Source organism: Bos javanicus, chromosome 19, assembly GCF_032452875.1.
Source record: "Bos javanicus breed banteng chromosome 19, ARS-OSU_banteng_1.0, whole genome shotgun sequence".
In the NCBI taxonomy this organism is placed as follows: Eukaryota; Metazoa; Chordata; class Mammalia; order Artiodactyla; family Bovidae; genus Bos; species Bos javanicus.
In genome coordinates, this window is record NC_083886.1 from 51925542 (window position 1) to 51994036 (window position 68495).

The window sequence follows — 68495 nt, forward strand, 5'->3', positions numbered from 1 at the left end:
CACTGGAAGCTTGGCCCTCTAGCCCAAGGCTGCCAGGACAGAGAAACATCTTCCTCTTCCTGGTTGCCCAGAGTCTGTCTCCTCTTCAAGCACCTCTGAGCCCTCGGGGTCAGGGTCCAGGCATGGGTGTCCCTCTGCCCTGAGGGCTGCTCACCAGGACCCTGGTGCACCAACATACTGGATGGTAGCCCAGCTGAGCAGTTCCAGCCCTTGCACCCACAGGAAAGAGAATCGTGAGCCACTCGGGCAGCCACAACCTGGGCACATGCCCCGGGCCTTTTCCTACGACCACACCCAGCCCCCAGGGGGCAGTGGTGACTGACTTGATACTTCAAGTTTCTGGACATAAATCAGGTCCCAGCAGAAAGTGAACCAGAAGCCCGGGGCATCTGGAAGCTGACCCCCATCCCCACCTGGGGACCCCCTTGTCTTTCTCCTGGTCCTGCCCCTGCCCATTTTTGCCCTCCTTTCTCTTCTCCCTGGTGTCCAAGTGGGACAGAGGGGCAGGATCACGGGGCTACCAGTGTTATCCTAACTAGACACTCCTGTGAGAAAATCAGCCTTGAGCTTCTGAGGGGGGCAGGGACAATTTGTGAGTTACCCTGGATGATCTGGAGGGGTCTCTGACGGGGACTCGACCTGAAGGCCATGTGGCTGGCCCCCAGCTCCTCCCCAGGCTCGCCCTAGAGTGTGGCAGGAAGGCTCGCTCCAACCTGGAGCTCATGCACACCAAGAGGGGCTCTCTAAGGAAATTAACACAAAATCACCAGTACAAGTCCTGGGACAGAAGCAAATGCTTATTTGGAACGAGAAAAGAAATCACACATTTTATAAAGCATCCAAAATATCCAGGAAGTAACAATATTTTAAAATTAACTGACACCGCAGACCATTCTTTTTTTTTTTTTTTTTTTTTGACTGCATAATTTCACTGTCTCCTCTTTCGTGGTCTCTTCAGATGACCATAAAAGAGCACAGAGAAATATCATTCTTATGAAAGCACAAGCCTGGCTGGAACAAGACGTTTATGATGGACCAGGATGTGCTTGGCCTGCTGGGGTGTGAAACAAGTGCCTTGGCTCCCTACAAACACAGGAATTTCAGAAAATTCTAGTTTTCAAAAGTCTCACACAGAAAGAAAGATGGGCAGCAGGGGGTGGGGGTGAGGGTGGGGTTGGTGCAGGTATAATTGTGTCTGACTGCATCGTGGAGAGCAGTCCCGAAAGTGAAATGTGTGTTGACCAGCATGGACGAGTACCACGGCCTCTGCCAACAATCTCACATCTTATACACCTCAGCTGACGCTGCCAGGCACTGAAGGACACGGGTCCCTTTCGTCCACCCCTTGAACCACACATCTCACAGCTTCCTGTCATGAAGCCAGAGAGCCCGCCCAGAGCAGGGGGCGGGTAGGGAAGAAATCTGTATCTGGAGGCCAGAATGGATTGCAAATGTAGTGGTCTAAAACAACAGCAATTAATTTTTTCACAATTCTGGAGGCCAGAAGTTCAAAACCAGCGTAGGGTCGGTGCTTCCTGGAGGCTCCGAGGGAGAACCTGCCCCAGGCTTCTTCCAGCTCCTGGTGGTGCCGGCGATGCGTGCTTCCTGGGCTTGTGGCCACGTCTCCACACTCTCTGCCCCGTCATCGCATGGCCTTCTCCCAGTATCCAAAATCGTCTCTCCTTGTAAGCACATCAGTCATATCGGGATTAAGGCCAGACAGGATGGTTTCATCTTGACTACATCTGCAAAGACCCTGACTCCAAATAAGGTTCCATTCACAGGTCCGGGTGGATGAATTTGGGGGAGTAACATTCACCCTCCGGCTTACCCGGTGCCTCAGCAGTAAAGAACCCTCCTGCAACGCAGGAGCCATAGGAGATGTGAGTTCGATCCCTGGGTCAGGAAAATCCCCTGGAGGAGAGCATGGCAACCCGCTCCAGTATTCTTGCCTGGAGAATCCCATGGACAGAGGAACCTGGTGGGCTACGGTCCATGGGGTCACAAAGAGTCAGACATGACTGAAGTGACTAAGCACATACGTTTTCAACCTCAGCTCACCATTCCTCTCCCAGATAGATAGCAAGACCTTCATTGATCTTAGAGACACTGGCACACCTATCAGATAGACCTATCAAATCAACTAAATATATCGTCAGGTCAATTTCCTCTGAGCCAGGCTCAGAGATGCTCTGGGCCAGACTGAGGCCGCCTGACACGCAAGCAGACTGGAGAGAGACAGGGGTCAGGATCACTGCGGTTGCACATCTTCACCAAGTTTTACATCATACGCGATGCCCCAGGCCTTGGGAGCGTCTGAGGCCTGATCGTCAGAACCACACAGTAAAACCGCCAGGGCCCACTGGATAGGATGTATCCAGGAGATGGTGTCCACCCTGTGTTCCAGCTCAAACCCCCTACACACAACTTCTAGACACCGAGAGTGGATGGTTATTCCTATACAGCAGGTGTGATGGGCCCAGTTCCTTGCAGGGCAGCACAGATCCCAGGTCAAAGACCCACCTCAGCCCCACACCCTGAAGCTTCCCCGAGAGTCTGCTGCTGGTCTCTCGACCATCAGAGCTGAGACCACCCCAAGCCTCTACCCCACAGTGGAACTTTCCAGCCCTGCCTCATACCACATTGCTGTGGGGTCAGCTCTGGGCTCTACAAGGAGGGCACACCCAATTCAGGGTCAGTGGTGCTCAGCCTGAAGAACACTCCGGGCAGTGCCCTGCAGATGCCTGACTGATGTAACCACGTTAAGATCGAAAGACCCATGGACACCCCAGACTCAGTCCTGCTTAAGAGGAGATTTACCATCCTCTTTTATTCACCCTGGGCCAAGAGGAAGGCAGAGGAGGCGACTCAGCCTCCAAGCTACAGTCCTCCAAACAAGGAGGGAATGCCAGCCCCAGTGGGCCCAGAACGCCTGGGGAGAACCTGGCTACTGTGGGAGCCTCGGCCCTGGGAGAGCTGCCACGCTTCCAGCCCCTCAACCTAGGGTCCCAAAACTACGGACTGAGGCCCATGTAGTCACCATTGTCCTGGCCTCCCTACAACACCCCAGGCTGGGAAGCACTGACCTCTCCACAACAGCCCCGGTAGCCATTAACAATGAATGAGGCCTTGGGCCTGGAGAGGAACAATGGTGAGTGGCCCAGAGACTGAGACATGGGGCCCACTGCAGCATCAGGAGAAAGGGACACAAATACCTATAAGTGGGAGGGAAGTTCTCTGTCAGATGGAATTTTTCCCATCTGAGCGTTCAGGAAAGCCACAGAGTGACCCTCAAACGTGCCTTTGCATCTGGCTGACCCTCCTCCAGTGTTTGGGGTTCCCAGCCACATCCCATGGCCACACAGACCAACTGGTTTAACCCATTCCTTTCCCTGGAATGTAGCAATTTTTTTTCTTTCATAAAGTCTATGTGGGCAGCTATGAGCTGAAACCAGATATAGCAAAATGTCCATCTCCCCATCATGGCTGAAAGCCACCTATTCTTGCAAAGGTTCTGGTTTCAGACCACCTGCCCTCCCAGTTCATGCTGAGTGTGCCCATCTCCCCATGTAGGAAGAGAGAGGCTGTGGGGTCACGCCCCTTGTCTCACGGGTGCCTCAGGCAGGCAGGGTCACTGCAGGCTGGGTGGGGGGTGGCAAGTGAGGGGGCGGAAAGGGACTGGGCGCCTGTCAGCACTGTCACTGAGAGTTGTTTGCCATCGATGGCTCCTTGCTCCCACCACTGGCAGAAAGCTCAGTCTTGTCACTTCCAGCAAGAGTCAGGCCGTGACCTCTGCCAGCAGCCCAGTGTGCCCCTGGGCGTGGCCCTGTTGGTGCTCCCCGCCCTGCTGCCTAGAGATATGTGGAAGTCAGAGTACCTCTGGAGTTGGGGCCACAGACTCCCCTGCTGGAATGTTCCCAGGGAGGGAAGGCAGCAGCACGCCTCTGCTCAATTCCTGCTGACTCGCGCCCGCTGCCTCCCCAGTGCGCAGGCAGGAGAGGCACACCTTCCACCCTGGCTTTCAGGTCTCCACTGGTCCCCCTGCCACCACCTGCAGAACGGATGCTGCCCTGTGAGCCAGGCTGGGGTTCCCCTGGTTCCCGTGAGGCACAGAGAGGGCCTGAGCCCTGTGACTTGGGCCCAGCTCCCCACCCCTGCCTACTAGGCCACCGAGGGGACTTAGGATTCATGATTCTGGGGTGAATGGGTTAAGGAAAGTCTCTGATCCTAAAGGCCTGAGTGATGCTGATCTGGATGAAACCTCCCACTCTGGCCCCACCTGAGAAACCGAGAGGTGGTCCCGCGGATATGGAATCCATTAGCCATAGACCTTCGCTTAAATACACCAAACACCAAAGATGTAAACCTGAATGCTTCTGGTAGACTTTCTTTTTTACTCTCACCACCTGTAAAAAGAGCGTCTCCTTCAAAACACACATTCCAGGAAGCTAATAGAAAATGCTGAGGGTTAAACATTCTGGGGAAACCATAGCAATGCAGCCTCAGTGACTGGCGGCCTGCCCTCATGGAGACCGGGCTCGTCACTGTCTGTCATCTGAGTGAATGGCTGATGCGCTTGATGATAACACATTTGTCAGTTAACAGCCATCTCTTAGATTTATTTCAGTTTATTTGTTTTGAAGTCAGAGAAAACCCAAACTTGTATGGAGAATGAGCTGGGAGGTTTAACATTTGACACAACACAAGTCACACTCACTCAGCTTGGGCTCCGTGACGGTCCTGCCCGTAGGCTGTAGATGGGCCTGCACTGGAGACACCACAGGACGTATGTGGGCAGCTCTCGTCACCGCCATGGACCCCGCTGCTGGACACGGTGCGTGATGCCATGAGGGGACATCCTGAAGGGAATCATTCAGTTCAGTCCAGTTCAGTTCAGTCGCTCAGTCGTGTCCAACTCTTTGCGACCCCATGAATCATAGCATGCCAGGCCTCCCTGTCCATCACCAACTCCCGGAGTTCACTCAGACTCATGTCCATCGAGTCAGTGATGCCATCCAGCCGTCTCATCCTCTGTCGTCCTCTTCTCCTCCTGCCCCCAATCTCTCCCAGCATCAGAGTCTTTTCCAATGAGTCAACTCTTCACGTGAGGTGGCCAAAGTATTGAGTTTCAGCTTTAGCATCATTCCTTCCAAAGAAATCCCAGGGCTGATCTCCTTCAGAATGGACTGGTTGGATCTCCTTGCAGTCCAAGGGACTCTCAAGAGTCTTCTCCAACACCACAGTTCAGAAGCATCAATTCTTCGGCGCTCAGCTTTCTTCACAGTCTAAATCTCACATCCATACATGACCACTGGAAAAACCATAGCCTTGACTAGATGGACCTTTGTTGGCAAAGTAATGTCTCTGCTTTTCAATATGCTATCTAGGTTGGTCATAACTTTCTTTCCAAGGAGTAAGCATCTTTTAATTTCATGGCTGCAGTCACCACCTGCAGTGATTTTGGAGCCCCAAAAATAAAGTGTGACACTGTTTCCACTGTTTCCCCATCTATTTCCCATAAAGTGATGGGACCAGATGCCATGATCTTCGTTTTCTGAATGTTGAGCGTTAAGCCAACTTTTTCACTCTCCACTTTCACTTTCATCATGAGGCTTTTTAGTTCCTCTTCACTTTGTGCCATAAGGGTGGTGTCATCTGCATATCTGAGGTTATTGATATTTCTCCCGGCAATCTTGATTCCAGCTTGTGCTTCTTCCAGTCCAGCGTTTCTCATGATGTACTCTGCATACAAGTAAAATAAGCAGGGTGACAATATACAGCCTTGACGTACTCCTTGTCCTATTTGGAACCAGTCTCTTGTTCCATGTCCAGTTCTAACTGCTGATTCCTGACCTGCATACAGATTTCTCAAGAGGCAGGTCAGGTGGTCTGGTATTCCCATCTCTTTCAGAATTTGCCACAGTTTATTGTGATCCACACAGTCAAAGGCTTTGGCATAGTCGATAAAGCAGAAATAGATGTTTTTCTGGAACTCTCTTGCTTTTTCCATGATCCAGCGGATGTTGGCAATTTGATCTCTGCTTCCTCTGCCTTTTCTAAAACCAGCTTGAACATCTGGAAGTTCACGGTTCACATATTGCTGAAGCCTGGCTTGAAGAATTTTGAGCATTAGTTTACTAGCATGTGAGATGAGTGCAATTGTGCAGTAGTTTGAGCATTCTTTGGCATTGCCTTTCTTTGGGATTGGAATGAAAACTGACCTTTTCCAGTCCTGTGGCCACCTCTGAGTTTTCCAAATTTGCTGGCATATTGAGTTCAGCACTTTCACAGCATCATCTTTCAGGATTGAAATCCTGAAAGAAGGGAATAATGAGGGGACCCAAAGAGGAGACACTACGAAGGGATAATCATGAGTGGATGCCACAAGGAGACACCATGGGAAAACATCATCAGGGGATGTCATGAGAGGACACCATGAGGGCAGCCATGAAGGGAACATCATGAGGAGCCGCCATGGGGGAACCGTTGGGTACACTATGAGGGGAACAGGATCAGGGACGCCATGAGGGGATAATAAGGAGGAGACCCCGCGAGGAAGAAACATCATCCAGGGAAGCCAGGAGGGAACAACCTGAGGAGATGTCATGAGGAGAATATCAAGGGGAACAGCCATGTGGGGGACAGGAGGGGAACCGTGAGAGGATTCTCTGAGGGGATATCAGGGGAGTGTGCCATGAGGGGACATTGACAGATACACAAACTGCCCCAGGGAGGCATAGCCACGCCTCCTACTTTATGCCCCTGTTCCTGCTGTGCATTGCACTTTTGTTTAAAGACCCACGACTAGACAAAACCAGCACGTAAACACAAGACTGAATCACACCCATACATCTTTGGGTGGTGGGAGGATTATGGAAACTGAGGGCTTCCAGGAACCCTTGACCTGCCCCACTGGCCTGTGGCAGGCCCCTCAAGTTCCTGGGGATCCCAACAACATGGAGGAGCAGCCCTGGGGCTGCAACATCCACTCCCAGGCCTGGGACTCTGGTGCTGACTTACTGTTTGCCAATGGCATCCCCTGGTGGTGACTTCAGGCTGCATGGATGGGTGTGTCCCCACCCCAAACTGCAGCCTCCAGAAAGGAGCCCCAGCCCAATGCCGGCCTGGCTCTCATCAAAACCGAAACTAAGAGCCTGTCCTTGGAAACGCTGAGAACTCCCGACTCTGATCTGTCTGGCCTCTGTTTTCTGATCTGTGGAATCAGGATGCTGCATCCTCAGCGTCCATTGTTCTCTCCCGGCAGAGCCCTGTCTGGTGGGATGGGAACATGTTGAAGCCATCCCCAGGCCAGCTCTGCTGCATCAGCAGCCCCACAGACCTGCTGTGAGTGTGCAGATGTGTCACATCTGTGAGTGCGGGTGTGCAGTGTCTAAGTGTGCATGCATGTGCCCCTGGTGTCAGGTGTGTTCCCAGGGCCCTTGGAGCAGGTACCATGGTTCCTGGATCCCTCGTGCCTCGGCCAGGTCTAGTGACTGCAAGTCAATAGAAGGCCTGATAAATAACCACAGGACCTTGAGATGCAGAGGGCTGGACCCCAAAGGCAGGAACCACAAACTTAGAGGACTGAGAACCAGATGTTGGCTGAGGCCACTTTGGGGAAGGATTTTCTGCTTATCTGTGATTTCCAAGGCTTCTAAAATGAACATGAACTTCTGTGGAAATAAGAAAACACCCCACGGTAACATTCTCAGCCAGTCTGTAGCCTATGTCCACAGTCTGGGTGAAGCAGAGACACAGAGAAGCATCAAGAAGGTCAAAGGGGTGACCCATCCAGCTTTCCCCTGCAGATGGAAACCCCAGGCCATGCAGAAGCCTGTGAGTGGGGTGCGGGTGTGTGGGTGCTATGTCTCTGTGCTGGGTTCGACAGCAAAGGGGTGGGGGGTGGTGTTAGGGAAATTACAATGGAGGAAGGCTTGTTCAGGTTTCAGAGGCTGGAGAGAAGGCCTCTCACTGACTTCTGATCTTGCCTGGACTATGTGCCTGCTGGCAAACACACAAATTGTTACCAGCAAGTCAAGAGGCACTTTGAATAAGAAAGGGCATGGGGCTTGGACTTTTTTGAGCCCCTGGAGTTCTGCCCAACTCCCTGGGGTCTGGAAAATCTCCTGACTCACAAGGTGAAACAAACAACAATGTAAAAGGTGAAGGAAAACCAGAGCTGCATTGTTGCACACCCACGGATGATGGTATAAGCTGCACCCTGGGATTCCAAGCAGGAGCCTCCAAAACTGCAATATGAAGTCTCACCTGTATGATGTGGACCTTTTCCCAATTGGGACTCCATATGGCTTTTATCAAGGGACCTTCCAGCTCTGTTTAAGTCTGGATGTTGGTCGGCCCCATGTGGTGATGTATGTGCTGTTACTTTTCTCTATTGTTTCTATTTCTCTTTTTTTAAGGGCTGTATACTGAAATTAAGCCAAATAATCTTCTAGTAAATATTGAAATTGTTTATTGTGTGACAAGTGGTTTCTTTTGTTAATGAATCCCTTGAACCAAAAACAAAAGTAAAAAACTCTCCAGAAAGCAGGAATAGAAGGAACATACCTCAACATAATAAAAGCTATATATGACAAACCCACAGCAAACATTATCCTCAATGGTGAAAAATTGAAAGCATTTCCCCTAAAGTCAGGAACAAGACAAAGGGGCCCACTTTCACCATTACTATTCAACATAGTTTTGGAAATTTTGGCCACAGCAATCAGAGCAGAAAAAGAAATAAAAGGAATCCAAATTGGAAAAGAAGAAGTAAAACTCTCACTGTTTGCAGATGACATGATCCTCTACATAGAAAACCCTAAAGACTCCACCAGAAAATTACTAGAACTAATCAATGAATATAGTAAATTGCAGGATATAAAATCAACACACAGAAATCCCTGGCATTTCTATACACTAATAATGAGAAAATAGAGAACTTAAGGAAACAATTCCATTCACCATTGCGACGAAAAGAATAAAATACTTAGGAATGTATCTACCTAAAGAAACTAAAGACCTGTATATAGAAAACTATAAAACATTGGTGAGAGAAATCAAAGAGGACACTAATAGATGGAGAAATATACCATGTTCATAGATTGGAAGAATCAATATAGTGAAAATGAGTATACTACCCAAAGCAATTGATAGATTCAATGCAATCCCTATCAAGCTACCAATGGTATTCTTCACAGAGCTAGAACAAATAATTTCACAATTTCTATGGAAATACAAAAAACCTCGAATAGCCAAAGCTATCTTGAGAAAGAAGAATGGAACTGGAGGAATCAACCTGCCTGACTTCAGGCTCTACTACAAAGTCACACTTATCAAGACAGTATGGTACTGGCACAAAGACAGAAATATAGATCAATGGAACAAAATAGAAAGCCTAGAGATATATCCACACACCTATGGACACCTTATCTTTGACAAAGGAAGCAAGAATATACAATGGATTAAAGACAATCTCTTTAACAAGTGGTGCTGGGAAAACCGGTCAACCACTTGTAAAAGAATGAAAGTAGAACACTTTCTAACACCATACACAAAAATAAACTCAAAATGCATTAAAGATCTAAACGTAAGACCACAAACTATAAAACTCCTAGAGGAGAACATAGGCAAAACATTCTCCGACATACATCACAGCAGGATCCTCTATGACCCACCTCCCAGAATATTGGAAATAAAAGCAAAAATAAACAAATGGGACCTAATTAAACTTAAAAGCGTCTGCACAACAAAGGAAACTATAAGCAAGGTGAAAAGACAGCCTTCAGAATGGGAGAAAATAATCGCAAAGGAAGCAACTGACAAACAACTAATCTCAAAAATATACAAGCAACTCCTACAGCTCAATTCCAGAAACATAAATGACCCAATCAAAAAATGGGCCAAAGAACTAAATAGACATTTCTCCAAAGAAGACATACAGATGGCTAACAAACACATGAAAAGATGCTCAACATCACTCATTATCAGAGAAATGCAAATCAAAACCACTATGAGGTACCATTTCATGCCAGTCAGAATGGCTGCGATCCAAAAGTCTACAAGCAATAAATGCTGGAGAGGGTGTGGAGAAAAGGGAACCCTCTTACACTCTTGGTGGGAATACAAACTAGTACAGCCACTATGGAGAACAGTGTGGAGATTCCTTAAAAAACTGGAAATAGAACTGCCTTATGACCCAGCAATCCCACTGCTGGGCATATACACACTGAGGAAACCAGAATTGAAAGAGACACGTGTACCCCAGTGTTCATCGCAGCACTGTTTATAATAGCCAGGACATGGAAGCAACCTAGATGTCCATCAGCAGATCAATGGAAAAGAAAGCCGTGGTACATATACACAATGGAGTATTACTCAGCCATTAAAAAGAATACATTTGAATCAGTTCTAATGAAGTGGATGAAACTGGAGCCTATTATACAGAGTGAAGTAAGCCAGAAAGAAAAACACCAATACAGTATACTAACGCATATATATGGAATTTAGAAAGATGGTAACAATAACCCTGTATACGAGACAGCAAAAGAGACACTGATGTATAGAACAGTCTTTTGGACTCTGTGGGAGAGGGAGAGGGTGGGATGATTTGGGATAATGGCATTGAAACATGTATAATATCATATATGAAACGAGTCACCAGTCCAGGTTCGATGCACGATACTGGATGCTTGGGGCTGGTGCACTGGGACGACCCAGAGGGATGGTACGGAGAGGGAGGAGGGAGGAGGGAGGAGGGAGGAGGGTTCAGGATGGGGAACACGTGTATACCTGTGGTGGATTCATGTTGATATATGGCAAAACCAATACAATATTGTAAAGTTAAAAAATACAATAAAGAAAAAAAAAAACTTTCAGCAAAATGGTGACGGGGGGTGGCTCCGAGGTCACCCAGCCAGATGTGATGCAGCATCATCCTTGAGGATTGTTTTACCTCTTTCTGTGACGACTGAGATTCTCTGCAATCTCAACAGACTGTCCTGGCAGCATAGGTGCCATGAACACTCCCTGCGATGCCGGGAAAAGTGATACTGCGATGGGGGATGGTTTTCAAACTGGGTCCTGGAGCTCATCTTTGTACTAAGACTCCAGGAACAGTCATGCTTGTGTGGGGTTCATCCTGTGCCAGACCTCATATGACATGTGTGTGCTTACCACAGGGCATCCAACCCCAAAAACAGTGCCAGGCCAGTGCCGAGAAACTTCAAAACAGCCGAGTTCATGCCAGACTGGTGGGGCTCAGGGCCCCCACAGCTGGGTGTGGCCCCTCAGCTGGACTCCAGCCTGGGTAAGGCCCCCTGAGAACTGGAGAAACAGAAGGTGCCGTGTCAGAATCCAAGGCCCTAAATCCTCAGCCAAAGGTCACTCTCATGTGGAGAAACCTCTACAGCCTGTTCAGGGTCTGGTGTTGACTGGTTCACACCCTGGGCATCTTGCCCTGAAAATGACACTCTCTGCCCTAGCTTTCCGGTTGCCGTCGTTTCCACTTTGGCCCAGTCTCTTCATTCTTTCTGGAGCTATTAGTAATTGCTTTCTGCTCTTTGTCCTCTTGCTCAGTATCATATTGGACACCTTCTGATCTGCGGCTGGGGTGCGGTGGGGTGCTCATCGTGTATCATACGTTTTGCCTTTGCATACCGTTCATGGGGTCCTCATGGCAAGAATACTGAGATGAGTTTCCATTTCCTCCTCCAGTGGATCAATTTTGTCAGAACCCTTCACTATGTCCTGTCTTTCTTGGGTGGCCCCATGTGGCATGACTCACAGCTTCACTGAGTTACACAAGCGCCTTCACCACGACAGGGCTGGGATCCATGAAGGGGTTAAGAAGGTGTATGTGCCATAATCATGATGCTGGAGATTCTTAAAGGTGCTTTCTCAAACTCCTCAGCAGAGGCAGTGGCTGGTGTGCGCTCTTTTGGTGGACTTTGCTTCTTGGGATTTGGTGGCAATTCCTTTTCATTCTTTCCTGATTCTGCAGAAAGAGAAATTGTAGGAGCAAGTCCTCGGAACACTCCAGCTTCTAGAATCACAGTCTTCAGTACCCCGGATCGTCTTTGCCGCCGTAGAAAGGAGGTCACCATAGCAGTGACTCGGGAGTGGGCTGGGTAATTGGCCTGGTGGGTGGAGGTCCCTAAAACACAATCTCTTTACACCCAAGCTTTTCGAACAGATCGAGTAATGGGGCAGAGTGACATGCTTCCCTGTGGAGGGATGGGGCCTGCCTGGGGAGGAGGAAACGTGCCTTGTGCCAGCCACCCCCCGCACGGCCCTTGGTTAAAGCTGCAAATTCTGCTCCTTTTCGGAAAGCAAGACTCTAGATGTTGGACTCTCAGGACATTTGGGCTAAAATGTACTCACATACTCAGACCCAGACGACGCAGGAATTCTCTGTCAATTTAAATGCCATTCTCTCAGTAAGAGGAGTTTAAAAGTCATTTATATCAATGGCTTGGGGAAACAGGATTTGTGGGTCGTCAAAGATGTCTCCCCTTTTGCAACAGTCTTATAATGAGGAAAACTGCTAAGAAAGAAGCTATTAAACCATGTATGTGGTTTCCAATCTAAGCTGCAGGCAAATGAGACAAGGAAGCTCATTGCTCAGGTGTTAGGATACCAAAACCGAGAGGGCCGGGAATGCGGTGCAGGAGGTAATAGAATTACTCACTAATTCAAGCCATTGCTGCCCCCTGCCCCCTAGGCTTGGCTTCCAAGCCACTGCTGGAGGAAACAGGAGAGACAGGGTGGAAATGGCAAAAAGGGGCCAGGCTAGTTGCTGCCCTGATTCTGGTCACTTGCGTTAGAAGGAAGAGGAGGAACTTGCTGCTTTTGCAATAGGTTGCCAAGCTCCACATTTCTGCCTTTTGATCTTGACTGTCCAATGTATCGTGATCCCAATTATGACCATACCTTGGATCACAGGTGGTTTTTTTTAGAACCTCAGCCTAACGCCTCCTGGTCTCTGGAAACCCTTCCACACCTGTGCCTTTGGCGTCCTCTGCAGGGTGGCTCAGCGACTTACAGGTTCAACATGCCCTCGCCCCCAGGGGGACAGGTGTGCTTTCCAGCCTCCCCTAAGGAAACTGGTCAAAGGAATGTCTCAAAATAAAACCTGGCAGGGAAAGTGCATCAGATGTCGGGTGGGTGAGTTGGAGGAGAAGAGAGAGATGAAGAAAGGTTGTGGGGTGATGGCCAGGGCAGGACGGTGGCAGCAGCCAGCCATAGGAATCGCAGGAGACCTTATGGAGGGGCCTCAGCCCTGACAACCCCTTTCCCTGGCCAGCAGGTGGGGGACCGTTCCTTCAACTCTAGTTCTCTTTCCTGTGTCCTGAGGCTCCAGTATCTTCCATCCCTCCAACCACTGGGACTCAGAACTGAAATAGAAACCCAAATCCCTCTTTTCCACCATGAGGACAGGTTAATCTGAAGCCCCTCAAAGGAAACACGAATCAGAAAGTCAGAAGGCTTTAGCTCTAATGAAAGAGAAATGTGAGTCCTCTGGGCGTCTCTGGCCTTGATTCGCCCAGTGCTGTGCTGTGATCCGCCCTGACTGTGTGTCCTGCAGGGTGATAGAGAGAGCTCTGGCCACTGATCAGCCCTTGAAGCTGGGGGCCCCTCTCCCTCTGGGCTCCAGCCACAGGGGAAGGTTTTGCCCCTGGGAGGGCTGGCCACAGTGCCTGCCTGTGGAGCAGGGTTGGACCCACCTGAAGCAAATCTGTGGCCACGAGGTTTGTGAGGAGTGGGCCAGCATGTGGCATGGCTCCTGGACCTCCCTGGTGTGGTCCAGGAGCAGCAGCAGCTGGTGGGCAGCACACAGCATCACCACTGTCCAGACCTGCAGAACCAAAGCTACATGTGACCAGGTGCTCCAGGGATGCACAGGCAGGAGACAGGGTCAATCACACCAGCACTGTCCTGAGATCTGATGTGGCCTCCTGTGTTTATGAGTGGTGTACTGCCCTCTCTTCTTCAGCAGTGCTTAATTCTAAAATTAAATTCTATAGTTCTCCTAACAATTTTAACTCTAAACCTGTCTTGGAGCTTTATTCATTGTCTGACTCCAGCAGCAGAGATTGCTCCCAGCCCAGTGGCTCCATGGCATGTATGTGTGAGTATACAGGAGCCCGTGTTTGTGAAAGAGCCTGGCTGTGGGTCAAGTAGAGCCTGAGGGCAGTGACCACTGTCATGGGGTAGGTGGGCTATCAGAAGTGCACCGTGAGCCCAGCAGGACAGCACTGGGTGCCCTGAGGCAACCTGCTGTGGCATGAAGGGTTCCAGCCACACTGAGCTCCAAGGTCAAGTTGCTCTGCAGAGTCTCAAAGCTGTCTAAGAAAAGATTAAACAAAAGACAAAAAAGAAAAAGATACATGCAACTTGTGTCAAAGTCTGTTTTGAGAAAACGGTGTAGATCTGGGTTGGAAGAGACAGGGGGCAAAAGTGACCCGGGCGCTCCCTATCCTCCGTGAACTGCCCTGCAACATGACAGCGACACACGCAGCCAGGGCAGGCCCAAGTGCGATGCTGACGACGACAGTGTCACCAGCTGCAGGGGCCTCTGGCTGCCTGGACCCCTGAATGACCGTGTGCACCGGCCTCCTGAACAGGCTCCCAGGGTATGGGTGGAGGCCCCTGTATCCACAGATCCCCCACTGCAGACCTTCACCAGGAGGCCACTCTTCCAACAGAGGGCATGGGCAGCCAAGGGGAGACCAGGTCAGGTGCATATGTGCGCAGGGGATCACCCACACACAAGTCTCCCTCACCGGGAGCAGACCCTCAGACCAGGCCCCCCAGGCATGCTGACTCACACCTGCCAACAAGGGGCCAAGTTCAGAATCGTATTCCACGCCCCCTCCACCAGACAACAGCTGCCCCCAAGGCCTGTCCAGTTAGAGCCAGACATGACACAACGGACTGGTTCCTTATTGGGAAAGGAGTACGTCAAGGCTGCATATTGTCACCCTGCTTATTTAACTTATATGCAGAGTACATTGTGCAAAATGCTGGGCTGGTTGAAGCATAAGCCAGAATCAAGATTGCCAGGATTAATATCCATAATCTCAGCTATGCAGATGACACCACCCTTATGGCAGAAAGCAAACGGGAACTAAAGAGCCTCTTGATGAAAATGAAAGAAGAGAGTGAAAAAGCTGGCTTAAAACATGACATTCAAAAGACTAAGATCATGGCATCTGGTCCCACCAGTTCTGTTCAGTTCAGTCACTCAGTCGTGTCCGACTCTTTGCAACCCCACAGACTGCAGCATTCCAGGACTTCCTGTCATTCACCAACTCCCAGAGTTAACTCAAACTCATGTCATTTGAGTCGGTGATGCCATCCAACCATCTCATCCTCTGTCATCCCCTTCTCCTGCCTTCAATTTTCCCCAGCATCAGGGTCTTTCAAATGAGTCAGCTCTTCGCATCCGGTGGCCAAAGGATTGGACTTTCAGCTTCCACATCAGTCCTTCCAATGAATATTCAGGACTGATTTCCTTTAGGATGGACTGGTTGGATCTCCTTGCAGTCCAAGGGACTCTCAAGAGTCTTCTCCAACACCAGAGCTCAAAAGCATTAATTCCTCGCCAATCAGCTTTCTTCATAGTCCAACTCTCATATCCATACATGACTACTGGAAAAACCATAGCCTTGACTAGATGGACCTTTGTTGGCAAAGTAATGTCTCTGCTTTTTAATATGCGGTCAAGGTTAGTCATAACTTTTCTTCCAAGGAGGAAACATCTTTTAATTTCCAGGCTGCAGTCACTGGTCCCATCACTCATGGCAAATAGATGGCGACACAATGGAAACAGTGACAGACTTTATTTTCTTAGGCTCTACAATCACTGTAGATGGTGTCTGCAGCCATGAAATTAAAAGACAGTGGCTCCTTGAAATGACTCTAGCAGTCATGTATGGATGTGAGAGTCGGATCGTAAAGAAAGCTGAGCACCAAAGAATTGATGTTTTTGAACTGTGATGCTGGAGAAGACTCTTGAGAGTCCCTTGAACTGCAAGGAGATCCAACCAGTCCATCCTAAAGGAAATCAGTCCCGAATATGCATTGGAAGGACTGATGCTGAAGTTGAAGCTCCAACACTTTGGCCCCTTGAGCGAAGAGTCAGTTCTTTGCAAAAGACTCTGATGCTGGGATAGATTGAAGGCAGGAGGAGAAAGGGACAATAGAGGATGAGATGGTTGGATGGCATCACTGACTTGATGGAAATGAGTTTGAGCAAGCTCTGGGATTTGATGGACAGGGAAGCCTGGCGTGCTGCAGTCCACGGGGTCCCAAAGAGTTAGTCACAACTGAAAAGACTGAGCTTATCCTGAGAAGGCCTGCCTGGGTGGTAGGGGCCTCCCCCAGTGAGCCTGGTCCCCATCTGGGCTCATAGCCTGAACACCCAGCACCTGCGTCCTCGAGCAGGTGTCCACATTTCCAGCTTCTTCTGATTTTAAGGGCGAGGCCATGGACAGCCTGTCAGACCACCACCAGTTCCCAGAACAGCAGGCACAGTTCAGGGCAGCATGGGGAGCCCGGGGGTCGGCAGGGAGAGGCTGTCCGGCTGACTCAGCTCTTCTGCGCAGATGCTGCTGAGGCTCGGCTCGACAAGGGAATGTGGACCAGTTGTAAACAGTGAGGGAGGAGCTCAACTGACCACCACCCCACCCTGACAGGTCTCCTCACCTGCCTCCCAGTCCTCTCAGCTTTCTGGCAGGATAGCCCTAGCCCTCATGGGCACACGGTGGAATGAGGCTGGGCTACTCCGCAGGCTGGCCATTCTATCAAGGCCTCTGCCTAGTCCCTAGTCTGGCTTCTGAGACAGGATGACCTCCCGCTCCCGACAAGTGCCTTCCCCACCCACCTCCCCTCCCCCCAGCAGAGTGCAAGCCAGAGACGTGCAGGAGGGATGAGTCTTCCAGGCCCAAGTCCACGTCATTGGTTCCAGGTCCACGTGTTCCTCTGCGTGTGTGAGTCGCTCAGTCCTGTCCAACTCTTAGTGACTCCATGGACTGTAGCCTGCCAGGCTTCTGTGCCCATGGAGTTCTCCAGGCAAGAATACTGGAGGGGGTTGCCATTCCCTCTTCCAGGAGTTCTTCCCGACCCAAGGATGGAGACTGAGTCTCCTGCATTGCAGGCAGATTCTTTACCGTCTGAGCCACCAGGGAATCCCATCTGCTCCTTTAGTAGCAAACAATCCCCACATTCTTTTAGCCTCTGAATCCTTTTTTGAACCCTTTATCAGCTGAGCCAGTGAAAATCCAACGGCAAAATGGCAACTGGGTGGCCGATGCTCCATGCGCGAAAACGATGGAGTGAAGGAGTGTGGGGCCTCCATTCTCATGCCACCAGTCAAGTCCCGAGATTTTGTGCCAAATGGCAGCATACCGGGTTTTGTGACTAGTGTGCATATTTTATGAAGCAGGTGGGACTCAGTGCTCTCCGAAAACCATACTCATCTCCTGAATTTAGCAGTCTGCCTCCAAAAGCTTCCCAGGTGACTCAGAGATGAAGAATCTGTCTACCCAGCAAGAGAGGCAAGTTTGGTCCCTGGGTGGGGAAGACCCCTGGAGAAGGGAATGGCAACATACTCCAGTATTCTTGCCTGGGAAATCTCAGGGACGGAGGAGCTTGACGGTCTACAGTCCACGGGATGGTAAAAGATTTGGGCCCAACTCAACAAATAAAACAGCAGCAGCCACCTCCAAAATGGGGAGGGGCTGGGGGGCCGGCTCTGTAAACACTTGTTCCTCTGCCCCAGGACACCCATGGCTGTTGAGCAGCCTTCACAGAGAACCCTCTGTGTTTGGAATGGCTGGCCTTCACCCGGCTGGAAGAGAAGGGACCTCGTCAGAACAAAACACCCTTGTTTATTGACCCCTCGAAGAAGGGAACTGCACGCTCTCTCCCTCCCTCACCCCCACCCCAGGGGGCCCAGCCTCAGTGTGGACAGTCCCCTGGGGTTCCCATGAAACCTGAGCACCTGGCGGGGCTCTGCTCTCAGCCTGTGGACCTCCGCCTCAGGCTGACTCTGGCACATTCCGGAAGGTGGGGACCTGAACCCTCAGGTGTGTGCTGACCAGCTGAGGCCCGGGCACCTGGACCTGTCCCCAGGGCACCTGCCCTCAACTTCCTGCTCACAGCCCTCCTTGGGGCCCCTTGTGGGAAAATACCCAATTTTAAACTTTGACCCTCAGTCACTCTCAGACCTGGTGGCCTCTGGCCCGTATATTCTAGCCCTGGGTCAGGACGCTCTGCCAGGAGGGGAGGTCAGAGTTCAAATGAGGATGCAGAGGAAGAAAGAACTGCCCCAGGGTTGGGGTGAGGAGGAGGAGGACAGGAGGGGCATCTGTGCTCCTGGAGTGTCCTGGTGCTGAGGGCCAATCTTCTCAGGCCAGGAGGGTGGGAAGACCCTTGAACCTTCTGACCCCTACTCAAGGCTGAGTGAGCCTCTGAACAGGATGGCATTGGGGGAGTGTTTTGGGGGGATGCAGTTGACTAAAAGAAAACCACACAGGGAGAGAGCTGTGATGGAGTGAGAGAATCCGTCCCAAGAGATGGGAGAGGCCAGTTCATGGGGCTTCTGGCCAGGAGTACAGGTGGGCTTTCCTGGTGGCACTATGGTAAAGAACCTGCCTACGAATGCAGGAACCGTAAGACACCTGGGTTCAATCTCTGGGTTAGGATGATCCCCTGGAGGAGAGCATGGCAAAGTACCCCAGTATTCTTGCCTGGAGAATCCCATGGCTACAGGCCATAGGGTCACAGAGTTTGATACGACTGAAATGACTTGGCATGCACAGACGGTGAAGGATACGTCTGGGCAAAGGTGACTCTACTGCTTGCCACAAAAAACACAATATCTCAAGTTAAGCGTGACAATGCTTTTCTTTTGTGGGAAAACGCAAGCAGGTGGGGTCAGTGAAATTCTTCCTGAGTCAGGCATCTAACCATCTAAGGGGCTGCTTGCCCAGATACACAGAGTCCGTTAACATCTCTAATTCCTGTCTGAGCACAGAAGTGCACTGTGAGTCAGCGGCTGCAGAGGATTCATCTTTGCAGAACTGGACAGTGAGCAAGACGCTCTGTGTTCCTCTTTTGTGTGCAGGGTCAAGCCCAGCAGGCTGCAGCCCCCAGCTGAGTCACTCAGGGATGGCCCCTCGGCCTTGGTGACCATCCAGGAGCCCCTGGGAGCTCCCCCTCTTCTCCAGATGGTCTTGGGGTGACAGTCCTCCCAGGAAAGGCAGCATGGTGGTGCCAGGACCCACAGCCCCTCCCCTGGGAGAGGCCGGGGATGGGTCAGAAGGGTGAGGTGATGGCCTTCAAAGGACCCAGGGTTTTTCACTTAGAGCCCGTGGGCATTTCAGCCTGGCCCAAGCCCTTCCACCCACCGCCCCAGGGCCTTGGGGAAGCCTGAGATAGCCAAGGAGGGGTCATTCTACTGTCCCTTCTCCTCCCATCAACTGCACTCTCTCTAACCTAATAAAAATTGTCATTTATTCTTAAAGAACATAGTATTCTCTGATTAGTTGAGCACAGGACTGTTGTAGAAATTCTGGAGGAAAAAAAGTTGAAGAAACTGTAAAAACCTTTAGTTCCCAGACTCAGACTTACTTCCTGATGACATTCTATGTTCGTCTAGCTTTTCTGGAAGTATATGTTTCTATGGATTCAAAAGGAAGGGGCTTCCCAGGTGGCACTAGAACCTGCCTGCCAATTCAGGAGCTATAAGCACATGCAGGATCGATCCCCGGATCGGGAAGATCTCCTGGAGGATCACATGGCAACCCACTTCAGAATTCATGCCTGGGAAATCCCATTACAGAGGAGCCTAGCAGGCTGCACGCCAGTGGGTCCCAAAGATTCAGACGCCATTGAAACGAGTTAGCATGCAGGCAAGTGCACATTCAAAGGGAAATTGGGACGATGCTGTCTGCACAGTTGGGGGTTTGGGCTGCCTGGTTCTGCTGATGCCCCGACAGCACTGTCAGACGTGCCCAGCCTCACCACAGCCCCTCAGTCCACACCAGACACGTCCACACACAGGAGCTGTTATGGAACCTGTAACTGATGCAGCTGCGGTCACAGGAGCACCCCAACCAGATCCTCTGCTTCCCCGCAGACCCTCAGGTGGTCCCAGGAGCACTGGCTCCTCCAGGCTCAGCAGCACTTCCAGGAGCAGGGCCCCTCTCTGCCACACGACAGACCACAGGGGCCCTCCCCTTCGATGACCATTTCAAGCAGCCCCTGAAGAAGGTCTTTCACAGCTCGTGCCTCGGAACAGCTGAAGTGTCTCCCTCTGTCCTCAGCACTCTTTCTGAGATGCCTCTCAGAAACTCCCACAGAGGGAGGGCATCTCCTGGGATCAGAAGGAGCTACATCCTGGGCCCTGGCCTGCCCTCTCTTTGGTCTGGAGTTAGAGTCTTCCCAGAGAAGCGTCGTGATTCTCGGGTAATTCTGGGAATGGAGGCAGAAAGTTGAAAGGAGAGAGCAGACTCTGTGTGTGAAGGTTCCTCCACCACCTTCTCTGGGGGTCACATGGGGTGACTGGGGCAAGAGAGAGCCGGAAGCTGGGGCGTTGGGCCAGTGTCATGCTCAGTGGGATGAAGGGAAGCCTCTTTGAAGGGCTCTAACTTTTATGTATGTTTTTGTAACTGCATGTCCCTCCCGGGCCTGCTGGTCCAGGGACTTCCCAGGATTGGGGCATAAGCCTCACCCCCCTGGCACTGGTTCCCACTCAGCCCTCCACAAATGTTTGTTGAATAAACAAGAGTTGATTTGGGAAAGAATTCACACTGTTAGAATAGAGTACTTTAAACAAATCAATAAATAACAACACAAAATCAACCAACCAACACAAAAATGGACTTATCCTATCCCCAATATTCCCTTGCTAGGGATGCCTCTCACCTTACAGGTGAAGATTCTGTGGGGAGCAGGTTTGAACACCCCAAGTCTTCTGGCACCCTGGCAGTTTCCGAGGGTGCTCCCCCAGGGCCCAGAGTAGCCAGGCCAGTCCCCCAGGAAGGTCTGAGTTGGCTCAGGGACTCTCGTCTGGTATCCCCAGCTCCTGTGCCTGCAGCCCCACCAGTGACTTGCCTGCCATGCCCCAGCTGCTGCCAGGGAGCTCGTCACGCTTGCACAGGACTTGCCCTCCAAGGTAAACACCCGACTGGGCCCCACCGGGGGAAGGACACCCACTCTGCGCTCAGAGGCATTAGAACAAGGGGGAACTTGCTCTTTGGGGACCAGGGGGAAGCGCAGGCTGGTAAGCCTGTGTGGAGGCAGGGGGACAGCAGCAGGATGGGTGTTTAACTGAGGAAAGGAGGCAGGCGGTGCCTCAGTCAGGGCCACCGAGGGATGGGGCCACCAACCCCCTCATGGCACTGTGCATCCTGTACATAAACCGCACTGCTCGTGAGCACACCAGAGGATTCCCTCTCAGGATACCATCCCCGGAGACTTACTTTCTGTTTACCTCTTATTTCACTTCTATGCAGAGTACATCATGCGAATTGCCGGGTTGGATGAAGCACCTGCTCGAATCAAGACTGTTGGAAGAAATACCAACAACCTCATAGATGCAGATGATACCACTCTAAATGACAGAAAGTGAAGAGGAACCAAAGAGCTTCCTGATGAGGGTGAAAGAGGAGAGTGAAAAAGCTGGCTTAAAACTCAATATTCATAAAACTAAAATCATAGCATCTGATCCCATCACTTCAGGGCAAAGAAAGGGAAAAAATGGAAGCAGTGACAGATTTTCTTTTCTTGGGCTCCAAAATCACTGTGGATGGTTACTGCAGCCATGAAATTAAAAGACACTTGCTTCTTTCAGAAGGAAGGAAAGCTATGCCCAACCTAAACAGCATGTTAAAAAACAGAGACATCACTTGGCTGACAAAGTTCCATATAGTCAAAGCTATGTTTTTTTCAGTAGTCATGGACAGATGTGAGAGTTGGACCATAAAAAGCCTCAGTGCAGAACAACTGATGCTTTTCAGCGGTGGTGCTGGAGAAGACTCCTGAGAGTCCCTTGGACAGAAAGGATATCAAAGCAGCCAATCCTAAAGGAAATCAACACATCGGCCACCTGATGCGAAGAGCTGACTCACTGGAAATGACCCTGATGCTGGGAAAGATTGAAGTCGAAAGGAGAAGGAGGCAGCAGAGGATGGGGTGGTTGGACAGCATCACTGACTCAATGGACACAAATCTGAGCAAACTCTGGGAGACAGTGAAGGACAGGGGAGCCTGGCATGCTGCTGCCTATGGGGTCATAGTCAGGCACAACTTAGCAACCCAACAACAACAGCTTTTGTAAATGCTGGGCAATAAACAGGTTATCAGGATAAGGGAGAAACAGTGCTCTAATGTTTAAATCCCTTAGTGAGCCCTTCCAGGCAGAGCTGCCTCCCCCTGGCTACTGTGGCCACTGAATCTCCATTCCTGTTGCCCCATCAGCAAGGTGACCTAAGGTACACTGACAGGGCTCATCCCCAGAGGGGAGAGGACAGCGTCCAGTCGGCGGTGGCCTGTGCGCCAGGGTCTGGGCAGCTCGGAGGCATAAGGGACCCTGGAGGGAGCTGTGGGGACCACGTGGCTCAGCCGGACTGGCGGAGCCCGCCTCCTCCCTGACTCTGAGGGGCCATTGCAGGAGTTAGACCTTCAGGACCGAGTTACTCAATGCACGGAGGGGGCGGGGCCAGAGCCAGACCTACCTCATGATCCCTGAAGCAGCAACAGGCACCCCAGTTATAAGCACTTCCATAAGTAAAATGTTATACTATTTTGAAGAAAATAAAAGAACGTTCAGATAAAGGGAAAGGCATATCTGGGTGTTGGTTGAGGAAGGATTAATACTGAAAATGTGATTCTTTCAAAAAATGAAGTGTAAAGACAAATAATTCCCAAGAGCACTGATTGCTGGGGCAGCTGGGGACAAAATAACCTGATGTTGGAGGAATGCAGCCATTTCAGAAAGCAAACATCATGCTTCCGGGTGACTCCATCAGAAAGAGAAATACTAACGGGTCAAGAATTTTAGTCTTACATTTTAAAACTTAAAAATTTCTAAAGCACGGACGTTCCCTGGTACTCTAATGGTATGGATTTTGTACTTTCCCTGCAGTGGCCTGGGTCCAATCCCTAGTTGAGGAATTGAGATCCCACAAGCCACGTGGCACGGCCAGCTTGGCTGAAAACATTCTGGACCTGAGACTGAAAAGACTGTGACGTGAATGCTGACATCTGGACCGCAGGAGCCCTAGGGAGATCACTGAAAAGGAAGAGGAAGGATGTGAATTTCTTGGAGTTTAGAAAAAAGAAGAAAAGAAAATGCAAGATTTTGGTTGGAAGGGGGATATAGGCACTAGGGTGAGGAAGTAAGTAAAACACTCCCCTCCCCTAACCAAGGGCTTCCCAGGTGGCTCAGTGGTAGAGAAGCTGCCTGACAAAGCAGGAGATGCAGGAGGCACGGGTTCAATCCCTAGGTCAGGAAGATCCGCTGGCCGAGGACATGGCAACCCACTCCAGTATTCCTGCCTGGAGAATCCCATGCACAGAGGAGCCTGGTGGGCTACAGTCCATAGTGTTGCACAGAGTCGGACACAGCGCAAGCAACTTGGCACGCATGCATTACAAACCGATTACAGTATAGCAGTCCCCACTCCAGTGTTCTTGCCTGGAGAATCCCAGGGACGGGAACCTGGTGGGCTGCCGTCTATGGGGTCCAGAGAGTCAGACATGACTGAAGCGACTTAGCAGGAGCAGCAGCAGCAGGACAACATAGCCATTGTGTTAGTCGGGTACCAAGGCTAGCTTTGTTGGACTCACAAATTAGACCTGTGAATGTGCTCTCAAAACACACATGTAAGGTTCATATGTAGGGGACTCAGTGTATAACACTTTAAGTATTTTTGCATCTAATAGTATAGCTTCCATAAATGCTTCTAATAGCATATATGATAAAAGACTGCTAGAACCACAGGGAGAAATGGATGATCCTCTGTCTTCGGAGCAGTTCCAACCCACCTCTCCCAACCATTGACAAATCAGCTCAAGCTGAAAACATTTGGCAAGTACATAAAAGATCTACGTTACTCCACTGACCACCTTGATGGGAGGGACCCCAGAAGATACAGGGATGTCTCAAGGACCTGAGGCATTTACAAAAACTGTGTGTGTCTGTGCGCGTGTGGCAACTGAGACACAAAATGGCAAAATGTCCCAGTGAGGGAGCCCAGAGAATGAGGACAGAAGTTCGAAAGAAGTCACAAGCTGCTAACAGAAAGATAAACATGCCACCACTTCTGGAATATGAAGAATGTGCTGCTGAATATTTGTTTGTAGTCAGATAGGAAATCAGAACTGAAATTGACAAATTCCTAGAACCAAGACAAAACGAAACTCCACCCTTCCCGTGATGCAGCAGATGCTATGATTTGAGGGTGAAACTTTCAAGAGAAGTAAAGGGATGACATTGAGGGAGCCTAGTGCCCTTGAAAGACAGGTTCCCAGGTTGCACAGCAAAAGATGCACGCCTTAGACAAGCGTGAGTGTTTGTACAGACACAAGAAATGTCTAGCAAGCTCTAAGGGGACGTGTCCACAAATGTTACCTTTGGGAAGTAAACAGGAGTCCCAGTGAGATACAGCACAGTTCATTTCTCTTATCTTCTTGGGACATTTGAGTGGTTTCAGTTCAGTTCAGTTCAGTCACTCAGTCGTGTGCGACTCTTTGCCACCCCATGAACCGCAGCATGCAAGGCCTCCCTGTCCATCACCAACTCCCTGAGTCCACCCAAACCCATGTCCATCGAGTCGGTGATGCCATCCAACCATCTCATCCTCTGTCGTCCCCTTCTCCTCCTGCATCACGGTCTTTTCAAATGAGTCAGCTCTTTGCATCAGCTGGCCAGAGTATTGGAGTTTCAGCTTCAACATCCATCCTTCGGATCAGTCCTGAACACCCAGGACTGATCTCCTTAAGGATGGACTGGTGGATCTCCTTGCAGTCCAAGGGACTCTCAAGAGTCTTCTCCAACACCACAGTTCAGAAGCATCAATTCTGTGCTCAGCTTTCTTCACAGTCCAACTCTCACATCCATACATGACCACTGGAAAAACCGTAGCCTTGACTAGATGGACCTTTGTTGGCAATGTCTCTGCTCTTTAATATGCTGTCTAAGTTGGTCATAACTTTCCTTCCAAGGAGTAAGTGTCTTTTAATTTCATTGCCACAATCACCATCTGCAGTGCTTTACTTTCAACATAAACTAGTTTCATTTTCCAATGCTTTATCAGGATACCCATTGTCATCAAGGTCCCAGGAGGTCTCATTCTGTAGGGACAAGACTCTAAGTGCTCAGCCGAAGCTCAGGGCCCGTCAGTGTGTGGGACTCTCCTCTCCTCCTGCTGCAACAGCCCCTTCCCAGGAGCCCCCATGAACTGAGAGACCCTAGGCAAGGCCGGATGTGAGGGCAAGCAAGGACTGATTTGGAAGGTGGCCTTGGAACTAGACCCTCCCTCCAGCACAGAGGAGAATGGTGGGCAAGCATCAAACACAACATGTGGCAATTTGGTCCCCAGGCTGGATCATATGTGAGGCCCTTCAGATGGGGCCAGGGACCCAGGCCTTCGTGCCTCTTTGTGGGGAGGATGAGTTTCACACCGACTTTCGTGCACCTTCCTGTGAGGACAACGGACTCTGAGGCTTATTTATTCACCAGGCAAAGGTTACTCCTTTGGCACAGCCAGGACTTTGTCCTGTTCAACTCAGCTCCAGACACCAAGTTGTTGCTCAACGTTCAGGCCCTGAGTCCAGCTGGAGAATGGCCCTTCTTGCCCTTGATCTCCTTAAAGATCTAGAGGATCCACCTGTGGGGCAGCTGCAATGTTCTTTCCTGTCCAGTCTGGGCCCTTCCTCTGCCACTCACAAAATTCAGGGATCCCCCAGAACTTGGTTCTGCATTTTTCTTTCTTTACATGAAATCTGGGCATCACCCACACCAGCAACTCTCTGCCCACTTGACGAGTACTTGCCCAGCCTGAGTCCACAGCCTCTCCCCTGATGGCCCAGAAATACCTCTTTGCCCCTTATTCCACTCTCCACCCTGCCAGCAGGTCACTATAGGTTCTAGTGGAAGGGGACAGTCCACAGGGCACTCAGTTGGCACTGCGGACCTCTGGGCTTCCTCACCCCACCTCCAAACCACCCATAACTGTGGGATCTCCCTTCTCCATACACCTTCGAGGCTTCTGCACCCTCATGGAAGGACCTTCAGATTCACTGGCCCCATCCCACTCCTGCCTTCCAGGGGGCTTTATTGGAAGTGCAGGTCTGATGACGGATGTCCTACACTGAACAGAAACAAACTCTTTCTCCTGCCCCCAACCCCTGCCACAGCATCCCTGTTGGGTTTCTCTCTCCAAGCCTCTCTCCTCGGGGGTGAGGGGGGCAGAGCCAGGCCCAGCCCTGCAGGTGCCCCTTTGTCTCTGATCACCCTTGACTCATGACTCCGCTGCCCCAGGTGTGAGCTTCCAGGATACAAGTTGCCTACAGCTGAGGCTGCACCTGGCCCTCTGACACAAGGAAGATGGAGCTGGGAGGGTGTACGCAGGCAGGCTAGGCAGCGGGATGATGACTACAGCCTTCCACCGGGTCTGCAGGAAATCTGGGCACTGCTGGCGAGAGCCCGGAAGCTAGCGAGGCTGGACGTGGACCAAGGACTCCGGGTTCAAGTCAACAGCAGCCGCTTGCCTCCAGCAATTTGAAAAAAACGGAGCCTGGAGTCAAACAAAGAACAAAGAGTCGAAACACCTCTGTCCTTCCCCGCCCTTGTGACTCTCACACATTGCCCTTATTCCCCACTTTCAGAGTCTCAAAGAGAGACTTCTATCTTAGTGATTTTTATAAGCACCAAAACCATTTCTACATGAGAAACATACACACCCCTGCAAGGACACTCCCGGCTTCCAGCACTTCTCTGAGGTCAGCACCTATTGGACTCCACCCTCTGGGAATGAGGACACTCAGGTATGCCCCAGGGACACCTGTTTTGGCCACAGAGTGTCTCTATATCCCCCTGCTAGGACTCTCCGTGGGGAGGGAGCCGGGAAGAGGGGCTCCTTCTGCTCAAGGGCTAATGAAGGACAATTTATAAACTCTTTACCACTTGCTCCTACTCACTCTCGCTCCTTATCCCTGCCTGTGTCCCCAGCATGACTTCTATCTAGGTGGACCCAACTTGCATTTCTGAAAACTGGAATCAGGCTCTGAGGATTCTCAATGGGCAGGGCTCTGCCCAGTGTCTGTGTGTGGGGGTGATGTACACAGCAGGGGACTAGCAGGTCCCCAGATCCACGCAGGGGGGTGAACACACCCGGCTCCCCATAGGAGGATCTGTTCAGATGGAGCTTGAAAGGGGAGAACTCAGGAACTGGCTCTCCTAGAAAACTGCCACCTACCATTTTCTTTAGAATGATCATCTAATGCCCTGTGTCTAATAAAAATATAATAAGGAATTCACTGTCAATAAAATCATCCTTTCCCCTGAACTCAGGGCAGTTCCTGAAACTTGAGTGACTTCCCATAACTTGAGGTTTCCTTCCTGAATGTTGGACCTGGGTGTCAGACCTCACGTGCATGGATTCTGAATCCTCCTTTCAGCTGCCTCCTCTTTGCCTGGCTCCACCCTGGAATCATGATTGGGGTTCAGTCAGGCCACGCAGACCAGCGCACAGACAGGCTGAAGCTGAGGACTGGAAGGCGGAGTGCAGGAGCCGCGGGCGTGGAGGAGCCGGGGTACTGGGGCGCAGATGAGAGCTTGATGGGCACTGGCTAGGGCTCCTGGTGTCGGACCAGTCCGTGCACTCAAATGGGGGCTGGGTTTATGGAGATGGGGCGCTGAGCTCTCAGGATCTGCCTCTGCGCCTCCGCTGAGGGAGTGAAAAAGACAAAGACTTCGCAGTCCTGGTGGGGAACTGCGTCTCTGCAGCGCGGCCCCAGGCTTGGCTCTGCCCCTCTGTGGAAGGACGGAGAGTTGGCATCTCGAGCTCCTAGACGTCCACCCATCCACACAGAGCCCCTGCTGCCCAGGACCACACCTGGGACGAAACACTTTCACATCCAAGCCAACACTGTGGCTCTCATACTTGCCCACACGCTCACTTTCATGCACATACACACTTGTGTGCACTCACAATGGACACACATGCATACTCAGCTCATTCACTCACAAGCACTCATTAAAACAGAGCGAAACCTCTGAGACTTCCCCTAAGGTCGGGGGGGAGAGGGGCACTCCACTGTCTCTTTCTACGCTCTCCTTTCATTTTTGGTTAAGCTGCAGCAGCAATCTCAAAATTCAATTCACCACCCACTACTGGTGAATGATCTGCCATTTGAAAGCCACTTTCCACTCCCAGTGCCTGAGAAGCCAGAGCCCCTGGGAGGCCCTCATCCCCTGGGACTAAATAATGAAGGTGGTGGGAAGGTACAGGCCACCCCTCCCCTCTCCCCCCTCCACCCCCCGGAGGGTGCAACCAGCAGGTGCAAGGAGGGGGAGGATTCTCAGAGGAAGTGCCTTGTGAAAGAGAGTGCGAAGTAGCCCAGCTGATGGGCTGGCCTGTACTGATGGCCTGTGAGAGCAACGGTTTACAGACTCAGCCCCCAGGCCTGGAGGAACTTATTACTGCCCAGTAGGGATCTCTCCTGGCCATAGCCGCAGAGACAGGACACAGCAAAGCCTCCCTGGACTGGGGCATCCCTTCCCTCTGAGCCAGGGTTGGGGCTCCATTTCAGTGTCTCCTGAAGGTGGTTGGTCGCCTCCCTCCACACTGTTGGTCAAAGGCCTGCCTGGACAGCAGGGTGCTCACCCTCCCATGTAAATATCCAGGTACATACATGTTACCACTGAGCCTTTGCGTGAAAAACCTGGTCCAGCTTCTCCTAGGTGCTGCAGGTATGGAGATCCCTGCTGACCGAGAACCCCTGTGCCCCTGGTCAGCTGATAAGCCTCGAGCCACATACCTGCTGCCTCAGTTTCCCCAAGGTCCTGTGGCAGGACAAAATGCTGGCAACGGCATGCACTTTCCAAGGTGTTCCACTGACTCCCAAATGTGATCAGGTCCCCAGTGACAGCACAAATCCCAGCTGTGTGCCCCAGCTTAATACATGGAGATACCAGCAGCTGTGACAGTGATCTGAGAGAATGGTGAATTGTTGCCTCACTTTTCCCAACTCCAGAAACCTCAGGGCCCCTCCAGCTCTTGCCCCATCATGCAGTCTTCCTGTAGCACCCCCCACCCTCTGCCTTCTCACCCCGCTCTTCCCCTGTTGTGCCCTGGCCTCTCTCTCTCCCATTTTCCTGTCCTTTGCAGCATCAGAGGCAAGAGGAGAGACTCAGGCAGAGGAATGGAAATGCCAAACTTAAAAACCCATCTGAATTTCAGATAACGAATCACTTTGAAATGTAAATATGTGGCAAATATTACATAAAATATACTATATTATATTATAGTATATTATACTATAATACAATGTACTATATATACTATAGTATATTATACTTTATTAAAAATAAGTCAACAGTGGAACCCCAGACTGATAAGGGCGGCAAAGGTGCCTGAGGACACGGGGAGCTCCTCCCAACCCCAGTCCAGCCCCTCCATCCTCAGTCCAGCTTCTCCTTCCCAGTCCGGCTCCTTCATCCCAGTCCAACTCCTCCATCCCCAGTCCAGCTCTTTGCAGACACCCCTTCCGTATTCTATAAGGTGGAAAAGTCTGTGTCTCCATTGTACAGATTTGGTTTAGTTGAGACTGCTCTATGGTTTCAAGGATCTACCCCAACCTGGAGTTCTTCCCAGCGCCTAGGCTGTATCATCTGATTATGAGGAGTCAGGCCCACGGTGGTTGGAGTTTGGGGGCAGAGACTGGTGGGAAAGGACCCTGGCATTTCCTTGTCCAGATTCTGGAACCCTCCAGGGGCTTTCCTGGAGAGGAGAACCTCAGGGAGCGCATGAAGTTGGACTGAGAGGCTCGTGTGTGTAAGGACAGAGCCCCACCATGGCCTAGGGAAGGCTCAGGGAAGACTGGAGTTTTGGGGGCAGCGGAAGAGCGGCAGGGAGTCCCAGCCAGTGCCCGTCTGGGAGCCCACACCTTCAGCAACCTTGGACAACATGACAGAAGATGGCCAGGGCTCACCTGTGCACAGGCCATACTCCCTGCGGAGGACTCCAAGTGGTGGTAGAAAGTCTGTGACACTTCCTGCTTTCATAGTCTTCTGGTCCTTTCATTATCTGTGAGAACATACGTATAAATAGCACATCTAGTGACTACAAATGGGTATTTAAGGTGAAGCTAAAACAGATACTAATGTTTAAAAAATGAGTCAATGTAAAATAATTTTTAGGACATAGGGGTATGTGAAAAGTGAAAGTGTTAGTCGCTCTGTCATGTCTGACTCTTTGTGACCCCATGGACTGTAACCCACCAGGCTCTTGTATCCATGGAATTCTCTAGGCAAGAATGCTGAAGTGGGTTGCCATGCCCTCCTCCAGGGGATCTTCCAGACCCAGGGATCAAACCCAAGTCTCCCACATTGCAGGCAGATTCTTTACCATCTGAGCCACCAGAGGAGCCCAAGAATACTGGAGTGGGTAGCCTATTCCTTCTTCAGGGGATCTTTCCAACCCAGGAATGGAACTGGGGTCTCCTGCATTGCAGGCAAATTCTTTACCAGCTGAGCTACCAGGGCAGAACTAATTTTTAAGACATAGGGATATGTACTGTTGTGAAAAGCACAGAGGTTAGGGTGGGGAGGCTGGTGAGACAGGCTCTCTGCGGTGTTTCCCTGGCAGGTAGACAAAATACGAGATATTGAGAGCAGAGGGTGGTTTGGTGAGCCTGACGTAGGCTCAAAGGACCCCACACACCTTTCCCAGGGGGCCACGCGCTCGCTGCTGGAAGACACCATCCGCCCTCCCACCCGACGTCTGGACTTCAGCCTGCTTCGTCCCTTTTGCTTTCCTTTTACTTGTCACACACACGCTCCCAGAGTCCAGTCGGACAGGTCAGCGTGTGTTACAAAAACACCGTTTTGCTGAGGTCACCCCCTCTCCATGTCACCTGGTCCAGGTGCAGACCAAGGTTGACCTTTGACTCATTCAGCTCTGCCGGGCCCCTGCCCAGAGCTCACTGGAGGGGACTGACCGCACCCTTCGTGTGGCATCGGCCCTGCAGGGAATTCTGAGCAGGTCTAGGGACTGAGCACCTATTGTAGGCAGAGCATGTGGGGGCCCTAGGGGCCCTCCCCCCAGCACTGTGCGTGTGTGTGTGTGTGTGTGTGTGTCTGTGTGTCTGTGTGCTGTGTGCAGCGACAGAGTGTTCTCCCAGGGAGTGGGAGTAAGATTCTGGAAGCTTCTGAAGATGGGGTGGCTTCGCCAGGCTAGCTTCTCCTGGCTCTCCATGGAGTGAGACCGTGCTTGGTTCAGGACTGTGAATGAACCCACTCATTCATTTACTTTCAATCAATGTCTTGGTGGCTCAGAGGATCTGCCTCCAAGGTGGGAGACTCAGGTTCGATCTCTGGGTCAGGAAAATCCCCTGGAGAAGGGAAGGGCAACCTACTCCAGTATTCTTGCCTGGAAAATCCCATGGACAAAGGACCTTGGCAGACTACAGTCCATGGGGTCACAAACAGTCAAACAGGACTGAGTGATTTTCACTTTCACTTTTCACTCAGCATCCCAGAAAGTGCACTAGGAACTTGAAACACGACTCCTAAATTTATGGGAAGAGTGAAAGCTGGACAATGGTCAGAAAACGTGATGAGGAAAGGTTTTGAGGGGGTGAGTTTCCTTCTGGATACTGTGGACCCCTGGCTGTCTCCCTCCCAGAGAGAACAAGCCTACCCTTCCCACTAAGTCTCCTGGTCGCACTGGGCATTTGGTGATGATGCCAGGTCACCAGCAGGAGGCTCCCCCTGTCACACGTGAGGGATCACTGCTCTCAGAGCACAGGCTTAGGTGGCATTCTTCCTTTGGGTCCCTGGGGGGTTAGCCCTCCATGTGACCCTGAGGACACCTGCCTGCTCCAGCCTTGGGGCCAGTGGGCAGGCCTCCCTGGAAACGTATTTTCAGCTTGGGGAGACTTGGCCTGCCTCCCCATCGATAGGACACACAGGCCCACGTTCGATGGGGAACAGGGGGGCAAAGGCTGTTCTGAGGTCAGTGGAAGCAGCAGAGTGGCTGGGATCTGAGGGGAGATCTTGAGGAGACTGGAAAGGCTGGGGGTCCTGCCCAAGGCTTCCTCCAGGATGAGTCAGTGGCCAGAGATGAGCACACAAGATCAATCTCCTGCCTGCTCAGGCAGGCTCAGGGGAGGACATCCCTGGGCAAGGATCTCCCTCCAGGCAGCCCCAAGGGCTCTGGCTAGGAGGCCAGGAGTCACTGTCGACCACCAGCAAGGGTGCCTTTGGGCCTTATGGGTCGCTGGGCACCATTCTGTGTATGAGAAACTTCCAATTTAAGAGAAGTTATTTTATAAAAAATACTCAGGAAAAGAATTGAGCAGATCTTATCTGAGGTCCAGGAAGCCCCAGCACAGGAAGTTATAACACCTCTTTCTAGAACCTTTCATCACATGAGGTGCTCAGCAGCAAGCAATAGTGTTGAGCTATTTATGCCCCATCCTGGCAATTGCTGAAAGGCAGCTACTGGGTTGTGTCCACCTGTGAAATCTCAGCCTCTCTTGCATTATGCTGAGCAGTTTGGGGCAAGATCAAGGCAGCTGTCTCTCTTCACTCAATCACCAAATTCTTGTTAAAAAAAAAATTCATTGATTAAAACCGTGTTAATGTTCTTGTGAGAAACTAATGTCCAAGGAAAGATAAACAGCCATAGAGAGAACCTGCCTTCCCAGGGTGAAAACGCATGATGGACAGCATAGTGGCCTGTACCCTGCGGCTGGCAGGGCCTGAATGGCCCCACAGGGTGGGGCCACCTTGGCCAGGGCGACAGGGTGCTTCACTCTTCAGTGCCTCAGGCACCACTTGTCCTCCTGGAAAGGAGCAACATTAGACCTGTGACATGCCACTTGCAAACAGACCTTGAGGAATATTCAAGATTTGAGCATAAAAATAGACAAAATTTGACAGTGATGGATATTCCACCATCTGGGAAGCCTTTTAAAAAGGATACTCAACACAAACAAACAAAAACTAATTTAAAACAAAACCCTGAAGCTTTGAAGGAAAAGACAGATAGGACAACATAAACACGTGGAGTCCTTATTCCAAAGACGATCTGGGGAGAAATGATGATAGAAACATACTTACCCTGGAAGGCAGTTTGTTTCTTTAAGGGGTGAAAGTTTTATAAACCTGTAAAGAGAAGACAGAAACTCCCAGGAAGAGGAGCAAAGGGTTTGCAAAGGCAGTGACAATGCGGAAATCTGAAGGGCCAGAAACAGGATGAGCTGGTCAGCCCTCCACAGCACCAGGTGTCACCAGGAAGAGGCGGAGCTAGAACCCCAGGGGACAGGGCAGCTCACAAGCTAAGACAAAGGGAATCCTTGCAGCCACTGAAGTCAAGCTTTCAGGATCGGGGGAGGCAGACCTCACCAGCAGCACACTACAAAGTGAGAACCAGACACAGAGAAGTGGACAGAACATGACCCCAGAACACTCCCTCCAGTGTCTGGGGTTTGTGTCTGATTATTCTAGTGAGGGGAAAGCTGGGGTCTGGGGAAAGAGACAGGGGCCAGTATGAGTGTCCTGGGGCAGCCGAGACCAAGAACCACAAACAAGGAATCAAAAGAAGCAAAGTTTGCCCTCCTCCAGTTTGGAGCCGGAAGTCCAAAATCAAGCTGTCAGCACAGCTGCAGGGAAACATCCTTCCTTGTCTCTTCCAGCTTCTGGCAGCTCTGGCGTCCCTTGGCTTGTGGCCACGTCCCTCCAGTCTGTGCCTCTGTCAGCTCCTGGCCTCTCCCTGTGTCTCTTTCTTACAAATTTCTCTCTTCTTACAAGGAAGCCAGTCACATTAGATTGGGTCCACACTGCCCTAATACGACCTCCTCTTTATTTATGACTGCAAAGGCTCTGGGAGAAGGCAGTGGCAACCCACTCCTTTACTCTTGCCTGGAAAATCCCATGGACGGAGGAGCCTGGTAGGCTGCAATCCATGGGGTCGCGAAGAGTCGCACACGACTGAGTGACTTCACTTTCACTTTTCACTTTCATACATTGGAGAAGGAAATGGCAACCCACTCCAGTGTTCTTGCCTGAAGAATCCCAGGGACGGGGGAGCCCTGTGGGCTGCCATCTATGGAGTCACACAGAGTCAGACACGACTGAAGCGACTTAGCAGCAGCAGCAGCAAAGGCTCTATTTCCAAGTAAGATCACCTTCACAGATTCTGGGTGGACATGTGTTTTGGGGCCACCTTTCACCCTTCCCTGATGGATCAGTGGTAAAGAAAGTGCCTGCCAATGCAGGAGAGGTGAGTTTGATCCTTAAGTCGGGAAGATCCCCTAGAGACAGAAATGGCAACCCACTCCAATATTCTCGCAAGAGAAATCCCATGGACAGCAGAGCCTGGTCGGCTCCAGCACATGGGGTTGCAAAGAGTCAGACACGGCTTAGTGACTAAAGAACAGCATTCACCCTAGTACATACAGTACAGAGGGCGAGAAGAGAGAGACAGTAGTGGTCTGTCTAACCTGATTCCACGTATGTAAAATCACATACATGTGTGTGTACAGAACACGTGTCTCTCAGGTGACATCTTTCTTCCTCAACTACAAATGTACTTATGTGAGAAAAGAAGACTGTCCTTCTGACGGTAAATTAGGAATAGAAGCAAGTTTAGAAAATCAAGGGAAGCCAGAGACAGGAGCACCAGTCACAGGGGTCTGGGGGCTGAGACTGTCCCTCGCCATGTCATTCTCCTTGTTTGACGCAGAGTCTCCTGGAGTCAGGACTGGGGCTGGTCACCAATGGCCCTCAGCTCCTGGAAGCGATTACATCCACACTTTTCTTTGCTCCTGGCCCTTCTGCCCAGTACCACGCAAAGTGAAAAAAAGAAATCAGAGTCACTGAATTCAAAACCAAAGGGTACCAAGTCCATGGCATTCTGGAAAAGGCAAAACTCTGGACACAGTCAAAAGATCAATGGTTGACAGGAGTTGGTGGGAAGGATGGATGAATGGATGGAACACAGAGGATTTTTCGGGCAGTGAAGCTACTTTTTGTTGTTGTTCAGTCGCTAAGTCACATCCCATTCTTTGTAACTCCATGGATTGTAACCTGCCAGGCTCCTCTGTCCTCCACTATATCCTGAGTTTGTTCAAACTCATGTCCATTGAGTTGGTGATACTATCTAACCATCTCATCCTCTGTGTGGTACCTAATGGTAGCCACATGTCATTATGAAAAGTGAAAGTGTTAGTCCCTCAGTCATGTCTGAGTCTGTGCATGGAAATTTGCCAGGAAAGGCTACTGGAGTTGGTTGCCATTTCCTACTCCAGAGGATCTCCTTGACCCAGGGATTGAACCCTCATCTTTTGTGTCTCCTGCATCGGCAGGCAGATTCTTGACCACTGTGCCGTCTGGGAAGCACAAATGTCAGTTTTACTGGATGCCAAAGCCCGAGATGAGCATTTGTTTCAGAGGAAGTGAAAGTTCAGCTTTCCGGACTGTAACTCACGGGTAGCACAGGAAGACTCTTTTTGTTGATAAAAGCAAATCTGGAGAGTGGACCAAGTGTCCCCAAATGCCAATCCTCAGAATGCAAGAGTGGAAGACGGGCTTGGAGCATCCAAGGTGGTCTTAGGCTGGTGTCAGGTTCAAGTGGCCACACGAGATTCTGTGTGTCACAACCTGTCTCTACTGGACACCCAGCTCAGGGAGTTTTGCATGTTTTATGTAAAATTCAAGATAACCCCCCAAATATAAATGGACTTTTCTCCCAGGGACCTGTTTCCTGTCTCATCTGTGTTTCTCATCTGTCTTTCTCATCTGTCTAACAGTGGTCCCACTGCAGACATTATAAAGGTGTCAAGAAGGGTTATGACACAGTTCGGTCAGGGAGGAGCTTGGAGACCCTCACCCACCCTGGCCAGGGTGCAGCCCCTCTCACTGGCTTCCCAAGGAGCCTAAGGGAACTCTGACTCATCAGCTTTCCTTCCCCCAGGGAGTGTCCCAAAAGCCAGTAAGAAGGACGAGGAACCCCTTAAAACCTATCCATGTCCTGCTGGCCATGCTGACGTCAGCATCCACTCTCCTCGCTCCCAGGATGTTCTGGGTCCTCTTGTTGTTGGCCACCTTGAGGAGTGCTCATAGTGGAAGTAAGTTGCATGGTCCCAACTCTGCCTGCAGGAGGGAGGGGAGGGGAGGGGGAGGGGGCGGGGAATGCAGCAGGGGCAAGATGGGTGTGGGAGGAGAGACCTAGATCAGGCCAGGAGGGGCCCAGGCTCCAGGTAGTGCCAGTGACCCCAGGAAGGGCAGTCACTGGATGGCCTGAGGTCCAGTCATGACCCACATGTGTGACTTTCCCCCTGCACAGTCTGGGACAACCCCAACTGCACCAAGGGTGTGGTTTCTATGTTGAGGGGCAAGCCAGACACGATGAGCTGCAGCATCTCCAATGCCTTCTCCCACATCAACATCTCCCTGAAAGTGAACCCCATGGCACCCTGGAAGCTCATCTGCAGTGTAAAGCCCCCAGGAGACATCACCAGGATGAATGGGATCTCTGGGTTTTGGAGGGCGAGGCGTACCTAATAACTGATAAAGCCCAGGACACCCAGGCAGGACTGTACAAGTGGAGTCTGCAGGGACGCCAGGTAAATACCGAAATCACCACACTGACTGTCGAAGATGAGCAGGGCAGGGTGGGGGGTATTGACCCCCAAGAGCTTCGCTTTTTTGCGGTCAAGAGTGCGGAGCAACTAGGGAGGAATTATTCTTGCCCACCTGAGGTGCCCAGAGCCATGGAGATGAGGCCTGAAGAGGACTTCCACCCTGCCCCACCCACGCCACAGCTGTGCCATCTCTGAGCTTCTCAGGGTAGCCCTGGCACGTGTGCCTGCTCACTGTCCCCGTGTGCTCAGGGAGCTGGCCCCTCCCTCCCTAAACACCGCCTATCCCCCCACCCCCACCCCTTGCTGTGCTGCAAAGTCCCCCAGTCACCGTCGCTCCCTCCCCGCCCTCGCCTGTTCATACGCAGTCAGAGTCACCCTGAGCGCTGGGGACAGGAAGCAGGGGTCCAGCTTTGCCCCGGACCAGGAACAGTGGGAGGGGCTGAGTAGGCACCCCTCAGCCTAGCCGGGCCATGGGCGGGGAACCCAGTGAGGCCTTCATGAACTCCTGTATCCAGGGCTCATCTGATACTTGGGGCGGAGGGGCTGCTTCAGGGCTGTAGGTGTTTCTATCTTCATCCTGGGCTACAGGAGGGGAGCCCCCAGAAAGCCCCCTCAGGTCTTCCCTCCACAGACACCCTCACCTTCTGTGCCTGGAGCCCTGCCCATCCCATGCACCCATCCCCCTCCCATTTTCCCACAATGGGTTTCCCAACCACAGGCGATGTCCCCCTCAAGGGTGCCCCCAAAGGAGGGAGGTCCCACCCATTCCCCGCAGCCCTGGATATGTGGACATTCCGTTTCGATGTTAATGCTGAACACAAGAAGCAGATCCTGGTAATCCTCCCCATCCTTGCCCTGGTCGTCCTCCTCAGCCTGCTGATCTGCACACTGGTGTGGTGCCGAAGGTGTGGCTCCCTAAACTTCAAGCTCCAGAAGGTATTGGCTGCTGAGCCTGGCCTGTGGGCTGGGGAGGGGTGGGGTCGTCTCAGACCCGGCATAGACACTCTGCCCCATGGTCTCGTACCCACTGAGACTAGTGAGACAGTGGGGAGCATTTGAGGTCCCAGAGAGCCAGAACACCTCACCCAGAGGACCCCAGCCAGCAAATCCAGTCCCAGGCACAGAATGCAGATGCCCCACCGCAGACAGGCCACTGAGTCCACACTGTCCTTAGGACCCCCTGGGGGATGGCATGGGGGCTTCCTGCTTCTTCCAGGAGACCTAAGATGTGTGGGTGGGGGATGTTCCTACAGGACACACTTGTAGGCAAAGGTGTCTGCACGTGGCTCTCATCCCTCCCATCCTCCCCCCTTCTCCAGGTAAGAGGCTCTGAGCCTGGGGTGGGGAGCTGTGTGCACCGTGCACACTGGACTCTGCAGAGGGGACGTGCGGGGAAGAGCAGGCTGAGGACTAGGAAGCTTGGCAACTTCCTGGCCTCTTCCTGATAGACATGCCAGGGAGGGCTCCTTAGCAGGTTCTGGGGCCCAAAGTGCAAAAATCGCACCTTCCATAGCACTTGACTTAACAGGACCCTCCCTTCCTCCACCCCAGTCAGGCCTGGGCTCCTCCCCAGGGCAAGAGTGCCATGCTGCAGTCACCTGGGAGATGCCCCAGTCTGGGGTCCTCAGCTGATCGTGTACACCCTCTTGTCTTTAGAACATGAATAAGAACCAGTTTGAGAGACCTTCCAGGAAGCACCTGTGGAACGAAAATGAGGATATCAGTGGCCTGAGATGATGCATGGGGCCTCCTCCACCAACCCCAAAGGGTAGAGCAGCCCCTCTGGATGGGAGGCTGGACAGGTGGCTGCTGGTGGAATCTGTGTCCAACCTCCCTGGTCTTCCCCAGCCCTGGGACTCCCCTCTCTGCCACCTGCCCCAACGTGCAGCCCCTTGCTGTTCCCAGACTGCATCCCAAACCATATATGCCAGATGTCTTTACAAGCAAAACTGTGCAACCCCAGTGAGTGTATTCTTTGTTGTTTTTTTGGACGTAGGCTGGGACGTCTTTTTTCCTTCCTTTCCTCTTTTGTTCTCTTATGATTTGATGACTTTCGTGATGCACTTGAATTCCTTTTTCTTTTGTGTGTGTACATCTATGATAATAGACTTTTGGTTTGTGGTGACCATGAGATTTCGATACAGCAGTCTACATATACGTGCATGGTTGTTTTCAGCTGCTGATCTCTTCCTTTCCAATGCATTTCAAATATCCTGTGTGCGTCCTCTCCTCTCGTGATTCCTGGTTTTGACCTCCTGTTTGTGTGCGTGGATGGTGTCCTACTTCTACTGTCTGTTTGCCTTTACTGGTGAGCCCTCTTATTTCATCCTTTTCCTGTTTCTCGCTGTGGACTTTTCTTTTCAACATAGACAAGTTCCTTGAAAGATAGAGCTGGTTGGTGGTTCATTGAATATGTTCGTAAAAGGTACATAAAATGTGATAAAAAGAAGGCTTTTCTAGAAGTACTACCTTCCGTGCTTTGCAAAACGTCCATATTGCTAATCCTCAAGCAAATCATCGCATGAGCTGAGAAATATATCCTTAAGTGAAGAAAATAAAAATCTGAAAGAAGTGCTGTGAGTCTTACAAGCTAAAAAGTCCCAACTAGGGCTTCCTTGGTGATCCAGTGGTTAAAAATCTGTCTTGCAATGCAGGGGATGTGGGTTCAATCCCTGGAGGGAATTAAGTTCCCAAGTGCTGTGGGGCAGCTAAGCCTACATGGCACAACTAGAGAGCCCATGAGACCCGACACAGCCAAAAAATAAATATTAAAAAAAAAAAAGAAGTCCAAATACATGCAGAAGGCCAGATATCTGGGAGTCCTCACTCACCATGAAGAATTTCAGATTGGATCAATGCACGGTGCCTGGCGACTGTCCTCACAGGAGGGTAACGATCCCAGAACAGCTTCGCTGGCTGTTCTGAGTCCAGGTCTAGAACTGACTGCATTTGCATCTCCCAGGTTAAAGAAAGGTTCGTGCCAGAAATGCTGGGTTTCTTCCACCCCCTGGGCCAGGCCCCTCAGGCACGGCACGTGGGACCGCCATGCTTTGGGGGCCGTGGAAACCTGTTCTGTTTTGCCTAAAACAAACCAAAGGTGTTGATGCTTTGAAAGTCGTTCAAAGGTCATTTTAATATTGCTATTACGGTGGGATGGGCTCACATTAAGTCATTCAGCCACTGCACACCCAAGGCAGGAAGCCTAGAAAGAAATACTGTGTCTGGGTCTTTGACTAATTTTAATTTTCGACTTGTTGCTTATTTGTACGTTCAAGGATTTCTCTAAAGGAAGTTTAGCTCTGAGTCCTTGCATTGCCCTAGAGACCCTTCCCCCCAGGCCCTCCTTGCTCCTCCTCAGCCACACTGGCCATCTTGCAGGCCCTCAGAAACCCCAGGCACTCTCTGGCCTTGGGGACCAGGCGTGTGCTGATGCCTCTGCTTGGAACCCTGTTCCCAGATATGCCACCTGACTCTCTCTCACCTCCTCAGTCCTTTACTCCTGTGGCCCCTGAGGTTCGGCACCCCTCTCCCAACAGGTGCTGTGTGTCCTGCCACAGGTCTGCTCATCCTTCCCTGGAGTCGTCTCCAGTCCCCGGGCTCTCGTTTGTCTCACCCTCTGCCCTTGGCACTGGCATTGGTACGCACGGGCGCCCAGGGAGTGCTGGTGATGAACAAAGGCAGGACGAGGTTGGAATGGGGTGTGTTTGACTAGCCTGGACAAGGCAATGGCACCCCACTCCAGTGCTCTTGCCTCGAAGATCCCATGGGCGGAGGAGCCTGGTAGGCTGCAGTCCATGAGGTTGGTAAGAGTCGGACACAACTGAGCGTCTTCCCTTTCACTTTTCACCTTCATGCATTGGAGAAGGATATGGCAACCCACTCCAGTGTTCTTGCCTGGAGAATCCCAGGGACCGGGGAGCCTGGTGGGCTTCTGTCTATGGGGTCGCACAAAGTCAGACACAACTGAAGCGACTTAGCAGCAGCAGCAGCCAACAATTTTGCTACGATCCTCTGGGCCTTTGGCAAGATTCTGCCCCTGAAAATAGATACCCCCTCAAGCAAGAAGTGTCTATAGGTAGGTGGACAGCCCCTGTCAAGGGCAGTCACCCAGAAAACCTAATCCGCCCCCACCCCAAAACATCAGCACGGAAGTGTCCAGTCAGAGGAGGGGGTTCAGGGAGGATATTTCTTCGGGCTGTCTGGCCGCGCATGGGCCACGTGTGAACCACACGCACACACCTGGCACAAGCACATGTGGCTTTGGGCCAACACTGGAAGCTTGGTCCTCTAACCCAAGGCTGCCAGGACAGAGAAATGTCTTCCTCTTTCTGGTTGCCCAGAGTCTGTCTCCTCCTCGAGCACCTCTGAGCCCTCGGGGTCAGGGTCCAGGCATGGGTCTCCCTCTGCCCTGAGAGCTGATCACCAGGACCCTGGTGCACCAATATACTGGATGGTAGCCCAGCTGGGCAGTCTCCAGCCCTTGCACCCACAGGAAAGAGAATCGTGAGCCACACGGCAGCCACAACCTGGGCACATGCCCCGGTACTTTCCCTACGACCACACCCAGCCCCCAGGCTGCAGTGGTGACTGACTTGATACTCCAAGTTTCTGGATATAAAACAGATCCCAGCAGAAAGTGAACCAGAAGGCCGGGGCATCTGGAAGCTGACCTCCATCCCCACCTGGGGACCCCCTTGTCTTTCTCCTGGTATTGCCCCTGCCCATTCTTGCCCTCCTTTCTCCTCTCCCTGGTGTCCAAGTGGGACAGAGGGGCAGGATCACGGGGCTACCAGTGTTATCCTAACTAGACACTCCTGTAAGAAAATCAGCCCTGAGCTTCTGAGGGGGGCAGGGGCAGCTTGTGAGTTATCCTGGATGATCTGGAGGGGTCTCTGACGAGGACTCGACCTGAAGGCCATGTGGCTGGCCCCCAGCTCCTCCCGAGGCTTGCCCTAGAGTGTGGCAGGAAGGCTCACTCCAACCTGGAGCTCATCCACACCAAGAGGGGCTCTCTAAGGAAATTAACACAAAATCACCAGTACAAGTCCTGGGACAGAAGCAAATGCTTATTTGGAACGAGAAAAGAAATCACACATTTTATAAAGCATCCAAAATATCCAGGAAGTAACAATATTTTAAAATTAACTGACACAGCAGACCATTCTTTTTTTTTTTTTTTTTTTTTGGCTGCATAATTTCACTGTCTCCTCTTTGGTGGCCTCTTCAGATGACCATAAAAGAGCACAGAGAAATATCATTCTTATGAAAGCACAAACCTGGCTGGAACAAGACATTTATGATGGACCAGGATAGGCTTGGCCAGCTGGGGATGTGAAACAAGTGTCTTGCTGCTGCTGCTGCTGCTGCTGCTGCTGCTAAGTCGCTTCAGTCTTGTCCGACTCTGTGGGACCCCATAGACAACAGCCCACCAGGCTCCCCTGTCCCTGGGATTCTCCAGGCAAGAACACTGGAATGGGTTGGCATTTCCTTCTCCAATGCATGAGAGTGAAAAGTGAAAGTGAAGTTGTTCAGTCGTGTCCGACTCTTAGCGACCCCATGGACTGCAGCCCACCAGGCTCCTCCGTCCATGGGGTATTCCAGGCAAGAGTACTGGAGTGGGGTGCCATTGGCTCCCTACTGTTGGGGATTTTCTCCCCGGCACTTGGAAGCGATGAACCTGAAAGAATGACACTCGGATAGTCTCTTGCAAGGACTGACAAGTTTATTTCTGCAGTCAAGCCTTTTTATAGAAGCAGGAACAGAGAGCTTAAAGTATACAGCCAGCAGAGCGTATACGGGGTTAACACGTAAGCAGTAAAAACATTTCAAGGACAGCGTGGTCTAAGTGACTCATGTGCTTATCCCACCACACGTTTTCTCAAGTAACATCCCTATTTATTATTAAATCTTGGCGCCGAGCATAACCAAAGGCAAGAGATGTTTTTCTGTCCGCAGTACAAAGCTGGGTACTTCTGGCCCTTCGCCATTTTCCCAAGGACTTTCTCCTTTTACGGCTATTTTGTACTATGCTTCCCAACATATCCTCTTTTTGTTTTTAAATTAAGCACGGGGGCTGCTAGTTGGACTCCATTGTGGGAGGCACGGAGTCTTGAGTAGAGACTTCTATATCCTATAAGCAATGACAAAAAGAGCAGGGTGATTAATACATATATAAAAATATTGCTTCCTGAAAGCCAAGCTCTAGGGTCTAGAGACGATAGGGTTTTGGTTAAAGTATCATAGAATTGAGTGCTATACAACTTCCTAGGTACCCTAACTTGAAAATTAGCAACTTGTTGTTTCAACAAATTGATGTCTAAACTTGAGTTATCTGTGAGATCCTGCAAATGCACCTTAACTTTATCCCAAGGATATTCAGTGCTATTATAGGGCATGTTAGTCAGACAAAAAGAAGTAAAATTCCAGTGACAGCGTATACATGTTCGGAAAGTCAGTTGCTGCATTTGATCTCCTAAGTAGATAACCACAGTTTGTAACTCATTAATTTTTGTGTGTAATTGCTGATCTATTTGAGCTTGTCGAGTCCATAAATCATGAGAGTCTTTGTGCCAAGCAGTGATAAAATCATGATTTTGTATAGAATTATGTAAAGCCATACCAGACAAAGTTCCTACAGTCACAATGGAGATAAGGCTTAAGATGCCTGCAATAATCCACCCAATGATGCGCTTAGATCATCTAAGCCCAGTTTTCAACAATACAGAAAGAAATACAGAATCAGTCCAAGGTTCAGTTAAGTTTACGGGAAGCCATAACTCAGATCTTTGTTTAACTAGCACAATGCTAACATTGTGATGTGAAATGGTGTGATTAAAGCAGGTATACAATGCACATGCAGTACAATTGACAATCTTGGTCGATAAGTCGATATCAAAATGCCCTACAATAAACAAGTACGGAAGGTGAACACACGATTGAATATAGCCAGTACTATTATATAAGAAGATATAATTAGAAGGACGAAACACACCCACAGTCCTATAAACACTAGCGAAGTGCTCTAAAGCTGCTGGAATTTTCCAAATGTGCCATTGCTTGGCCCCACAATGGGGACGACAATCCTGGGTCATGGGAGTGATAAGCCCCCGTTATACCAATTCAGCAATATGTCCTTATCAGTCCAAAAACTTGTCTTAGATTTATGAAAGCCTCCAATGCTTGATCTATTAAACCAGGAGCAATTATGATGTTCCTCCTGCTCCTCAGAACAGTTTACATTGCCAGAAACAGCTTATCTGGAGTCATAAGAGTTCCAGTATTCTTCAGTGTCTGCTCAGCCTGACGAGTCATGTTTTCACTTGAGCCCGTGTCGGGTAAGGATTCAGACAATGGCGTTTCCTCATTGGCTCCTCCAGGGTCATTGACGAGACCCTTCGCGTCAACTTCGTCACTTCCCAAGGGAGTCCCGTCTTGGGGTCCCTCTTGGTAACAGACATGGCAAAGGGGAACCCAGATTTCCTCTCCATCTGCAATGACAAGACCATAACCCTTGCCTAAGAGTCGTAAGATTCCTGGAAGCCACTGATTAAATTGCTTATACCATATTGGTGTATTGATTTCTAATTTGCTGTTTTTGTCTTCTGCAAAATGTCTATCTGCATGAGTGTCAGAATTATTTTTTGTTAAGTTTACAAAATTTAGGGAATAAAGAGTTAAAGAAAATAATAATTGAGGGTTCATAGGATAAGAAGTGTATCTCCTCTTCCATTTTCCCCCTTTCTGTTTTAGTAAATGAGTTTTTAGGGTGTGGTGGGCTCTTTCAATAATGGCTTGACCCTGAGGATTATAGGGTATTCCTGTAATGTGTGTGATGTTCCATTCTGATAAAAATGAACGAAACGAATGCGAGGTGAATGTAGGTCCATTGTCTGTTATCAAGACAGAAGGAATCCCCATAATGGGGAAGGTGAGTAAGAGTGCGGAAATGGCGTGTTTATTGGATTCTGAAGAGACAGGTACTGTCCAGATAAAGTTGGAAAATGTATCTATTGAGACAAAAAGTAAAGAAAATTTTCTTTAAGGAGCAGTGAGTGAAGTCAGATTGCTAAAGGGAATTAGGTTGTTGCCCCTGGGGATTAACTCCTGAAATTGCAGTTCGTAAGTGCAGAGGGGTGCAGACATCACAGGTGTTAATACTATGTCGTGTTTCAGTGAGAGGAATATGGTATTTCGAGTGCAATCTGTTAGCATTGGTATGAAGATTAGCATGTTCGTCATTGGCAAATGTAAAAATGGGAGCTATGAGCCTGTCAACAGCATCATTTCCTGTGACCAGAGGGCCAGGTAAACCTGAATGAGCACGTATATGTGCAATAAAGAAGGGTTCCGTATGTGAGCGAATTAGAGCTTGAGTCTGTGAAAAGAGAGTATATAATTCTTCATCTAGATTGTATAAAAAGGCAGTAACAAAATCAGGAAAAAGGGAAGCAAGGTATTTGGAATCAGTATATATGTTGAAGGATAATGGTTGAAGCGACAAAAGAGCGTGTAAAGCATACAATTCAACTCTTTGTATTGAAGAATAGGTAGTGGGTAATTTCTCTTTGATATCAGGGCCGACAATCCCTGCTATGCATTTCTTGTCGCCATCAATGAAATAGGTGGGTGCATTGGTGATAGGCTGGGATGCAATGATATTAGTTATAATGAATTTAGTACATTGTAGAAAGTCCTATAATTTTCCTTTTGGTAAATGAAATGAGATAACATTTTGAAAATCATTTAATGCCATTTGTATGGTCAAGTTATACTGTAAGGCAATTTGCAATTCCTTTTTTGTCAAGGGAACGTGTATTGCATATGGATCAAATCCAGTCAAAGTTTGTACATGGCTTCTCCCTGACATAATTAAGTGCCCTATTTTTTCAATATATGATACAATTTTTTTAGACTGTTCAGTGTGTAAATATACCCATTCTATTGGGCTATGTTGAGCTATAATTGCAGTGGGCGAATGTTCAGTGGGGAATATATCTAAAGAAACTGGTTGATCATAATCTAGCCGAGTTGAAAAAGATTGTTGAATGTGTTTCTCCATTAAGGCCAGTTCTTCTTTGGCCTCTTTTGTTAGTTGTCTAGGGCTATTAGGGTCAGGGGATCCCTTTGAAATTTTAAATGGATTTTGTAAGGCATAGGTAGGGATGCCAACAGATGGCTGCAGCCAATTAATATCTCCTAGCAATTTTTGAAAATCATTCAGTGTGCGTAGAGATTGCATAGAAATTTGAGTTTCTTGAGGTTTGATTTTAGATTCTTCCATAACATGTCCTAAATAATTAAAGGGTGCTTTCCATTGAATTTTATCTGGTGCTACAAGCAGGCCATGATTTTTAAGAGTAGTAGTAACTTCATTATATAACTGTTGTAAATAGAATTCAGATTCCATAGAGAGAAGTATATCATCCATATAATGAATTATAAAGGCACTAGGATATTTATCTCTAATGGGTTGCAATAAAACAGATATGAGATATTGGAAAATGGTAGGGGAGTTCATCATTCCCTGAAGTAGTACTGTCCACTGAAATATTTTAACAGGAGCCATGTGATTTATAGAAGGAATTGAAAAGGCAAAACATTTTCTATCTTTAGGGTGCAAAGGTATAGTAAAAAAGCAGTCTTGTAAGTCAATAATAACTATAGACTATTCTTTTGGTACCATAGAAGGGGAGGGCAATCCGGGTTGTAAGGGCCCCATAGGTAACATGGTATTATTAACATCTCTTAAATCTATCAACATTTGCCATTTTCTTGATTTCTTTTTTATTACAAAAATAGGGGATTCCATGGGGAAAATGAAGGTTCTATATGAGCTTTTTGTAATTGTTCATTAACTAATTGTGTAAGAGCTGCCAATTTTTCTTTAGTCAGGGGCCACTGAGGTGTTCATACTGGGGTATCAGATTCCCAATCAAGGGGCAGCGCTGTTAACTCAATGGCCCCCATTAAAAGGTTCATTTAAAGAAATTGTGGCTTTCATTTGTTCAAGAAAATCCCGTCCCCATAAATTGATTAGGACATTAGTAATATATGGTTTAAGATAAGCTACAATTTTATTAGGGCCATACATTTGTAAATTGGATGCATTGACAAAAGTTTGTGTGGCATTAGCTTCATTTACTTCTAATAGTCCAGAAGGAGCTATAACCTTATCCCAATCAAGGGGCCATTTTGCAGTTCTAATGATTGAAATGTTAGCTCTGGTATCTAACATACCTGTGAAATTCTTTCCCTGTATGCATAAAGTAAGCATGGGTTTTTGATGTTCCTTTAATAAGGTGGATAGTGCAGCAGTAAGGTTGGTACTGCCAAAGCCTCCCTGCCGAACTTTATCAGACGCCTTCATTGGTTTGACATATGGTAAAAGTAATAATTGTGCAAAGTGTTCCCTTTTTTGTAAGTATACATTTCCCATTTTCAAAACATTTACCATAACATGTATTTCCCCTTCATAATCTTCGTCCACAACACCGGTCAATACTATTAAACCTCTCATTGTGCAGCTACTACGTCCCAAAATCAGTCCCACTGTCCCGGGTGGAATCGGGCCATAATATCCAGTGGGAATCTTGTGGGGGTTGTATAATGCTATTAGTTCCATATCATAAGGACTAGGTATATCAATGCAAGCACTCTTAGATGTAGCTGCTTGTAGCGTCATAACGCTAGGTCCTTCTTTTGTAGTGGGGCTAGAGAACGGCCCCTTTATCAGTTTCCCTGTTGTTTTGGTTGTGCGTTGGGGTTCAAGGTGTTTCCATCCTTATCAAATTTAGAATGACATTCATTCAGCCAATGGAACCCATTTTTACATCTTGGACATATTCCTGGGAGTCTCTTCTTATTAGAAGTAGTAGTAATTTTTCTGGCCTGTGTTGACATGCGACATTGTTTTTTCATATGGCTGGGCTTCCCACAGTTAAAACATTGGCATTAGCAGCTTTTTGTACATTAGTTTCCAATGTTGCCAATTTTGTTCTATGGGAACTAGATCTGATATCCCTATATGCTTTCAAATATTCCATAAGAGAGCCAGTCTCTCGAACTGGTCTGAGCATGGACTGACATTCCTCATTAGCATTTTCAAAAGCAAGTTGTTTTAAAATAATATTTTGTAAAGTTACATCCTTAATAGATTTCTCAATTGCATCCTTTAATTTTCCTATAAATTGAGAATATTCCTCCTCATGTCCTTGAATAATCTTAACAAATGAATCATCAGAGTTAGTGCTATCAGCCTTTGCTTATGCCCTGCAGGCAGTTTCTTTAATGAAATCTAACATCTGAGGGGTAATATTAGCTACTTGCACAATCATATCAGCCATGGCACTTGTTCCAGTGAGTATATCATAGGTTAAACTGGCAGGTTTACCATGAGATTGCTGGTCAATCATCAGCTGTCGGGCCTCATCATTAACCCAAATTTGCCATTGCAGTAATTGTTGAGGATTTAAAACCATCTTTGCTACTTGAAAAAAAATATATGGCATCCAATGGTCAGCCCATCCTCTGAGAAATTCTCTACAGTAAGGAGAACTAGGTCCATACAGAGTACATGCTTTCTTAAAATTAGACAACATGCTAAAATCTAGATTAGCCCAAGTATTTTGGTCTTGGGCAGGTTGATTAAATTGCATTGGGAAAGCGAAAGTGCAAGCAGGCATCTCCCGAGGAGGAGTGAAATGATTAGTATGAGCAAAGTTAGCAATTGCTGTTACAGGCAGAGCAGAAGAAAAACCTTAGATTTGGGCTGTCCGTTGAATGAAATGACCTCCGTTCTAAGTGGCTTCAGTTTTGACATAACCTGTACATATATGTGTCTAAGTTGTTTTTCTAAAAATTGTGTCTGATTGAGCATAACATTCTTATATTTCAAAGCACCTTGTATATCTTGTTCTTTAAGCTCATATTCATGTAAAGATTGAATAGTTTTTACTTCCAAATCAATGTCATGTCCTTTGATTTGTTCTATGACAGCCCATATGAGTGACCAGGTAACCCTTGCCGATATGCTCGCAAAACATTATTTTTAACCCTTTTCTATATGTCTAGATTGAGTGTCCCCTCTTCTGGGAACCATGAATTGTTCCAATAAAATATGATAGCAGTCGTTCAACTGATCTCTTGAAACATTAACACCATTTTGTTTCAAAAAATGATGCATTATAGAAATGAAAGGAATTTTACTGCTATGTTGTCCCATCCTGCTTACCTCTTTCTGCAGGGGCTCATTGCTTTGTTCAGCCTTCCTTTCAAGTCCCTGTTCGTGGCACCACTTGTTGGGGATTTTTTCCCCGGGACTTGGAAGCAACGAACCTGAAAGAATGACACTCGGACAGTCTCTTGCAAGGACTGACAAGTTTATTTCTGCAGTCAAGCCTTTTTATAGAAGCAGGAACAAAGAGCTTAAAGTATATGGCCAGCAGAGCACATACGGGGTTAACACATAAATCAGTAAAAACATTTCAAGGACAGCGCGCTCTGAGTGACTCATGTGCTTATCCCACAACCCGTTTTCTCAAGTAACATCCCTATTTATTATTAAATCTTGGTGTAACCGAAGGCAGGAGATGTTTTTCTGTCCACAGTACAAAGTCAGGTACTTCTGGCCCTTCGCCATTTTCCCAAGGACTTTCTCCTTTTACGGCTATTTGGTACTACACTTCCCAACACCTACAAACACAGGAATTTCAGAAAATTCTATTTTTCAAAAGTCTCACACAAAAAGAAAGATGGGTAGCGGAGGGGCAGTAGAGTTGGTGCAGTTATAATTGTGTCTGACTGCATCATGGAGAGCAGTCCTAGAAGTGAAATATGTGTTGACCAGCATGGACAAGTACCACAGCCTCTGCCAACAATCTCATTTTATACACCTCACCTGACGCTTCCAGGCACCAAAGGACACGGGTCCCTTTCGTCCACCCCTTGAACCACACATCTCACACCTTCCTGTCATGAAGCCAGAGAGCCCACCCACAGCAGGGGGCGTGTAGGGAAGAAATCTGTACCTGGAGGCCAGAATGAATTGCAAATGTAGTGGTTTAAAACAACAGCAGTTAATTTTTCCACAATTCTAGAGGCCAGAAGTTCAAAACCAACGTAGGGTTGGTGCTTCCTGGAGGCTCCGAGGGAGAATCTGCCCCAGGCTTCTTCCAGCTCCTGGTGGTGCCGGCAATGTGTGCTTCCTGGGCTTGTGGCCACGTCTCCACACTCTCTGCCCCGTCACCGCATGGCCTTCTCCCAGCATCCAAAATCGTCTCTCCTTATAAGGACATCAGTCGTATCGGGATTAAGGCCAGACAGGATGGTTTCGTCTTGACTACATCTGCAAAGACCCTGACTCCAAATAAGGTTCCATTCACAGGTCCGGGTAGATATGAATTTGGGGGAGTACCATTCACCCTTGGGCTTCCCCGGTGCCTCAGCAGTAAAGAACCCTCCTGCAACGCAGGAGCCGTGGGAGACGTGAGTTCAATCCCTGGGTCAGGAAAATCCCCTGGAGGAGAGCATGGCAACCTGCTCCAGTATTCTTGCCTGGAGAATCCCATGGACAGAGGAACCTGGTGGGCTACGGGCTGAGTTACTAACAGTTATTTAGGCTCTTCAACATTTACGAGACCACACCTTCAATCTTTTGACTGACTCCCGATATATTGTAGGGTTGTTTCCTCATATAGAGACTGCTAATATTCCAGAAAATAAAACTACTATTTTCTCCTTGTTATCTGATTTACAGAAAGAGATTAAACACAGAGATAAAAATATTTTGTGGGACATATCAGAGCCCATTCTGGCTTGCCCGGCCCTTTATATGAAGGAAATGCTTTGGCAGATGCATTGACTAAAGTAACTACTTTAAACTTACATAAAAAGATTGATAAGGCCTAAAATTCTTAGAAAATTCACCTTTAAAATTCACCTGGTTCAAGCTAGAAATTTCATATCCCGGCCAGATATGTTGTAACTTGTGGGAGACGGTATGCTTGTATTTTTCCTCAGGACGCAGATTCTCCAATTTGGACTCTGGGCAGGCTAGGTCCGCAGCCTGCGCACTCGCTTGCCCCGCCCCCCAGCCAGCTCTCACCTCTGCACCGCCAGCCATGCCATGCACCCTCCTCGCTGCACCCCGGGACCTAGAGCAAAGAAGTTTGTGCAGCGAGTGAGGGCCAGAGAGGAAAGCCTGCCTATGGAGTGCCCTCCAGACCAGCGCGCCCCGCCGGCGAGAGGGGAACGCCCCAAGCCCAAGCGGCTGCGGCTAGCCCGAGTCCGCAATCCCCGCCCCTCCGCCCGCCATAGGCACCACGGCCCCCAGCCTGCCGCTCGCGTTCTGCCTCCTGATGCTGGGAACACTGCTCCCCTGGGCCGATGCATGCAGCTGCTCCCCGGTGCACCCACTACAGGCATTTTGCAATGCAGACATAGTGATCAGGGCTAAAACAGTCAGTAAAAAAGAGGTTTTTACAGGATTTAGTGCGATCGTGATGGTTTGTGGGCTTGCTTATCCTGGGAATAGCAGCTTTAATAGCAGCAATTACTTCTGTTACTGTGGCAACAATATCATTGACTCAACAACTGCATACTGCCCAATATGTTGATACCATGTCTAAAAATGTTTCTCGGACTCTAACAACACAGAAAGCTATAGATAGAAAGCTGGACATGAGGGTAGAAGACGCGTTAGAAGAGGCAATTATGCATATTGGGACTGAGTTACAGGCTTTAAAAGTGAAGATAGCTTTGACATGCCACGCTGATTACAGGTGGATATGCGTGACACCCTTGAAGGTAAACAGATTATAAATAGAAAAAAATTAAAAATCATATGTCAGGTGTTTAGAACAGCTCTGACATTGGCCTGGACTTAGGGAAACTTCATAATCAAATACACACCTTGGAACACTCTGGACTGGATTTTACCGCAGCTGGAGCAGTTAATGACTTCTTTCATACCTTTTCTAACTTTGTTTCTGAAAAAAACATTCTGTCTAATATCTTTAGTTATGCTGCTGTTGGTGCTCTAATTTTGCTTCTCATAATCATTCTTCCTTGTATTGTTGATTCTTCAGCAGAACATTTAGAAGCTCGCTCCTGAGCTGCATCTGTCTGTTTTAAGAAATAAAAAAGGGGGAGATGCCCGGAGCCAGCGTGAGGAACTCCGCCCGTGGCAAAGGTCATGAGGAAGGAGGCTCGGCGTACACAAAGGCGGGATCGAGCCTCAGGAGTCCCCCTGGAAATTCTCGAGCATCTACCCCCAAAACCAGAGTCTGCCTACTTTACTGCTTTGTGCTCTCACCTACACCTCTGACTTTACGGGGGGCTGTCCCCCACCACCTCTCTTGGGGAAGGAGTTAACTTAGAGCTCCAGTTAATAATAATTCCTGGGAGTGACAGGAGTGTTTCAACCTACAAACTCCTCTGAAGGTTCTCTAGCCTGCCTGACAGGCTTGTCCGGCCACATGTGATTGTTCACAGCCTCCCAACCGTGAGAGGCACGAGATGCTCTAAACTTCCTAAAAACAGATTCTTTTGAGAAGTTAGAAAATTATTAGTGTAGTATAGTGGGCTGATTAGAAATTGTATTGGTGAAGAGTTTTTCATTTGTTGAGCCAATGTTTGCTGCTAAGTCTCCACATCCCCTGCCCTTATACACATTAATGAATATATAGAAGAAATAAGTATTAACCTTTGATATTAATCACATTAGACTTTAGGCTAAGCAAATTCTTTCCTTAATTAAAACCCACTGCACCCTCACCCTATAGGAATATAACTTTATCTGGTACCTTCGGAAGGTGGCGTCTGTTTTAAGAATAATCACCCCTGGAGAAATAAGTGTTCTGGTTGACTGACTGCTGTCACAAGGAGAGGGTCATAAATTGTTAGCAGGCCCCCTGGCCAGAAGATGATGTAACACCCCTTTGTATACATTTGTATGAAGCACCTGATTTTGATAAAAGTCAGGACTGCTGACCCCGCGTGACTTTTGTATTACATCTCTGTGTATAAAAGTGGACCCTGGAAAATAAAGAATGGGATCAGTTCCTGGAAAGACTGGTCTCCCCATGTCGTTCTTTCTCTCACTTTCTGGCTGAATTCCCATCTGGAACGTGGAGGCCCGTCAAGCCTACTAATTATGCCTGGGCTTCTAAGATCTGACCAGGGAGGCCTTAGTGTCTCCTCTCCTTCGGGAGAATGGAAGGACGCCTGCTGCCTACGTAAGTGATGCAAATTTCTTGTCTTGAAATTTTATTGGCTTTCCACATAAACCAAGTTATTCAGCCTCTTTTCTCCGCTGAACATTCCTACTGAGCTATCCTTATTCTATTACTCTTTATATCTCTAATTAATATTTAAATAGAGCTATTGTATCCAGTTCTATTACTCTTTATATCTCTAATTAATATTTAATTAAAGCTATTGTATCCAGTTCGCCAGCACCGTCCCCACATTGAATTCTCTGGATCCGTTGGGGCTGGACCCCGGCAGGGTCACAAAGTCAGACATGATTGAAGTGACTAAGCACATACGTTTTCAACCTCAGCTCACCATTCCTCTCCCAGATAGATAGCAAGACCTTCATCGATCTTAGAGACACTGGCACACCCATCAATAGACCTATCAAATCAACTAAATGTATCATCAGGTCAATTTGCTCTTAACCAGGTCTCAGAGATTCTCTGGGCCAGACTGAGGCCGCTTAACATGCAAGCAGACTGGAGAGAGACTGGGGTCCGGATCACTGCAGTTACACATCTTCACCAAGTTTTACATCGTACACGATGCCCCAGGCCTTGGGAGTGTCTGGGGCCTGATTGTCAGAACCACATAGTAAAACCGCCTCGGCCCACTCGATAGGATGTTTCCAGGAGATGGTGTCCACCCTGTGTTCCAGCTCAAACCCCTTACACACAACTTCTAGACAACAAGAGTGGATGATTATTCCTATACAGCAGGTGCAATGGGCCCAGATCCTTGAAGGGCAGCACAGATCCCAGGTCAAAGACCCACCTCAGCCCCACATCCTGAAGCTTCCCTGAGAGTCTGGTGCAGGTCTCTCGACCATCAGAGCTGAGATCACTCCAGTCCTCTACCCCACAGTGGAACTTGCCAGCCCTGCCTCATACCACATTGCTGTGGGGTCAGCTCTGGGCTCTACAAGGAAGGCACACCCAATTCAGGGTCAGTGGGTGCTCAGCCTGAAGAACACTCCGGGCTGTGCCCTGCAGATGCCTGACTGATGTAACCATGTTAAGATCCAAAGACCCATGGACACCCCAGACTCAGTCCTGCTTAAGAGGAGATTTACCATCCTCTTTTATTTCCCCTGGGCCAAGAGGAAGGCAGAGGAGGGGACTCAGCCTCCAGGCCACAGTCCTCCAAACAAGGAGGGGATGCCAGCCCCAGTGGGCCCAGAACACCTGGGGAGAACCTGGCTGCTGTGGGAGCCTCGGCCCTGGGAGAGCTGCCACACTTCCAGCCCCTCAACCCAGGGTCCCAAAACTACGGACTGAGGCCCACGTGGTCACCATTGTCCTGGCCTCCCTACAACACCCCAGGCTGGGAAGGACTGACCTCTCCACAACAGCCCTGGTAGCCATTAACAATGAATGAGGCCTTGGGCCTGGAGAGGAACAATGGTGAGTGGCCCAGAGACTGAGACATGGGGCCCACTGCAGCATCAGGAGAAAGGGACACAAATACCTATAAGTGGGAGGGAAGTTCTCTGTCAGATGGATTTTTTCCCATCTGAGCCTCCAGGGAAGCCATAGAGTGACCCTCAAACATGCCTTTGCATCTGGCTGACCCCTTCCAGTGTTTGGGGTTCCCAGCCACATCTCATGACCACGCAGACCAACTGGGTTTAACACATTCATTTCCCTGGAATGTAGCAATATTGTTTACTTTCCTTCATAAAGTTTATGTGGGCAGCTAGCAGCTGAAACCAGATATATCAAAATGTCCATCTCCCCATCATGGCTGAAAGCCACCTATTCTTGCAAAAGGTTCTGTTTTCAGACCACCTGCCCTCCCAGTTCATGCTGTGCATGTCCATCTCCCAATGTAGGAAGAGAGTGGCTGTGGGGTTATGCCCCTTGTCTCATGGGTGCCTCAGGCAGGCAGGGTCACTGCAGGCTGGGTGAGGGGTGGCAAGTGAGGGGATGGAAGGGACTGGGTGCCCGTCAGCACTGTCACTGAGAGTTGTTTGCCATCGATGGCTCTCTGCTCCCACCACTGGCAGAAAGCTCAGTCTTGTCACTTCCAGCAAAAGTCAGGCCGTGACCTCTGCCAGCAGCCCAGTGTGCCCCTGGGCATGGCCCTGTTGGTGCTCCCTGCCCTGCTGCCTAGAGATATGTGGAAGTCAGAGTACCTCTGGAGTTGGGGCCACAGGCTCCCCTGCTGGAAGGTTCCCAGGGAGGGAAGGCAGCAGCACGCCTCTGCTCAGATTCCTGCTGCCTCCCCAGTGCACAGGCGGGGGGAGACACACCTTCCACCCTGGCTTTCAGGTGGCCATGTGTCCCCCTGCCACCACCTGCAGAATGGATGCTGCCCTGTGAGCCAGGCTGGGGTTCCCCTGGTTCCCATGAGGCACAGAGAGGGCCTGAGCCCTGTGACCTGGGCCCAGCTACACCCGCCCCTGCCAACCAGGCCAACAAGAGGACTTAGGATTCATGCTTCTGGGGTGCATGGATTAAGGAAAGTCTCTGATCCTAAAGGCCTGAGTGATGCTGATCTGGTGAAACCTCCCACTCTGGCCCCACCTGAGAAACGGAGAGGGGGCCCCGCGGATATGGAATCCATCAGCCCCAGGCCTTCGCTTAAATACACCAAACACCAAAGATGTAAACCTGAATGCTTCTGGTAGACTTTCTTTTTTTCTCTCACCACTCTGTAAAAAGAGCATCTCCTTCAAAACACACATTCCAGGAAGCTAATAGAAAATGCTGAGGATTAAACATTCTGGGGAAACCATAGCAATGCAGCCTCAGTGACTGTCGGCCTGCCCTCATGGAGACCGGGCTCGTCACTGTCTCTCATCTGAGTAAATGGCTGAGGCATTTGATGATAACACATTTGTCAGTTATTAACCATCTCTTAGATTTATTTCACTTTAATTTATTTGTTTTGAAGTGAGAGAAAACCCAAACTTGTATGGAGAATGAGCTGGGAGGTTTAGACATTTGACACAGCACAGGTCACACTCACTCAGCTCCCGCTCCATGATGGTCCTGCCCATAGGCTGTAGACAGGCCTGCACTGGAGACACCACAGGACATATGTGGGTAGCCCTCATCACTGCCACGGAGCCCGATGCTGGGCACGGTGGGGGATGCCAAGAGGGGACATCCTGAAGGGAATCATTCAGTTCAGTTCAGTTCAGTCGCTCAGGATGTCCAACTCTTTGCGACCCCATGAATCGCAGCACGCCAGGCCTCCCTGTCCATCACCAACTCCCGGAGTTCACTCAGACTCATGTCCATCGAGTCAGTGATGCCGTCCAGCAATCTCATCCTCTGTCGCCCCCTTCTCCTCCTGCCCCCAATCCCTCCCAGCATCAGAGTCTTTTCCAATGAGTCAACTCTTCGCATCAGGTGGCTGAAGTACTGGAGTTTCAGCTTTAGCATCATTCCTTCCAAAGAAATCCCAGGGCTGATCTCCTTCAGAATGCACTGGTTGGATCTCCTTGCAGTCCAAGGGACTCTCAAGAGTCTTCTCCAACACCACAGTTCAAAAGCATCAATTCTTCGACGCTCAGCCTTCTTCACAGTCCAACTCTCACATCCATACATGACCACAGGAAAAACCATAGCCTTGACTAGACGGACCTTTGTTGACAAAGTAATGTCTCTGCTTCTGAATATGCTATCTAGGTTGGTCATAACTTTCCTTCCAAGGAGTAAGTGTGTTTTAATTTCATGGCTGCAGTCACCATCTGCAGTGATTTTGGAGCCCAAAAAAATAAAGTCTGACACTGTTTCCACTGTTTCCCCATCTATTTCCAATGAAGTGGTGGGACCAGATGCCATGGTCTTCGGTTTCTGAATGTTGAGCTTTAAGCCAACTTTTTCACTCTCCACTTTCACTTTCATCATGAGGCTTTTGAGTTCCTCTTCACTTTGTGCCATAAGGGTGGTGTCATCTGCATATCTGAGGTTATTGATATTTCTCCCGGCAATCTTGATTCCAGCTTGTGCTTCTTCCAGTCCACCGTTTCTCATGATGTACTCTGCATAGAAGTTAAATAAGCAGGGTGACAATATACAGCCTTGACGTACTCCTTTTCCTATTTGGAACCAGTCTCTTGTTCCATGTCCAGTTCTAACTGCTGCTTCCTGACCTGCATACAGATTTCTCAAGAGGCAGATCAGGTGGTCTGGTATTCCCATCTCTTTCAGAATTTGTCACAGTTTATTGTGATCCACACAGTCAAAGGCTTTGGCATAGTCAATAAAGCAGAAATAGATGTTTTTCTGGAACTCTCTTGCTTTTTCCATGATCCAGCGGATGTTGGCAATTTGATCTCTGCTTCCTCTGCCTTTTCTAAATCCACCTTGAACATCTGGAAGTTCACAGTTCACATATTGCTGAAGCCTGGCTTGGAGAATTTTGAGCATTACTTTACTAGCATGTGAGATGAGTGCAATTGTGCAGTAGTTTGAGCATTCTTTGGCATTGCCTTTCTTTGGGATTGGAATGAAAACTGACCTTTTCCAGTCCTGTGGCCACCTCTGAGTTTTCCAAATTTGCTGGCATATTGAGTTCAGCACTTTCACAGCATCATCTTTCAGGATTTGAAATCCTGAAAGAAGGGAATCATGAGAGGACCCAAAGAGGAGACACTACAAAGGGATAATCATGAGAGGATGCCACAAGGAGACACCATGGGGAAACATCATCAGGGGATGTCGTGAGAGGACAGCATGAGGGCAGCCGTGAAGGGAACATCATGAGGAGACGCCATGGGGAAAACCATTGGGTACACTATGAGGGGAACAGGATCAGGGTACGCCATGAGGGGATAATAAGGAGGAGACCCCGTGAGGAAGAAACATCATCCAGGGAAGCCAGGAGGGAACAACCTGAGGAGATGCCATGAGGAGAATATCAAGGGGAACAGCCATGTGGGGAACTTGAGGGGAACCGTGAGAGGATTCTCTGAGGGGATATCAGTGGGGTGTGCCATGAGGGGACATTGACAGATACACAAACTGCCCCACGGAGGCATAGCCACGCCTCCTACTTTATGCCCCTGTTCCTGCTGTGCGTTGCACTTTTGTTTAGAGACCCACAACTAGACAAAACCAGCACATAGACACAAGACTGAATCACACCCATACATCTTTGGGTGGTGGGAGGATTATGGAAACTGAGGGCTTCCAGGAACCCTTGACCTGCCCCACTGACCTGTGGCAGGCCCCTCAAGTTCCTGGGGATCCCAACGACATGGAGGAGCAGCCCTGGGGTGGCAGCATCTGGTCCCAGGCCTGGGACCCTGGAGCTGACTTACTGTTTGCCAATGGCATCCCCTGGTGGTGACTTCAGGCTGCATGGACTGGTGTGTCCCCACCCCAAACCGCAGCCTCCAGAAAGGAGCCCCAGCCCAATGATGGCCTGGCTCTCATCAGAACCGAAACTAAGAGCCTGTCCTTGAAAACATCTGAGAATTCCCGACTCTGATCTGTCTGGCCTCTGTTTTCTGATCTGTGGAATCAGGATGCTGCATCCTCAGCGTCCATTGTTCTCTCCCGGCAGAGCCCTGTCTGGTGGGTTGGGAACATGTGGAAGCCATCCCCAGGCCAGCTCTGCTGCATCAGCAGCCCACAGAGCTGCTGTGAGTGTGCAAGTGTGTCATGTCTGTGAGTGCGGGTGTGCAGTGTCTAAGTGTGCATGCATGTGCCTCTGGTGTTAGGTGTGTCCCCAGGGCCTTGGAGCAGGTATCATGGTTCCTGGATCCCTCGTGCCTCGGCCAGGTCTAGTGACTGCAAGTCAATAGAAGACCTGATTAATAACCACAGGACCTTGACATGCAGAGGGCTGGACCCCAAAGGCAGAAACCACAAACGTAGAGGACTGAACCAGATGTTGGCCAAGGCCACTTTTGGGAAGGGTTTTCTGCTTATCTGCATTTTCCAAGGCTTCTAAAATGAACATAAACTACTGTGGAAATAAGAAAACACACAACTGTAACACTCTCAGCCAGTCTGTAGCCTATGTCCACAGTCTGGGTGAAGCAGAGACACAGAGAAGCATCAACAAGGACAAAGGGGTGACCCATCCAGCCTTCCCCTGCGGATGGAAACCCCAGGCCATGCACAAGCCTGTGAGTGTGGTGTGGGTGTGTGGGTGCTATGTCACTCTGCTGGTTCAACAACAAAGGGGCGGGGGGCGGTGTTAGGGAAATTAAAATGGAGGAAGTTCTGTTCAGGTTTCAGAGGCCAGACAACAGGCCTCTGACTGACTTCTGATCTTGCCTGGACTATGTACCTGCTTGCAAACACACAAATTGTTAATAGCAAGTGAAGTGGCACTTTGGATAAGAAAGGGAATGGGGCTTGGATTTTCTTGAGCCCCTGGAGTTCTGCCCAACTCCCTGGGGTCTGGAAAATCTTGTGACTCACAAGGGGAAACAAACAACAATATAAAAGGTAAAGGAAAACCAGAGCTGCATTTTTGCACACCCGCGGATGATGGTATCAGCTGGCATCTTGGGATTCTATGCGGGAGCCTCCAAAACCGCAATAGGAAGTCTCACCTGTGTGATGCAGACCTTTTCCCAACTGGGACTCCATATGGCTTTTATTGAGAGACTTTGCAGCTCTGTTTAAGTCTGGATGTTGGTCGGCCCCATGTGGTGATATATGTGCTGTTACTTTTCTCTATTGTTTCTATTTCTCTTTTTTTAAGGGCTGTATACTGAAATTAAGCCAAATAATCTTCTAGTAAATATTGAAATTGTTTATTGTGTGATAAGTGGTTTCTTTTGTTAATGAATCCTTCGAATCAAAATCAAAAGGAAAAATCTCTCCAGAAAGCAGGAATAGAAGGAGCATATCTCAACATAATAAAAGCTATATATGACAAACCCACAGCAAACACTATCCTCAATGGTGAAAAATTGAAAGCATTTCCCCTAAAGTCAGGAACAAGACAAAGGGGCCCACTTTCACCATTACTATTCAACATAGTTTTGGAAGTTTTGGCCACAGCAATCAGAGCAGAAAAAGAAATAAAAGGAATCCAAATTGGAAAAGAAGAAGTAAAACTCTCACTGTTTGCAGATGACATGATCCTCTACATAGAAAACCCTAAAGACTCCACCAGAAAATTACTAGAACTAATCAATGAATATAGTAAATTGCAGGATATAAAATCAACACACAGAAATCCCTGGCATTTCTATACACTAATAATGAGAAAATAGAAAGAGAAATTAAGGAAACAATTCCATTCACCATTGCAACGAAAAGAATAAAATACTTAGGAATACATCTACCTAAAGAAACTAAAGACCTATATATAGAAAACTATAAAACACTGGTGAGAGAAATCAAAGAGGACACTAATAGATGGAGAAATATACCATGTTCATGGATTGGAAGAATCAATATAGTGAAAATGAGTATACTACCCAAAGCAATTGATAGATTCAATGCAATCCCTATCAAGCTACCAATGGTATTCTTCACAGAGCTAGAACAAATAATTTCACAATTTCTATGGAAATACAAAAAACCTCGAATAGCCAAAGCTATCTTGAGAAAGAAGAATGGAACTGGAGGAATCAACCTGCCTGACTTCAGGCTCTACTACAAAGCCACAGTCATCAAGACAGTATGGTACTGGCACAAAGACAGAAATATAGGTCAGTGGAACAAAATAGAAAGCCCAGAGATAAATCCACACACCTATGGACACCTTATCTTTGACAAAGGAAGCAAGAATATACAATGGATTAAAGACAATCTCTTTAACAAGTGGTGCTGGGAAAACTGGTCAACCACTTGTAAAAGAATGAAACTAGAACACTTTCTAACACCATACACAAAAATAAACTCAAAATGGATTAAAGATCTAAATGTGAGACCACAAACTATAAAACTCCTAGAGGAGAACATAGGCAAAACACTCTCCGACATACATCACAGCAGGATCCTCTATGACCCACCTCCCAGAATATTGGAAATAAAAGCAAAAATAAACAAATGGGACCTAATTAAACTTAAAAGCGTCTGCACAACAAAGGAAACTATAAGCAAGGTGAAAAGACAGCCTTCAGAATGGGAGAAAATAATCGCAAAGGAAGCAACTGACAAACAACTAATCTCAAAAATATACAAACAACTCCTACAGCTCAATTCCAGAAACATAAATGACCCAATCAAAAAGTGGGCCAAAGAACTAAATAGACATTTCTCCAAAGAAGACATACAGATGGCTAACAAACACATGAAAAGATGCTCAACATCACTCATTATCAGAGAAATGCAAATCAAAACCACTATGAGGTACCATTTCATGCCAGTCAGAATGGCTGCGATCCAAAAGTCTACAAGCAATAAATGCTGGAGAGGGTGTGGAGAAAAGGGAACCCCCTTACACTGTTGGTGGGAATACAAACTAGTACAGCCACTATGGAGAACAGTGTGGAGATTCCTTAAAAATCCAGAAATAGAACTGCCTTATGATCCAGCAATCCCACTGCTGGACATACACACTGAGGAAACCAGAATTGAAAGAGACACGTGTACCCCAGTGTTCATCGCAGCACTGTTTATAAGAGCCAGGACATGGAAGCAACCTAGATGTCCATCAGCAGATGAATGGATAAGAAAGCCGTGGTACATATACACAACGGAGTATTATTCAGCCATTAAAAAGAATACATTTGAATCAGTTCTAATGAAGTGGATGAAACTGGAGCCTATTATACAGAGTGAAGTAAGCCAGAAAAAAAAAAACCACCAATACAGTATCAGATCAGATCAGTCGCTCAGTCGTGTCCGACTCTTTGCGACCCCATGAATCGCAGCACGCCAGGCCTCCCTGTCCATCACCAACTCCCGGAGTTCACTCAGACTCACGTCCATCGAGTCAGTGATGCCATCCAGCCATCTCGTCCTCTGTCGTCCCCTTCTCCTCCTTCCCCCAATCCCTCCCAGCATCAGAGTCTTTTCCAATGAGTCAACTCTTCGCATTAGGTGGCCAAAGTACTGGAGCTTCAACTTTAGCATCATTCCTTCCAAAGAAATCCCAGGGCTGATCTCCTTCAGAATGCACTGGTTGGATCTCCTTGCAGTCCAAGGGACTCTCAAGAGTCTTCTCCAACACCACAGTTCAAAAGCATCAATTCTTCGACGCTCAGCCTTCTTCACAGTCCAACTCTCACATCCATACATGACCACAGGAAAAACCATAGCCTTGATTAGACGAACCTTTGTTGGCAAAGTAATGTCTCTGCTTTTCAATATGCTATCTAGGTTGGTCATAACTTTCCTTCCAAGGAGTAAGTGTCTTTTAATTTCATGGCTGCAGTCACCATCTGTAGTGATTTTGGAGCCCAGAAAAATAAAGTGTGACACTGTTTCCACTGTTTCCCCATCTATTTCCCATGAAGTGGTGGGACCGGATGCCATGATCTTCATTTTCTGAATGTTGAGCTTTAAGCCAACTTTTTCACTCTCCACTTTCACTTTCATCATGAGGCTTTTGAGTTCCTCTTCACTTTGTGCCATAAGGGTGGTGTCATCTGCATATCTGAGGTTATTGATATTTCTCCCGGCAATCTTGATTCTAGCTTGTGTTTCTTCCAGTCCAGCGTTTCTCATGATGTACTCTGCATATAAGTTAAATAAACAGGGTGACAATATACAGTACGCATATATATGGAATTTAGAAAGATGGTAACAATAACCCTGTATATGAGACAGCAAAAGAGACACTGATGCATAGAACAGTCTTTTGGACTCTGTGGGAGAGGGAGAGGGTGGGATGATTTGGGAGAATGGCATTGAAACATGTATAATACCATATATGAAACGAGTCACCAGTCCAGGTTCGATGCACGATACTGGATGCCTGGGGCTGGTGCACTGGGACGACCCAGAGGGATGGTACGGGGAGGGAGGAGGGAGGAGGGTTCAGGATGGGGAACTCGTGTATACCTGTGGCGGATTCATGTTGATATATGGCAAAACCAATACAATATTGTAAAGTTAAGAAATACAATAAAGAAAAAAAATTTCAGCAAAATGGTGAGGGGGGGTGACTTCGAGGTCACCCAGCCAGATGTAATGTGGCACCATCCTTGAGGATTGTTCTACCTCTTTTTGTGACAACTGAGATTCTCTGCAATCTCAACAGACTGTCCGGGCAGCATAGGTGCCCACGAACACTCCCTGGGATGCCGGGAAAAGTGATACTGCGACAGGGGATGGTTTTCAAACTGGGTCCTGGAGCTCATCTTTGTACTAAGACTCCAGGAACAGTCATGCTTGTCTGGTGTTCATCCTGTGCCAGGCCTCATATGACATGTGTGTGCTTACCACAGGGCATCCAACCCCGAGACACTTCGAGGCCAGTGCCGAGAAACTTCAAAACAGCCGAGTTCATGCCAGACTGATGGGGCTCAGGGACCCCAGAGCTGGGTGTGGCCCCTCAGCTGGACTCTAGCCTGGGTCAGGCCCCCTGAGAACTGGAGAAACAGAAGGTGCCGTGTCAGAATCCAAAACCCTGAATCCTCAGCCAAAGGTCACTGTCATGTGGAGAAACCCCTGCAGCCTGTTCAGGGTCTGGCGTTGACTGGTTCACACCCTGGGCATCTTGCCCTGAAAATGACACTCTCTGCCCTAGCTTTCCGGTCACCACCAGATACATCCACGACTGAGCGTTGTTTCCACTTTGGCCCAGTCTCTTCATTCTTTCTGGAGCTTTTAGTAATTGCTTTATGCTCTTTCTCCTCTTGCTCAGTATCATCTTTGACACCTTCTGACTGGGGGTGGGGTGTGGTGGGGCGCTCATCGGTCATCATATCTTTTTGCCTTTGCATACCGTTCATGGGGTCCTCATGGCAAGAATACTGGGAGGAGTTTCCATTTCCTCCTCCAGTGGATCAGTTTTGTCAGAACCTTTCACTATGTCCTGTCTCTCTTGGGTGACCCCATGTGGCATGACTCACAGCTTCATTGAGTTACACAAGCCCCTTCACCACGACAAGGCTGGGATCTATGATGGAGTTAAGAAGGTGTATGTGCCATAATCATGATGCTGGAGATTCTTAAAGGTGGTTTCTCAAACCCCTCAGCAGAGGCAGTGGCTGGTGTGCGCTCTTTTGGTGGACTTTGCTTCTTGGGATTTGGTGGCAATTCCTTTTCATTCTTTCCTGATTCTGCAGAAAGAGAAATTGTAGGAGCAAGTCCTCGGAACACTCCAGCTTCTAGAAGCATAGCCTTCAGTACCCCGGATCGTCTTTGCCGCCGTAGAAAGGAGGTCACCATAGCAGTGACTCGGGAGTGGGCTGGGTAATTGGCCTGGTGGGTGGAGGTCACACCCTAAGACACAATCTCTTTACACCCAAGCTTTTCGAACAGATCGAGTAATGAGGCAGAGTGACACGCTTCCCTGTGGAGGGATGGGGCCTGCCTGGGGAGGAGGAAATGTGCCTTGTGCCAGCCAGCCCACGCATGGCCCTTGCTTAAAGCTGCAAATTCTGCTCCTTTTTGGAAAGCAAGACTCTAGATGTTGGACTCTCAGGACATTTGGGCTAAAATGTACTCACATACTCAGACCCAGACGATGCAGGAATTCTCTGTCAATTTAAATGCCATTCTCTCAGTAAGAGGAGTTTAAAAGTCAGTTATATCAATGGCTTGGGGAAACAGGATTTGTGGGTCGTCAAAAATGTCTCCCCTTTTGCAACAGTCTTATAATTAGGAAAACTGCTAAGAAAGAAGCTATTAAACCATGTACGTGGTCACCAATCTAAGCTGCAGGCAAATAAGACAAGGAAGCTCATTGCTCAGGTGTTAGGATACCAAAACTGAGGGGGCCGGGAATGCGGTGCAGGAGGTAATAGAATCATTCACTAATTCAAGCCATTGCTGCCCCCCGCCACCCAGGCTGGGCTTCCAAGCCACTGCTGGAGCAAACAGGAGAGACAGGGTGGAAATGGCAAAAAGGGGCCAGGCTAGTTGCTGCCCTGATTCTGGTCACTTGCGTTAGAAGGAAGAGGAGGAACTTGCTGCTTTTGCAATAGGTTGCCAAGCTCCACATTTCTGCCTTTTGGTCTTGACTGTCCAGTGTATCGTGATCCCAATTATCACCATACCTTGGATCACAGGTGGTTTTTTTTAGAACCTCAGCCTAACCTCCCGGTCTCTGGAAACCCTTCCACACCTGTGCCTTTGGCGCCCTCTGCAGGGTGGCTCAGCGACTTACAGGTTCAACATGCCCTCGCCCCCAGGGGGACAGGTGTGCTTTCCAGCCTCCCCTAAGGAAACTGGTCAAAGGAATGTCTCAGAATAAAACCTGGCAGGGAAAGTGCATCAGATGTCGGGTGGGTGAGTTGGAGGAGAAGAGAGAGATGAAGAAAGGTTGTGGGGTGATGGCCAGGGCAGGACGGTGGCAGCAGCCAGCCATAGGAGTCGCAGGAGACCTGATGGAGGGGCCTCAGCCCTGACAATCCCTTTTCCCTGGCCAGCAGGTGGGAGCCCGTTCCTCCAACTCTGGTTCACTTTTGTGTATCCTGAGGCTCCAGTATCTTCCATCCCTCCAACCACTGGGACTCAGAACTGAAATAGAAACCCAAATCCCTGTTTTCCACCATGAGGACAGGTTAACCTGAAGCCCCTCAAAGGAAACACGAATCAGAAAGTCAGAAGGCTTTAGCTCTAATGAAAGAGAAACGTGAGTCCTCTGGGTGTCTCTGGCCTTGACTCGCCTGGTGCTGTGCTGTGATCTGCCCTGACTGTGTGTCCTGCAGGGTGATAGAGAGAGCTTTGGCCACTGATCAGCCCTTGAAGCTGGGGGCCCCTCTCCCTCTGGGCTCCAGCCACAGGGGAAAGTTTTGCCCTTGGGAAGGCTGGCCACAGTGCCTGCCTGTGGAGCAGGGTTGGACCCACCTGAAGCAAATCTGTGGCCACCAGGTTTGTGAGGAGTGGGCCAGCATGTGGTATGGCTCCTGGACCTCCCTGGTGTGGTCCAGGAGCAGCAGCAGCTGGTGGGCAGCACGCAGCATCGCCACTGTCCAGGCCTGCGGAACAAAAGCTACATGTGACCAGGTCCTCCAGGGAAGCACAGGCAGGCGACAGGGCCAATCATACCAGCACTGTCCTGAGATCTGATGTGGTCTCCTGTGTTTATGAGCGGTGTACTGCCCTCTCTTCTTCAGCAGTGCTTATTTCTAAAATTAAATTCTAAAGTTCTCCTGACAATTTTAACTCTAAACCTGTCTTGGAGCTTTATTCATTGTCTGACTCCAGCAGCAGAGATTGCTCCCAGCCCAGTGACTCCATGGCATGTACGTGTGAGCATACAGGAGCCCGTGTTTGTGAAAGAGCCCGGCTGTGGGTCAAGTTGAGTCCGAGGGCAGAAACCACCGTCATGGGGTAGGTGGGCTATCAGAAGTGCACGGTGAGCCCAGCAGGACAGCACCGGGTGCCTTGAGGCAACCTCCTGTGGCATGAAGGGCTCCAGCCACACTGAGCTCCAAGGTCAAGTCACTCTGCAGAGTCTCAATGCTGTCTAAGTAAAGATTAAACAAAAGACAAAAAAGAAAAAAATATGTGCAAGTTGTGTCAAAGTCTGTTTTGAGAAAAAGGTGTAGATCTGGGTTGGAAGAGACAGGGGGCAAAAGTGACCCAGGCGCTCCCTATCCTCCGTGACCTGCCCTGCAACATGACAGTGACACACGCAGCCAGGGCAGGCCCAAGTGCGATGCTGACAACGACAGTGTCACCAGCTGGGGGGCCTCTGGCTGCCTGGACCCCTGAATGACTGTGTGGCACCGGCCCCCTGAACAGGCTCCCAGGGTATAGGTGGAGGCCCCTGTATCCACAGATCCCCCACTGCAGACCATCACCAGGAGGCCACTCTTCCAACAGAGGGCATGGGCAGCCAAGGGAGACCAGGTCAGGTGCATATGTGCACGGGGGATCACCCACACACGTCTCCCTCACCGTGACCAGATCCTCAGACCAGGCCCCCCAGGCGTGCTGACTCACACCTGCCAACAAGGGGCCAAGTTCAGAATTGTATTCCACGCCCCCTCCACCAGACAACAGCTGCCCCCAAGGCCTGTCCAGTTAGAGCCAGACATGACACAACGGACTGGTTCCTTATTGGGAAGGAGTACGTCAAGGCTGTATATTGTCATCCTGCATATTTAACTTATATGCAGAGTACATTGTGCAAAATGCTGGGCTGGTTGAAGCATAAGCCAGAATCAAGATTGCCAGGATTAATATCCATAATCTCAGCTATGCAGATGACACCACCCTTATGGCAGAAAGCAAACGGGAACTAAAGAGCCTCTTGATGAAAATGAAAGAAGAGAGTGAAAAAGCTGGCTTAAAACATGACATTCAAAAGACTAAGATCATGGCATCTGGTCCCATCAGTTCAGTTCAGTTCAGTCGCTCAGTCGTGTCCGACTCTTTGCAACCCCACAGACTGCAGCATTCCAGGACTTCCTGTCATTCACCAACTCCCAGAGTTTACTCAAACTCATGTCATTTGAGTCGGTGATGCCATCCAACCATCTCATCCTCTGTCATCCCCTTCTCCCGCCTTCAATTTTCCCCAGCATCAGGGTCTTTCAAATGAGTCAGTTCTTCGCATCAGGTGGCCAAAGTATTGGACTTTCAGCTTCATTTCAGTCCTTCCAATGAATATTGAGGACTGATTTCCTTTAGGATGGTCTGGTTGGGTCTCCTTGCAGTCCAAGGGACTCTCAAGAGTCTTCTCCAACACCACAGTTCAAAAGCATTAATTCCTTGCTGCTCAGCTTTCTTCATAGTCCAACTCTCACATCCATACATGACTACTGGAAAAACCATAGCCCTGACTAGATGGACCTTTGTTGGCAATGTCTCTGCTTTTTAATATGCTGTCTAGGTTAGTCATAACTTTTCTTCCAAGGAGGAAACATCTTTTAATTTCCAGGCTGCAGTCACTGGTCCCATCACTCATGGCAAATAGATGGGGAAACAATGGAAACAGACTTTATTTTCTTAGGCTCTACAATTACTGCAGATGGTGTCTGCAGCCGTGAAATTAAAAGACAGTGGCTCCTTGAAATGACTCTAGCAGTCATGTATGGATGTGAGAGTCGGATCGTAAAGAAAGCTGAGCACCAAAGAATTGATGCTTTTGAACTGTGATGTTGGAGAAGACTCTTGAGAGTCCCTTGAACTGCAAGGAGATCCAACCAGTCCATCCTAAAGGAAATCAGTCCTGAATATGCATTGGAAGGACTGATGCTGAAGTTGAAGCTCCAACACTTTGGCCCCTTGAGCGAAGAGTCAGTTCTTTGCAAAAGACTCTGATGCTGGGATAGATTGAAGGCAGGAGGAGAAAGGGACAATAGAGGATGAGATGGTTGG

At 49.1% G+C, this 68495-nt stretch overlaps 1 long non-coding RNA gene and 1 pseudogene across 1 annotated transcript; one reads left to right on the forward strand and one right to left on the reverse strand.

Annotated features, from left to right (window-relative positions):
- Positions 1-36278: 36278 nt before the first annotated feature.
- Positions 36279-37436, forward strand: LOC133231625 (secreted and transmembrane protein 1-like; annotated as a pseudogene).
- A 5146-nt stretch (positions 37437-42582) lies between these two features.
- On the reverse strand, positions 42583-49445 carry LOC133232711 (uncharacterized). The gene is made up of 3 exons (XR_009731441.1): positions 49112-49445; positions 43874-44369; positions 42583-43012 (listed from the first exon to the last, which is right to left on the reverse strand). It is a non-coding gene; the product is annotated as an uncharacterized LOC133232711 (long non-coding RNA).
- Positions 49446-68495: the final 19050 nt, after the last annotated feature.